Consider the following 72089-nt stretch of genomic DNA (forward strand, 5'->3'; position numbering starts at 1 on the left):
CATATTAAATATGAAATCAAAATCAAATTAGTTTCAGTTTGGAGGGAGGACAATCCGACCGTGAACTCACCCTGCAACCTTGGACTACATGTCCTTGTCTGTACACACAGGGGGCTGAGTCAGGTGACTTCAAAGTCTCTTCTAGTTCTAATTTGATTATAAGTTGCATATGCATATCAGCAATGTGAATTACTGACCAATCATACTTGTATTTCAATATATGTCTTGGATCCAATGCTCTTGATGGAAAGTTCTTAGGAATTCTTAGTGACTAATTCTTGGGGTGATTAACTTCTCTCACTCACAGGGAATTCATCTAAAGGTACCCCACACTAAGTACATGGCAGAGCATGCAAGTTTGCTCCCAGTCCTTGGAAAAAATCTTCCTGCTGCTTATAGATCCATGTTTAATAGTTTCAACATGGCAAACTCAATAGCTCCCTTCTGAATTCCAGAAATCCTCCTTTCACAGTTACAGGAAGACAGACTCTTGAGAAACATCAAAACAATCTTGTGGACAATAACACTATTTTTTTTGGAGCAAAGGACTGTTGGACCTGTGATGGTCCCCGCCATGTCCACGGTCAGCTGTCCACCTCGACCGAACCTCGACCAAAGAGGCCTTGCCCTCACTCTCCCCTCCAGACTCACCCTCCTCATCCACTGCATGAAACAGAGGTTTGGGTCTTAAGGCCACCCTCCTTACTCCACCCAAGTACTCTTCTTGGCTTATGTTTCTTTGATAACCAAAGCTGAATGCCTTCCTTCCTCTGTGTAGGCTCTTCAGCGGGATTATTTCTTGTGCCTCTTGCTTCTGAAGTGACCCTGTCCGAGAGAGTGCGCTGAACATGATGGATGGGGATCCTGGATCACTGCTGTCATCATCTAGGAAAACATCATGGTAAGATGGGGAAAGAACAAGACTTAAGATCAGAGTTAAGACTTAATATCCACATGACAGGAACTCAGAGTGAAGCAAAGCTCTTCCTGATGTTTCAGCTCTACACTGAACTTTCTTATCAGCACAGTTTTTCCTTCTCGAGGACACTGCCCCAAGCAGATGGGAGGACAGAAGCTATAAGTGCAGTGTCATAAATAAATAGAAATGCATGCAAAATGGTGTATCAAGCCAGTCTCCCCAGGTAAATAAGGTAGTGTCTTTTTACAGAATCAGATCAGTTGGCCACAGACATAAACCGTGGGACACAAAGATGCTTGGTCTTGTCCAAAGCCAGTGCTACACACAAGATTATGTGGTGCAGCCATCTGAAAGTGGTTGCTTTTATCTTGGTTTGCTTTTTAATCAGTGGCTACCAGAAAGCATTACATCTGAGTTCCAATCCTTTGATACAGAAAAAGTCAATCCTGGAGAAAGGAGGACAGAAGGGAGACACAGCAGAGACCAGGGCGTGACTGGATGCCCTCCTCTCAGATGACTAAGCAGGTGACAGACTGTGACTGGCACTTGATGGGAACTTCCCTTTCCTGATAATTTACTATATGCCTGTCACTGTGCTAATCCTTTTACATATATCATGCCATTAAATCCTCATAGCGGCCCTTTCGGGTGAGCAAAGTTATGAATCTCACAGGTAAAGTGGCTGAGGTTTCACAAGGTTAAGCAATGCTCAATATCATAAGCTGGTGAATATGGGACCAGAGTTTGAGCAGAGCCTACCCAGCTTCAAATCCACTTCTTACCATCAGGTCTCCTTGCTGTGTCCTTGGTGTATCCACTTGTAAGAGGGAGGGCTACCTCCTGAGAGGGGAGCCAGCAGCTGTCTATGCAATGTCCCCTCTTGGATTCTCTTCCAGACCCCTAACCCATGCCTAGGACATTGCCTTGTCCCCACTTCAATGTGCACACATCTTCAAAGGAATATTTCTCACATATATCATTTACTCTCACTTCCTCAAAGTCTTAGCCTTATAAATTTATTTTCCCTTTAAAAATTCTCCTAAAAATTTAGGTATTTTCTAGAAAACATTAGCCAGGCGTGGTGGTGGGTGCCTGTAGTTCCAGCTACTCGGGAGGCTGAGGCAGGAGAATGGCGTGAACCTGGGAGGCGGAGCTTGCAGTGAGCCGAGATCGCGCCACTGCACTCCAGCCTGGGCGACAGAGCAAGACTCCATCTCAAAAAAAAAAAAAAAAAAAAAAAGAATTTAGGTATTTTCAGACATTTATATTTAAATCTGAAAGCCCTGTTCTTTCTCTCATTCTCCTTCCTAACAAAACAAAACAAAAATTCCATATCTAGAATGAATATACCCGAAGATTTACACTTGAAAAAATGCATTTAGAATGTAGGATACCTGAAAATCTTAAAATATCCTGTTCAATAGTGTTTTTCTAAAATGTGACCAGAGTATACTAAGAAGCTAACTTGGAAAATGGGCAAGGGAGATCAACTTCTTTAAATAAAGAAAACATTAATTAATATATCTGCATATCTGTCCATTTTTTTCCCCTGACTCTCCTTTAACATGTGCTCTACAACAAGGCTTGGGACCAGTCCCTCTGGATCCTTGGTGCTTGAAGCACTAGCTAAGGAAACCATGGCCTGGAGGTTTCTGCCCCCAAACCTTGTTCTTTCACTCCAACCTTTCCTGTTGAGCGCTCCATCAGTGGACAGACCCTGGTCACTGTCTCAGTTTCCTGGCCACCCTCTAGGTTATTGTACAGTGGACTCCAAGCTCTAGGAAGAGGCATGGGTATGTGACTTGCAAAGTTTCACTTGGCTTAGAGCTGCCCAAAATTGAAGGAAGAAGTTGGCTGGAAAGCAGAAGGCAGAAAAAGGAAGAGTGAGGACTGTGTTTTGTCCTTTTCGCATAACTCTCCTCCACATGGGCATCCAGGCAGTGCAGTTCCAGGCAGAGCAGTGGATACTTTGGCAACAAAATCTGAGTATGTGTCCTTTTACCTCCCACCTGACCAACAGCCTTAACTTCTGGACATGGGCACCCTGGCATGAAAGGAGAAATAAGGAAAGTGCTTCTGCTCAGCACAGGATGGGCCCCAACACACACAGAATGAACTACCTGATGCAGGATACACTGTTCAGACACTCAGACTCGGAGTGCAACCCTTCCCGCCTCCACATTTTTTAAACTTGTGGTAAAATATACATAACAAAAAATTGACCATTTTAACCATTTTTTTCATCTAACTATAAATAAGTGTACAGTTCATTGCATGAAGTGCATTCACATTGTCATGTTACCATCGCCACCATTCATCTGCAGAGCTTTTTCATCTGCTTTGATGCACATGGATTCTAAGCAGCCTCATGTCATATAAGAGGTTTCCAGTCAAGACCTCCCTACTTATAACACCAAGTGAGCCCTAAAGGCAAAAGAGCCCTGGAAGAGCATGTGAAGTTCCCCAAACCAGCATGGAGCTCCAAGACATCCAGAACAAGAAAAGTCCTGACCCTGGAGGGCAAGGGGAGAGCTAGGAAGGGAAGCATTCCCCAAGTTTCAGGTGGGTTAGCCAGGGGCTGCTTGCCTGCAGAACATGACTCTCCACTGTCTCCCCTAGATCCCCTCCAGCCATTCTCTTGGTGCAGAAAGACTTCCGGTTTGGAGAGAAGGATTCCAATGATCAATTGTGCTTGGCTACACGTTGAGGACTATGTCAGCCTTATCCTAATCATTATTATAATCCTTTTTCAATGTGTCATGGCTTATTATTTTTCATAAATCATAACCACAGAAATTACAAATTATTCACAGTAGAGTTAATTCCAAGCAAGCCAGAAACGAGTCTGCATAAATAGGCCTAAGTTTCCATGACAAATAAGAACAAGTATATAAAATCCTGCAGACATACGACCCATAACATATTGCAGAGCAATGATTTCCCATCCTTAAAACTTATTAAAGAAAACTGCTAACATAAGTGCTATTTCATTACTTTTCCCTCAGATTTCCAGTTTAACCACTGTCTTTGTTCACCTAGATGAAACTTAGAACCAGTCGAGTATATTTGAAAGAAAAGAAATCATTGGGACTAACAGTTCATTCCAAGTCTGAAGTAATTCATGTAGAACTGACATAGTGAAGCGTTGTCTTTCTTTCCAAGGACATCTGTATTTACCCATGTCAAGGCTTCTTTAAGTCCCTAAGTAGTAATAGTAATAGTGACTAATATTTCTTGCACATCTACTTGGTTCCAGACTCTGTTCTAGCATCTTTATGTACCTGTTCATATGTGTATCCTGCATGTATGAGACTGGCTTCACATCAGGACAATACAATTGCATATGGAGGGAATCAATATCATCCTCTTTATAGACCAGAAATGACAGTGTGAAGAAATAGAATTTTATTTTTCCTTCATATATATCCTGTCTATTTTTTCCTGGCATTTTATGGCTTTGACTGAAAGTGTGACTGAGATATCCTTTAGTGAAGACATCCATTAAAAGGCTAGGATCCTGTGACCTATTTATTAGTCTAGTGAATAATGTATGTATGTTTCCAAATGTTAAACAACTCTCAAATTCTGGAATAAACCCCACTTTGCAAGGTGTATTGTACTTTTAATGTTCTGCTGTATTTTGTTTATAATGCTTATTTAAGATTTGTTCATTAGTGCTCAAATGAATCTGCTCCGTGGTCATCTCCTGCTACCATAGGCATGCAGTATTGATGCTCATCTCTTAAGAAATAGCTGTCCTCCAGGCTTGGTGGCTCACACCTATAATCCTAGCATGTTAGGAGGCGAGGCAGGAGGATCCCTTGTGCCCGGGAGTTACAGATCAGCCTGGGCAACATAGGGAGACCCTGTCCCTTTTTAATTTTTTTTTCTAAAAAAAATTAAATTAAAAAAAGAAAGAAAGAACTGTGACACTTTCTTGTTTTCTCACTCAAATAACAAAAATAGTGCCAGGTTATTTGTACCAGGAAGATTGTTTAAAAAAATTAAACTATCGGCCAGACTCGGTGGCTCACGCCTGTAATCCCAGCACTTTGGGAGGCTGAGGCAGGGGGATCACCTGAGGTCAGGAGTTCAAGACTAGCCTGGCCAACATGGTGAAACCCTGTCTGTACTGAAAATACAAAAATTGGCCGGGTGTGGTGGCACATGCCTGTAATTCCAGCTACTCGGGAGGCTGAGCCAGGAGAATCGCTTGAACTCAAGAGGCAGAGGTTGCAGAGAGCCGAGGTCGCTCCACTGCATTCCAGCCAGGGTGACAGAGACACTCATCTCAAAAAAATAAAAAAAAATCATTGGCAACATATAGGAGAGAAAATGGATGATATCCTTGTTATATAGGGTTCTTCAAATTCATCTCAAGAAAATCAACAACCAAATAGAAAAAAACAAAACAAAACAAAACAAAAAACGAGCAAAGCCAGGAAGAGAAAACTTCACCCCAAGAAATATCATTGTTTCCAAAATGTGAAAGATGTTCAACTTCACTAAAAATCAAAGAGATTCATATGAAAATTAAATCTGGCATATAAATTTTATGCTACCATATCACAGATTACTCAGAAGTTTGACAACAGCCCAGTGGTATTAGGAAAAGATCATTCTTACAGACTGTTGTTGTGAGGGCAAATTAGTGATATAATCTTTTTTGATGGTGTTTTGACAATATATATAAAAATTTAAATCTATATGAATTTGACCTCAAAATTTTACTTCCAGGAAAATATACTAAGGGAATAATTGCTTATTTGTGAAAATACCAATCACAAGTGGTCCAGAGTCCTTAATATGTATCATTGTTTATATTTATTAAAAGTTGATAATACCTTAAGTATTTATTAATTAGGAATTAGCTTAATAAGCTTTGGTACATGCATATAATTATTATTAACTCATTAAAAATGAGTATTAGATCCACATCTATTGACATGGAAACCTACGTACAACATTTGTTCAGTGAACTAGGCAATTTATAAAGATTGCAAAACGATGACTATGCTTTGCTTTTATGTATAATATGATGCAATGTTTTTGTGATTTTTTTGTGGAGGGAGGTGTCAGTATGGGTAGTGTGGGATCAGGCAGGTATAGGAAGAATTCTAGAAGGGTGCTCACCAAAACATTCTATGGTGATTATACCTTGGCATTAGGGTTGCGAATGCTTTTAACTTTCTTTTTTATGCTTTTCTCTACTGAATGATTTTGATTTTGTATCCAGTATGTTTTTAAATCAGAAAAAAAAGTTTCATTTTGAGGTAATTACATATACTCCTTAAAGATTAAATACTAAAATCCTTTATGTTTAGTTTACTTGCATTTCCAATATGATTTTAACACAAAAATTAGGAAAATAAAAATAGATAACATGGCATATTACATATATTATGTCACCTTTTGCTAATAGCAAATCATTTTATACACATATAAAAATAATAACTTTGCTTTTATTAGAATAATAAAGTTTCAATAATTCTAAGAATTCCACTTAATAATTAAATATTAAATGGAAAACATCTAATCAGTAAATCTGGTGAAATCATTTTAGTGAAATTAAACCAGCTTTGGAGAACTCTGCTCATATTTAAATAGTGGGTGAATATTAGAACTTCAGTGAAACACCCCTTTCACATTTCTTCAAGATGAGATCAAATTATGACCCTTGGGCTCTATCTGGCCTACTTCCTCTTCGTGTATGGCCTGTCAGCTACAAATGGTTAGTACATTTTTAAGGGGCTGAAAAAAATTAAAAGAAGATAATATTTCATGACAAGTAAAAATTATATGAAATTCAAATTTCAGTGTTCATAAACAAAGTTCCGAGTTTCATCTATAAAAGAAGTCGTTTTCTTCTTTTTCTTATCATATAAGTAACCTACATAATGTTCTTAATGTTGCCTCTTGGCCCACACCCCCAGATATTTACCGCCTGACTCTACAGAAAAGCAGTAGAGCAGCCAGGTGTGCAGCTTACCTGAGAACCCAGCAGCCCTTGTGTCTCTTCCCGCAGACTGAGGATTCCCGTAGGGGAAGGAGAGGTAGCGGATATTCTTGATGCCAGCCTGTGGGTAGCAAGTAGAAAGAAAAAGGAGAATAAGCTGTCTCAATTAGGAGCTGCACATGGCAAATAAAGGGAAGGGCCAGACACTGTGGCTTACGCCTGTAATCCCAGCACTTTGGGAGGCAGAAGAGGGCGGATCACCTGAGGTCAGGAGTTCAAGACCAGCCTGGCTAACATAGTGAAACCTTGTCTCTACTAAAAATACGAAAATTAGCAGGGCGTGGTGACAGGTGCCTGTAATCCCAGCTACTCAGAAGGCTGAGGCAGGAGAATTGAATGAACCCGGGAGGCAGAGGTTGCGGTGAGCTGAGATCGCACCACTCACTGCACTCCAGTCTGGGTGACAGAGCGAGACTCCGTCGCAAAACTAATAAAATAAAATAAGGGGAAGAACACAGACCTGCTCTGTGTCATCTTGTTTGGATTACTGGCTTTTAGTTTTTTTGTTTTGAGAAGGCAGAACACGCCAGTCTCCAATATGTATTTCCTTTCCCTCTCATGATAAAATAGACCATTAGCAACCTTTGAAAGTTACTCTCATATCCCCACTGAGGTTAGGTTTGAGATTAGGGTCTGCTTCTCACCCAGCCTCCATCCAAATTGCCAGTAAGACTGGTTTGTTGTGGCCTCCAATGGGAAGATTGCAGAAACACAGTGGCTGATGTGAACGTGAGCCCAGGAGTCTTGGTAACAACCAATCCTTCCCTATACCTTCTTGGGAGAGAAGTAAGCATCCTGGGGTCAGAGGGTCTGGTCCAGACCCAGACCCCATGGTGACCAGGTACTGACCATGAGGACTGAAGGGCATGGTCGGTACCTGGTCACCATAAGGTCTGGATCTGGACTCACAGCACATTAAGTGCATTGCAGTCCCTGACCCACCGTGGAGGGAAGCACCTTATGGGCAGATGCCTTGGGGCCCTGAACCCAGAGAAAAAGTTTGCTCTGGTGTCCTGCACTCTTGCTTTAGTATCTGTCAGGTAACAAGGTGGGGTTTTGTTTGTTTAAACGTCGATGGTCATGCATGTGAGATCCTGTATAGGAACAGGCTCAGCAGGTCACAAACATTTGCAGCCTGAAGTAATGTCCCCAGTCCCCAGCCCCAATGTACCGGCTTTCCCCAGGGCAGGCTGTGGCCTTTCCTCATGCTCTCCTTTAAGGTGTTCTGGCGGCGGATCAGAATCTCTTTAGCCTGCTTCTCACTTGTTTGGGGTTTGAGGTTGTATTTGTTGTAGGACAGGGTCTGCAGAGAAAATGGAATGTCAAATACGTAAGGACTCCTCCATACAACTTTCAGCCAAGGAAGCTACGGAAACATCAGGAACCTAAGACCAGGAGAACAGGTGAGCACCTTGGAGGTCAGCTAAGCATTTGCCTTGATTGTGAACGAACAAGCCTCAGTCCCAAGAATAAAAGTCTATGACCCCAGGTCACTGCTCTCAGGGCGGACCTGTAGCTGGAGCCTCTGCCTCCTGCTCTAATCCTTACAGAGGTCCTTCTCTTAGTTACCAACAGACTTGGCCTGCCCCATACATAGACTTTCCTTTCCAGGTCATGTTTTTGATGCCAGACCAGTGAATTTAATAAGAAAGGAAAATATCAAAACTAAACTACTTTGGGAATTTCCATAGAGTTGTTGTTTTTTAATTTTGCCAATTAAGAATACACACACACACACACACACACAATTTCTATCACCATTATCATCAATTCAGAAAGTCTCTTAACCAAAGTCACAGGAAGAACATAATTTGAGATTTGAAAAAATAGTCCTTCAAATTGAATCAATTTAGCTTTATGAGAATTTCTTCCTTGTCCCTTACCCCAGACCAGTGGAACTTGTCATGGACCCTAGGCCAACATTAGTCAGTCCTCAGACAGATGTTTGCAAAATGCTGAACTGAAATTTCTTCTCCCTCTTGGTGCTCACTAAAGGTCCACCCGCAAATGCTCAGTTTGCCAGGGTTCAGTAGGTGACACACTGCGTGCACTGATAAACCACAAAGTCCTGGTGGATGACAGGATTGGGGCAGCAGGGGCTCTCCCTCCCAAGTGATGGTTGCTGTGATAGGGGTAGTCAGTTTCACTTCAATAGAGAAAATGCTCTATGTGCCAGGTGTTGTGGAAGGCACAGGATTAAATAAGTGAGTAAATTAGAATTACAGTCTTCAAAAGGCTTACAGTTTCCTGGAGAAGTCAAACCAATAGGGGTAAGATGCTATGCGTGCAGCTAAGTGATAAGATTCTGGGATCATCAGGGGGTCGTACAGTACAGGCAAAAGGCACTTCATCCAGTCTTGGATGGGAAAGGTTCAGTGTACTGAGATAAGTCTTGAAAGATGAGTGAGTGTTATCCTGGAAACAAATTCCAGGAAGAGAAAACACATGAGCTAAGACATCAGCTGGTAACCACCTTGGAGGTGAGAGGTCAGAGGATGTGCTGGAAAGGAGCCAGAAATGAGTCTGTTACCACAAAAGAATGGGGTGCTTCATTCAAAGTGCGTGAGAGGTGAGACTGGAGGGGCATGGAGGGGCTGGGGCCAGGCCACAGGCAGCCTGCCAAGGAGTAGAGGCTCCGTTTTTCAGGTCATGTGCTTTTTAGGAGGGTGCACACACTCCAAAAAGTGCCACAAGATGCCCCACAGGGTGAGAAAGAAAATACTGATACTTCTATTTCTATTGATTTTTATCCAAACAAATACAAAACAGATTAAGCTCTATTAGTACTTAATATAATAATTTATAACGGGCCCTCACTCAGTCCATACATGAGACAGTCAAGTCAACAAGGGATTGATAATGGCATCCTCATCGGTTTCACCGGCTTGCAGTTCATTGTTTGTGTTTCAGTATATGTGCATCCAGTTAAGCAGATTTGTGGTTTCCATTAGCTATTAACTAAAGTAACCCTCACAAAATAGATAATTGTATAAAAATAGTGCAGTAAAGAAGGTGTAAACTGGACTGCCAAGGTGGCTCACACCTGTAATCCTAGCACTTCAGGGGGCCAAGACAAGTGGATCACTGAGCCCAGGAGTTTGAGACCAACCTGAGCAATGTGACTAAACCCTATCTCTATAAAAAATACAAAAAAAAAAAAATAGCTGGGTGTGGCGGTGTGAACCTGCGGTCCTAGCTACTCAGGAAGCTGAAGTGGGAGAGTCGCTTGAGTCTAGAAGGTCAAAGCCACAGTCAGCCATGATCATGCCACCGCACTCTAGCCTGGGTGACAGAGTGAGAGTGACAACTGTCTCCAAGGGAAAAGAAAAGATTGCATAAACTGAAGGCCAAGGGAACAGTGTGGGAATGGTAAATCCAACTTTCTCTTTCTCCCAATGGGAGCTCTTTAATGTCCACTTTTGGCAAATTAACAGATCTGACAAGAATTTGCCCCAAAAAGTTGAATTTTGAAGACATTCTGAAATATGAATTCTTGTCTATCATTAGTAATGACACCTCAACCTATGTGCATTTTACACATTGAAATATTAAAAAATGGTAACATGACACTGTCTTGAAAAATAACACAAGAATTAGGAATATAGAGACAAACTTTTACAATTGTTTATCAATTTTAAAATCATGCAAAACTGAATTCAGTGTGTGTGTGTGTGTGTGTGTGTTTGTCTACATACAATGTATTGCTAGTAGGATTTCCTACACCTAGACTTGGGAGGAGGCTGCACTTTGTAAGGAACACTTGGACATTTGGCTTCCTATTTCACCTCCCATAACCTCCCGTGACCAACATGCTTCTCTATTTTGCCTATCTGCAGGGAGCATAGAAGGCTCTATGCATATAATGTCCATTCTTCCCTCCTCTCCCTCCATTTCTGTGTTATAGAGGAGCTTGCATTTCCCACTGGACCTTGAGCCCTAAAGGAGAATGAACTTTGTCTTATTCAGTGCAGTGTTCCTGATGCCCGGCACATTCTAGATGTGTATTAACTACTTGCTGAAGGAAACTGAAATTGATCTCTTCCTTTGAAAGTATGTAGAAATTCTGAGAGTGATCTGATTATCCAGGCTACTCGGGAATCACCCATCAATCTGTGACCTATCCTGGAGGTCTGGGCTGAAGTCAGTTTCTTCTCTTGTAAGTTTAGTGACAGTGTTTCTCAATCTCCATCCCCACTGTGTTTCAGAGAGCTTCCTCTGTGGTTGTCCTACCGGAAACCTCCAGAGGTGAGTCCCTTAAGTTTTCCAGCCATGAAGATTCTGTCCTGGGTGTACTGAGTCAAAGGACTTCAAATAGAATTGGCTGGAGTCCTCCTAGGAGCAACAGACCCAGCAGGGCCAGCTCAGTTTCGGATCAACTGTGCATTAGGGTCGCCCAGAGTCAAACTCTGCCTTCATCCTGGTCCTGCCCTGAGGTAAATCCCAATGCCCAAGATGGCCTCTTTCAAGATGTGAACAGTGAGAAATGCCCTGGCTACCAGGCCTGCATCTATCACCCAGGCTAGAGAGTGCAGGATAGCTAATGTACACCCTTTGTGACATTCCTCAAAAATGTAGATTGCCTGCTAGAAACAGAGTAAATGTATAATTGTCCTGAGTTGCATTTTCAGGTAGACCTTTCCTTCAAGAGATCAAGAGGACCGTGGTGGAGGAGAGAATTCTTATGACCTTTGTAAAGCTGAGTAAGGAAAGGAAGACGGGAAGGGGTAGGACTGGTGAGTTTGACTTACGGAGTAAGCAAAGTAGAGTCAAAAAGCCACCTCATAGGCTTGTAACTGTCCTCTGTTTATCAATTGTGTTCTCCCTATTTGGCTCCCAAGGTCGTCAGCAATAAACTTTTTAAAGCGAAAGAGGCCTTTGTGCTTTAATTTGAGGACAATGAGGAAGGGAGGTGCTGTATAGCTTAGAAAGTAGAACTCTGGAAAGCAGAATGAGTAGGATACTTATTAAAAGAGATGAAAGGATGCTATCTTGGAAACTGCATCCAAGGAAGAAAAGAAAGGATGAGCAGTTGACCTTATTTTAGACGGGATTAGAGTCCTAGGATCTCCATCTCCGTTTCTAGACCTTTCCCTAAACTTGGCCTTCATCCACATAGGGAACAGGCTGAGTACCGGGTACCCTATGGGCTCTGGCTCTCACTAAGCTAGTCACATTCTTCAAACCAGGAAGTTGTTATCTATTATTTATCTAAGGCAGGATGTGATAGTCTTACTGAAACAGTTTCACTTGGAATGATTTGAAAGCTGTGGAATTTACTCTAGCACACTACCATTAGTGCTGACCTTTATTCCTCCAGCTGGTGCAGAGCCTTTCACTGACACATTCCTCTTAATCATCGACCTTTGAGTTGAAACAGGAGACCAGAAAACATTCACTTTCATTGGATTATGTAAGTCCAGAGTCATGAAAAGAGCACTGGGTGGGTGGGTAGAAGACCTGTGTTCTTAACCTGGATTTGTTTTGTAACCTTGAACAAGTCAGATAACCAACTCCACTGACCTCAGCATCTTCTCTTTGAAAATGGGGAGCTTTGCCTAGGTGATTTTGTTTTAGTTTCATTAAGACTATGATCAATGACACAGTCACAAAACCAAAGGCCCTCAAAATGAATTCATTTCTAATCACACCCAAGTATTAGGATTAAAATGGACGATCAAATCCTCAAACTTGAAAAAACTTCTCATTATATGACTTCGTTAGATGACTAATTAGATGGAATATTATTTAACTAAGTCAAAGTTTCAGAAAGATTCATCCACTGTCCTCAGAAATCTTCTTAGTATGCACTTTGGACCAGGTCCCAAGGACTGGTAGAGATTTCATACCTAGTTCCAAAATTGAGAAATAAGATGTCTCCTTTTATTCTAGCATTTATTCGTTATAAATTATAGTTTCAATATTGTAACCTAAACTATCTCAACTTTCTCATCTTTACTGTAGGCAATGCAATTGGGACAACTGCACTGTGATCAGCATCCTGGTGCCATCTTTGTTCTGTGGTGTGGTGGATGAGCTTCTCTGCAGAGAGACCTGCTAGTTCTGGAAAGCACCAGGCTGCAGGGCTAGGGCAGCCTGCCCCCTAGAGACGGTAACTAGATTTGCAGTTCCTTTTATGCCACAGGTGCCAATTTTGCAGCAGAAACATGACAATTAACTTTCTATTCTCCAAACTAAGCAGAGAGAAAATATTCAGCAAGAGACCACCTTACAGTGTGTGGCGTGAACATCAGGAGACCCCTGAAGGACTGTTTTCAAGGACAGACAATGGGGACACCACAGGTGGCTCATACACACCCTTTGCCGAACTTGGTACATGTTGGATGTCAGAATGTCCCTTATGGACTCCACATCTTCAGGGGAAAGTCTTTTGATTCCTTGTATCCTCTGGGCCCTGGAATCATTATTGGAGAAGAGACAAGCATTATTCTTTCATTTGGCAAGAGGTGCCACAAAAAATATTAGTGGGCCTTGCTCTGTACTGAGGGGAATCCTAAGTTCCAGAATCCTACATGTAATTTTTCCTATTGTTTTAGTAAGATGATTTGATGTCAGAACATATGTCTTGACTTCAGGTTTTGAAAATACTGTTCCTTTGCCTATAGCTTATATATGGTAATTATTCCAACCCATTTTTTTAAAAAAGGTCTAAAGTGGTAACAAGTTATTTTTTTCCTCGAAATCTGTTATGAACTGAAGTGCTTGTACAATACAATAAAAATCAGTTGTTAGAAAATGACACCATACCATGCAATCCAAATATTTTACCATTAAATGCAACAGAAAAAAAATGATTCAGTCAAAGACAAACTCTTTGCTAGTTTTGTACTTACCTATCTCATTGAGGACAGGTGGCAAACAATTCACAGATTAATACCATCTATACACCACATTTTGATTAGCATTTATCTAATAGAATATTAGTTTCATGAGTACATTTATATTGGAATTGTACCTGTAGGGATTTTATCTTTGGTTAAGAAATAATTGAAGGAACCAAAATCACATTTTACAAGGGCAATTAGACCATTTATACCCCGAGAGCCAGCCCAGCTCTAAGATATTGTACACCGTGACCCCTTCCCACCTCTGGAAGGGATTGAAAACCAGGTTATGCCTGTGTCCAGGTTAGCAGTCAATGCACAATTGTCCTCTGGGGATTATAAAGTCCTGACATTGCTAGGGGAAGAATTATCATGTGACAAATGTATTTGATTACACTCTAGTGGCAGTAATTTTTAAAAACTTTGTATTACATGAATAATATATATATTCCATGTGGAACATAAGAACAAAAAGGAGAAAACTAAAAATAATTAACTCCCTTTTTAATACTATCACCTTCCTTAACATCTTGATATAAACCTTAGTGGGTTTGTTTGTTCGTCTGTTTGTTTCTAGCCTCAGCTCTTTTGAATTTTGAATGCATAAGGGCACTGAAGCCTTTGATATCTGCTTGCATATGCTCTTAAGATAATTGGCTACAAACGTGAGTATTTATTAGTCTTAATGCAGGCCACCTTTTAAGTATTTTTCAAAACATTAGTAGCAATACAGCCATAAATAGTGAAGACATTTTAAAAGTAATGTAGATTTGATAAAAGATATTAAAGGACTTGGATACCAAATATCACAGCAAGCCTGGATTTTGTTTAGCAATGCTATCTGTAGACTGACTAATGTCCTCTCTATAAACTGATTGAAATCTGTTTCCATATCGTAAAGCTGCAAATGCCACCTCTATTGATATACAGTTACCACCCTTGGTGATCTAAACATTAGTATCAGGGCATTTAAACCTAACTGTTTAAATGTCCTTCAAATAACATTTATTCTGATTTAGATATGCCCAAACACTTTCACAATCTGAACACATTCCTTTAATGTGGTGAATGTGCTGTACTGCTAAGCAGAAACAACAGCTAGTCAAATAGTTCCATTTTTGTGTTCATTATGAAACAACCTAATAGGAAAAACCATTGATAAAGGAAATGGTAAAGTTACACTTGATATAGCAGTAGCTCTAACTTGGCACTCTTCCCAGTTTATAATTGACCACTTTGGGGAGGACGAACTTAGTTAAAGTCCATTCAAGCTCTGGCTGGAATGGGTGCTCCAGGTATCCCAAAGGCATTTCCCTTCATGGAGCCACACTGAGAAGCCGCAGCTATAGAATTATGCAGCTATCATTCTACAGCTATAGAATTGACTCACTTGGGCAAGGTGATACCTGGAGTTTTCTTCATGCCACTTCATTAGCAAAATCGTCCCTGAAATACTCACAGCACAAGCACAGGAGATACAGCTTTAGAAAAACTGAATGAGTGATCATTTCTATATCAAGTCAACTTATAAACCAAAAGACTCTTGTCACTGGACCATTCATTCATTATCCTTAAAGGAGATCTTCATCACCTTAAATAAAAGTTCTGCAATAATTTCAATCAAACTGGAAAAATCGGAACCTAAGTATATTGAATACAACATTCATCTTTCCCATAACTCTTCTTACTTATCTTTTATATTGATACATAATAGTTGTACATAGTTTTGGGGTATATGTGATAATTTGATACATTCGTATAATCAAATTAAGGTAATTGGGATATCCATCACCTTACATTTTTATCTTTTCTTTATGTTAGAAACATTCAAATCATTCTCTTCTAGCTATTTTGAAATGTACAGTTAGTGTTAACTATAGTTACCCTACAGTCCTATTAACCACCAGAGCTTATTTCTTCTCTCTAAGTGTGTATTTGTTCTCATCAATCAACCCTCAATCTTTTTCTCTTTTGGTCGGTTGCTATAATAATGTAAAAAGAAGCTTCAATTCTACTATAACATTTAGTAGAATACACATATCATAGTATGAACTTCCAAAATATCATATATGGTTTGTGAATTTATTTAGAAGAACACATCTTTTTTTATGCAGCTAAGATGTGAAGTCTGTAGGAAAAGTGGGCTCAGAGGACAGGAAAACTTGCCTGCGGTGCACACAGTGGAACCCACCAGCAGTCCTGTGTGCAGCTGCTTAGCGTGTTTTTACAGAGGTCACCAAGATGAACAACATTTGGAATGAGTGATGAGTGGCTGAGATGATGCTGCTCCTCAAAATACAGTGTTCCATTGTGGAAATGAAAAATGGCATCAGAACCTGCATCTTCACTACAGTGAAGTTACTTTAGGCCTCTTTAAAAGAAATGACACATTAAAATTATCTGGGAGTTTTAAAATACATTTTGAAGTTGCATGGTTGTTATGTTTGTTATGCCTATAAATATATAAATATTTTATATTTTAATATCACTTTAATCAAAAAGTGTTTAAAGCTTCAACACTTTTAATCAGCTTGAGTCTCTATCTCTGATAATTTCTAACAGCTTACTACTCACTGGTGAGATGAGCTGCTTCATATTTGAGATAGTAATCAAAGTGCATATTCTACTTATTCATAGGATTGTTTTGAGTTTCAAATAAGATAATGTATGTAAAAGCAACGGGATTCCAAAAAATCAACATCATCCAAACTGTGCAAATAGACAACCATAGTGGCACTGTTCTCCTGAAGGTCATAGAATTTGAAAATCTAAACCTTTTGTAGAACAATTGCTTGAACTTCTAAAGAAAAAAATACCTGTGCATTTTGTTGTTATCATCTCATACAGAATAATAAAAAGCGAGCTGAGTACACACTTCTTTTTCCTATTATTGTATGAAGGTTTGTTTGGTAAGAAATTAGCTGCTTTGATCTCAGGAGAGGAATTCCTTTTTGCTTGACGTCCTACAGATTTCTGATGAGATCAAATAAAGGCAATTTAAATACTAAATATGTATTAAATATCAACTTTAAAAAATCTCTCCCACCCTAGTTAACTAACTGCTTGGGGTGTACGAGGAGAAAAAAAATCATCTCGTACCTATAAGGCTCTCTCACTAATCTTAAATTCATTTCTAAAGAAATAATTGACTTAACCGGCAGGCCCCCACTCCAAATAAAACTGGTTTAAAGATTGCCTTGAGATCAGAAATTAAGGCAAATGCTTATGACTGATGCAATGTAATACAAAAATTCAAAATATGCTTTGCCACCTGGCAGACTGATTCTCATTTGAGATAAGCACCCATACCTTCCTAAACCAAGTGCTCACATAAGTAAGCAAAGCAATTAAGGAAGTTTCTAATGGTCTAAACTGCATTAATCAGCATTCATCCTTCAGTGAGCAGGTCAAAGGCAAGGAGCCCAGGTGAGGTGCACCTCTCATAGACTTGCACAGCTCTCTGTTCTTTATGCTTATGTTTGTGTGGCCTTTATTGTTAACGTCATGACCCTACCAGATTATGGTGTCCATGAGGGCAAGGCCTGTGTCCACTTCACGGTGCCTGGTAGATAGGAGGTGTCTTAACAGACAGGATTGGATCAAAGGTGTCAAATGCAAGGGGGTTGCAAAGAACTCAGTTAACTAAGGTAAGTCAGATTTAAATGCAATATTTTTAGAAATAAAGGTCAATGCAAAAAATTCTTGATGAGTATAATATCAGCATTTTAAATAATAGAGGATTAATATGCCTGATGTTTCCTTTGCCTGGGGCTCCATTATGATGCAGCAGAGCACTGCCAGTATATATTTGTCAACACTTTTCCATTTTAATATCAGAAGTTTCCTTAAAGCCATGTGATGAGCAGGCATCAAAACAAACCAACAACCCCAACCCACCACCCTCAAAGAAAAGTCACTAAGAAATAAGGCAGAAAGCTTTGTATTATACTGAGATATCCTCAGGGATTATCTCAGTATAATACAAAGCTTTCTGCCTTATTTCTTAGTGACTTTTAGTTAGGATTCTTCTCAGGCCATGTAAGAAATGCAAGGGTGTTTCTGATTTATTAGCAGGCAAGGGATGAAGGTGTTATCTCAGAAATAACACTCAGGCAACAGTGACAATTTTATTGCTACCTGTTCTTAGCTCTTCTTCCAACTTCCTTTTTAAATGTGAAGACATAATTGAAGCATATGATCAAGTGTTTTTACCTGCTGAAGACAACAGGATGGAGGGACTCATGTTCCTTATCCTAAATATATGTTGTGATTAATTTTCCCAATAAATCATTTGTTGGAGAAAAACTGGGCATCTTTGGGAAATTAATGAATTCTTTTGACGTTGAAGGGGCTGTCATTAAATGTCAGAGTTAAAACAGCTTTAAGAAGTATTTAGCCAGCTCTTGGGAAAAGTGGCTACCAGAGGCTCTACCACGTTGCATAGAAAATCATCTTGTAATGATGGGTTTGTATTCCAGTATCACCCCTCCCTATGTCCTGCTTCCACAACTCCCTGTTCCCCAGGAATCCAGGCAACTCCCTGCTTCTACTCCAAGCTGGTCTCACATAGACTCAAGGCAAATTTCACAATCTCATGTAGACCCTCGCCTTAGATGCAATTACAAACACAACTTTCTCTTTACATAGACCACCAATGACCACACCTATTGCTATCATCACTCCTTCCCAAATCCAAGTTATCATCTCAGAAAGTTAACTCATCTTTCATGTAAAAGAGGAAGAGAAATGGCTTATGGGAAGAAACACAATGGGAGGAAGGACAGAATCACATGCACAGGGGTCATGTCAGGAGGAAAATGAGACAGTCTTGTAAAATATGCTGCAATTCTACACATTCACTTGCCCTTCCCTCCCAAAGAAAGATGTCATACAACTCTAAGGAAGCAACGTTTGCTAGAAAGTAATTTTCAGAAACTAGGTAAAATATGTGAGCTTGGGCCAAGCCATAAAAATGCCAAGACTTAGATTACATATTTTAAAAATAATTTCTTACTTATATTTCTGCCTTTTTACTCCTCGTATACCTTTAAATGAGGCAATCGGTCAGTGCCCCTTGGAATTCTGACAGTGAAAGTTTAGAACAAAGAACAGATATGACTCACTGATGGGGTATGGAGAAAGCTGTAGAGCTCAGTATCCCAGTCTCCACCATCTCGATGGCTTGTTTCAGTTCCAGCTTCTTGTACAAAGAAACAATGCTTGATTTGGGTAAGTTCTTTCTGATGAGGATTTTCCGTAAGTATCTATGATCAAACTTCTTAAACCTAAAAATGAAAACCAACATTTTGGAAACCTTGAACGTCTGTATGTGTTACGTAAGTATGCGTTTCTCTTAAGACAAACTACTTATTACTTAACTTTATTCTTAAGAAACATCAGGACAGTGCCTGGAAGTCGCAGCATTTGAACACATTTTTTAAAAAATTCATAGTATTTATGCATTTTTTAAAATAAAAAAAAGAATGGCCTACTGGCCTGAATACATTGAAAATCAGCTAAACAAAAGGAAGGGACAAGCTGCAATCAGGGCAAAAATTGTGCATAAGTGAGGCGCGGGGGAGGCCCAGCCCAGCTCAGCTCCAATTGTAAGAGAAGAAATGAGGGGGCTGAAGCTTTTGAACAAGTGTTCCATTCTAATAGCGCATAACAGCGGCAGCTGCACTTACAGTAATACTGGCCTATTCAACCAGAACCCAATAACTTTAAATGGCCCGGTAGTTACAGTAGTTTTGCCCCATTATGCTGCAGATCATTTTGAATCCTACCAATTAAGGGGAAGAAAAAAACCCTACATATGTCCCAGTAGCCTGAATGATGGAGATTCTGAATAGGCGAGACCTCTGGCCAGCCCATTCGACTGAGCTGCGCTATGCATATGGTGCCTTCAGAGTCAGCCTTTTGTTTGGAGTTGGAATTTTCAACACTTTCAATCATTTTACATTCAAAGAGTACTTTGCCCGCCTGCTTTATTTTCCAGAGGGGCACATAGCTTTCCGGGCTGCTGGTTTATTCTCTGGCAATTGGTTTCCTGGTTCGTGAGGTGCGCAGGCTCTGTCAGCTAAGCCCCTCCAGGGTTAGGGGCTGGCTTCCTGAACTTTGTTGTCCGAGCTCGGCTCAGACCAGGCCTCCTCTTATTCCAACTGGGTCGATCTTCTGTCTTCTAGGTTTCTGCCCTCATGGGAAGCCACGGTTCCTGTGTATTCTCAGCCCACGGTAATCCATAACAACCTCCCTGACTTTCTTCTCACTGAGCTCGCCTTGACCTTGTCCTGTTCAACTCCAGAGGCTGCCCTCATTCTTCCCATACTGGATGCTTTGTGTCTCCTGAGGTGCTGGGTCCTCCCTCTGTGCCCTCCACACTCTGACCCGCTCCTGCTTCCCTGCCAGCCTGCCTGACCACTTCTTCTCAATCTCCTTCCGCACTTTCTTTTCCTTGCCTGCGCCACGAGAGGGAGAGCTTCTCAGAGTCCCATCCTCAGTGAGCTTCCAGCTACTCACTGATAACTCCAGCCGCAACCTCCCTCCTGAACTGGAAACTAAGTCCAGTAAAACAATACATTCTGAAAGATGAGAGATGGTGGAGAAGAGGGATTTGGGCATTTTAAAAAAGAATTACTATATTTGAGAATCTTAAAGATCTTCCACCATGGCCTCCCCAACAATGGAGTAATCCCTTGCCAGGATTCCTAAGGAGGCACCAAACTCCCTTTCTAAACTCCATTTCCAAGCTGGCCATTCCGTGGTAGAGCTGATCTTATCATTGGGAACCTTGTCCTTGTTTTTAACTTAAATACTACTTTTCTAATTTCTACCCATTAGCTGTACTAGTTCTCTCTGAAACAACCTACATCAAGTCTACTGCATCTTCCAGTTGAAAATTCTTCGTTTTCCAGGCTCAGCATGCCCTGGAATTTCAACTGCTTCCTGTAGGGGGTAGCTCTGGAGCACTTTATCTTCTTGGTCTCCATTCCCTGAATTCTCTCTGGTTTTATGCCCAGCTTCCAATGGAACCTTTAGAAGTTACCCATGCCACACGCATCGTTTGTCAGGGAGTGAAACCCTCAGCCTCCTTACTTGTCTCTCACTTGGTAGTGACTCCAGTGCCCACACACATCTTCGATTCCAGCCTTTAAGTGATCCATCAGCTGCCAAACAAACACAAGAAAATGATTGCTGGAGAAACGCAAACTCTGAAAGACACACAGGACGACTAAGACACTTTAAAAAACAAAGGAGGCTTTAATTTTCTGGAGCCTATCTGACTTTCTATCATTGTGTTCATGTAATAAAATATTTGAAGCCTTTCATAGTAATTTCAACTTTGTTTTGCGGTTTAAAGACTTTGTAGATAAGTTTCTTGATAATTCACATAATACGTAACGAAAACAGGGCACCAGGCATTCGCTTTGGATAATACTTTTCTAGAATGATCTAGGAAATTTCTCATTACTGAAATCATTTGGAGGATAATTAATAATAATAAAATATATCATATTTAAGATACTAAATAATTGTAATAACTTACTTTCAATTTCATTGCAAAAGAAAAGAACACACTGTTATCCAGTCATATAATTTCTGAAAATATAATTCTATATTCTGCTATAACATAGAATAACAAAATACCTATATTCCTCATTTTAACATGCTTGTTTGATCTAAGTACTTACCTTTCACCACTCAAGCAAATTATATTGCATTTGTTTTATCCAAAATTGTTTATGGAAATTTAGGAAAAAGTGCAAATCTTCAAAATAATTATGAAATTATTCTCCAAATATTTTAAATTTGAAATTATTGAAGTCTATACTGGCTTCTGAATTTTGTTTTGAAAAACAGATTCAAATATTAAATTAATTATTAAATAATTGATTCACTACCTTCTACCAAAAATTATAACTTTTTTGAGGAAAAGAAAAATAAATGAGAGAAGAGTGAAATATCCAAGTTCCATGTACTTAGGTGGATTATGTAATTTGTCGAAATAATAAATCATGGGAGATAAAGATAGATGTTAAGGAGTTACATGTTTTAAAACAGTTACTACTTATCCTTATCTGTTAATTATTTTCAAATGGCCTTGAAAATTTTTCATTAGGATTTCCTGGAATTTAAATAATCAAATTTACTAGGTCACTTTGACCATGAACTTTAGGGTAGATTTTGGAAGACTTCATTATTCATCAGTTTCTCTAGTATTAAATGGTGAACTCTCAGGGATAGAGGAAACCTAAAATTTTTCAGGTTCAACTATCTCCTCAAAGCTTGAATCTCATGTACAGCAACTATGCCACATGTTCCCAATTACTGGTTAGACACATCTACTTCAGCTTCAGGTATGCCGATCAGGAAATGATTGTCAGAATGCTCTTTCATTAACTGAGTTGAAGTCTCCACCTATAACCCTTCGGACATTAGTTCTCATTTCTATTCCTTGGAGCTGTACACAGTGGTATCCCTTCAATGTTGTGCTGAACTTAAACGAACAAGTAGAAACCATGCCCAATGTCATATTCATCTTTGCCTGACTGGGATGTTTTCACTAAAATCTGCCACTCGGCCATGTTTGCAAAAGAAGTAACACCCTTTGCCCCTCCTATATTCAAAAAGGGCAGAGGACCCCATATTTCATTGGAACAGTGATTTTAGAAACAAACAGGAGAGTTTTGAACTGTGATAGTATTTTGAGATATCAATTTAGACAGGCAAGTCCCCGGTTATTCAATCAAACAGTACCCTAGATGTTGCTGTAAATGTATTTTATAGATCTGATTAAAGTCCATAATCAGTTGTCTTAAATAAGGGAGATGACCCCAGATAATCTGGGTGGGCCTGATTCAGTTGAAAGGTCTTAAGAACAGGCCCGAGGCTTCCCTGATGAAGAAAAAATCCTACTTGTAGACAGCAGCTTTGGCTCATGTCTGAGGGTTCCAGCCTGCTCTTCTGGATGGCCTGTCCCCTGGATTTTGGGCTTTCCTAGCCAGCCCCAACACTAGTGAAAAACAATTCCTTACAATAAATCTCTTCATATATCTATCTATATCTATATCTATATCTATATCTATATCTGTATCTGTATCTGTATCTGTATCTGTATCTGTATCTATATCTATCTATATCCATCCATCCTACTGGCTTTGCTTCTCTGTTGAACCCTGATGGAAACACCACCAGCTTGGACAAAAAAGGAGGACAAAATGAAAGAAAGATATCAGACCCTCACAATTCTATAAGCAAGAAATAGACTGATAAAATTACTCAGCTGCAAATTTATGCTACCTTTATAAAAAGAAAAAGGAAGTATGATTCAGAGGGTGAAATTGAGAATCCAGAGGGTGGAACAAAGAGTTGCAAGAGATTAGGGGATTCCCAGCCCTTGAAACCAAATAGAGCTTGCCCAGGAAACATTGAAGTTTGCTTAGTATCAATGACTCCTTTTTTTCTTCCATTATCTCCATAGTTTTTTGAAAGGCAACGGTTATAACTGTTATTCAATGAGTGTCCTACCATATATTTTAAGAGCAGATAACTTGTTTCTTGAGTTTCACAAATTCGTAGATGAAGAGAAACTGAGCCTCAGAATAGATTATACCCAGAGCCTCACTGAGCCCTGCTCTAGATAATGGAGATATTGAGATTTGCGATTTTGAACTGATAAGATTCAGATGATATTTTGGACTTTGAATTGATGATGCAGTATATTGAGACTTTTGGGGTGTTGGGATAGAAGGAAGGTATTTTGCATGTGGAACAGATATGAATCTTTGGGAGACAGAGGACAGACTGTGGTAGGGAGAACAATGACCTTGTAAAGATATCCATGTCTTAATCCCCAGAGCTTGTGAATATGGTAGTTTAGTTTAAAGGAGGATTAAGTGGCAGATGGACTTAGGGTTGCTAATCAGCTGATCTTAAGCTGGAGACAGTCTCCTGAACTATCCATGTGAATGCAGTGGGATCATAAAGCTCCTTCAATGTGGAAGAGGGAGGCAGAAGGATCATTGTTGGAGGGATGCAGCCATTGCGGGCTCTGAAGATGGAAGGGGCCATGGGCCAAGGAAAGCAGGCAGCCTCTGGAAGCTGCGGGAGGTGAGGAAACAGATTCTCCCCAGGGCCTCCAGAAAGGAGCACAGCCCTGCAACACCTGGATTTTGAACTTCTGACCTCCAGAACTATAAGACAATAGATCTGCATTGTTTTAAGCACTAAGTTTGTGACAACTTCCTACAGCAGCCATAGGAAACTTATACAGTCACTCTTCGTACAGTGGGGGAGGAAAGAGGAAGTCTAGTGACGTGTGCACACGTCTCATGGTGACAAAGGGGAAACGTCTTATTAATTTATTAATTGTGACTATGAGGTAACTTACACGAATATGAAGCTCTTCATTGATGGATTCTTTTTTATTGGTTTTTTTAACATCCAGGTACCTGACCAGAGGGCCAACTGTGATTCCCTAGATCAGAAATAACAAAATAAAGGGTTTTGTTGTAATGAAGACTGTCACTAGAGAGAGCAAATTTATTAACAAAACTATTAGAATGTCCAATCTATATGTTTTTGTACTAGCTATTACAGAATAAATCCTCCAATGTTCATTTCAGTTTTTCATTCCTTTAAGTACTGCAATAAAAATAGGTATATTGCCTGTATTTTAATATAGGAATTTGGTTTCACCCATTAAAATAATCTTTCATTAGTTCATCAAGAGCTAACTCCAACTAAAACAAAAACTTGTGCTACCTAGTACTAATTAGAATCTCATTTTCAGAAATGTAGAGTAGAGTGACTATTAGTCACCTGTTACTCAGGAATCTTTTGATTAATATGCTGTATTGATTAAAAGGCAATATATTTTAGAAGTTAAAGGATGGTCACAAACATGATCTAGAAATCTCCAGAAATTTAGTTTGGGTATTGAGCACAGATCTGAAAATCAGATAAAATGCCTTTATTTGTATTTTACTAATTTACTACATTGTCCTGAAATAATCTATTTATTTTAAATATAAGGGAAACCTACTCACCTGAATAAATACAGTAAAGTATATAACTACTAGAGTAGCAGTGACAAACATTTTCTTCCTAGGAAAAAGAGACAGAGGAAGCAAAAATGCAAGTGAAAAACTTCCAGCTCCTCGAACACCACTGTAGAAAATGATGCACTGGTCCTTGATGGAGAAGGGGAAAGTCCGAAACTGGTTACTGATATAGAAGAGAGCAAATACGCCTAGAAAGGGGAAAATATGTATTAGAGCAGAGGATCATGAACGAGCAGAGATACAGAGCTAGCGAACTGAGGTTGTGTGTGCATGCCCTGCAAACAATGCAGCCTAATTCCATCATACATCCATGATTACCTATCCCAGGTAGAGTATCTTTTATGGCTTCTCACTTTGTTAGTTGTGAGACAGTAGCACTTCAAGTGGGAATCTTTGCTATAGTTTATTGGCATGTGTTGTGTGTATGTGTCTGTATTTATGTGTTTAAATTAATAAAATCTTGATTTGTTTAATGTAAGGTATATATTTTCTAATCTATATTCATAATTTTTGTCCCGCCTTCCAAAACTAGTCAAAGCAAAGATATTGTTGAGTGGGTGGGGGGGATAAATGCATTCTTATCATCTCATATTCTCATTGGGTATCCAAAGGAGGTCTGTAATTTAAAAATGAGAGGGGTCCTCTTAGAGACTGTGGTCTCTACAATCAAATCCCTTATTGTTGGCTTGTCCCTCTTGAGGTTCAATGCAAACAAGGAAGGAAGTTAGCAAGGGTTAGGGGGTGAGTGGGCACTTCTTACTGCCAGTGAGCTTCTTAAACAGCAGGTTTAGGGTGGAAGAGCTTGCTTGAAACATAGAGGAGTTTTCTACCACATTGGTTTTCATCCACATGCGGTTCACACAACCTAGGTAGCACCAGTGCAGTGGTGCCTGCTAGGAAAGGCCCTTTCATTAAAGCTCTGATGCATCAAAGAAGAGTTTCACTTAGTAGAATAAAACTCTTCACATCCTCATGTGCGTCTCATCACACAGACTTGCCAGCAAGCATTCTTTGATAATAGGCACGTGGATAGTGCAAAAGATAAGCAAATTTACTTTTTAAAATATTGTTGTGTTTGTCCTGGTTCCTCTCCATGCCAGACATGTGACCTTGAGCGAGGTTCTTAACCATTTCATATCCTCAGACTCCTCATCTGCTTGATGGGGTAGCCATAGTTTTTCTCTCAGAACGTGAACGTAAGGATTAAATAAATTTAACATCCATAAATAACATAAGATGCAGCCTTTTACGTAACAAGCCTTCACAAGTGTGAACTACTATTAGTTATGATGAGTCAGGGTGGGAAGAGAACAGGCTATGAGGGCGAGAACCGGATTCTAACACCTGGCTCTGTCAATTGCTGTGATGTGGCCAATTTTGTCACGTTTTGGTGGTTTTTCCATCAATTTCCTCAACTGTAAGAATATGGGGTTGAGCTGGATCGTGAAGGATTAACAATGACGAGGTTCCTGTAATATAAATCCTCTCCTAGGTAGTTTCTTTTCTTGTTGGCTGGGCTAAAGCTCTATAATTTTACTTCTCTTGGCATTAGCTCTACTCCCCTGTAGACTCCCGAAGTATTAGAACTGAAAGGGAACTAAGAAATTTGTTCAAATCCATCCTTCTGTGGTTGAGGAAGACGATTTTGAGCAGTTAAATGTCTGTCCAAGATCAAACAGCTAGTTCGTAATAAGTCCAGTGATAATGATTTGAGATAACAAACTTGTATCACAGCTTCCTCTATTCTCCCCCAAGGAGCCAGCAAACATATATATTCAGAGTTACTTATATATATTTTAATATTTCTGTATTCTTGTTCATCTCCTATAGAGCCTGCAACCCATCCTAAATGAACTCGGAATTAATATGTTCAAGATAAGTTCTCAACCATTTCACCTAATTTCTCTTTGAGTAATTGGCTTGAAAATATTGGTCAAAGTCATTTAACATAATGCTTCAAATATTAGTCAAGTCACTTAAAAATAGACTTGCTTTTAATCAAAAGGCAACACATATATTGTAGTTCAGTGATTAATGTTCTTTTCTAGCTCTTGAAACATAAATGTACAAGATAAATCATCAGCCACTAGTTCTCATTTTAAAAGATTAGTTACATGTTATAGGTGTGATGCCAGTTACACTCTAAAGTTGTTCTTACTAATTAATACAAAGCTCTTTTAAAAATATTCACTTCCTGATTTTTTTGTTTGCTATACATCACACATTCATGCACTCAACACTCAAATAAAACCACCTATACTATTTAGGGGGATGTTTTCTATCAGTATTTGTCTTCCATAGAATACAATTTGTAAGATCTCACTTATCCTATAGTGAAAGTGTAAATAAATGCCCACAGTTTATAATCCATATCTGATTTAAGGTGCAAGAGGATACAAATCTGCAAAGAAGTGAAGCGCAAGGGATATGTTGGTCTTAGGAACCAAAAACATTGGTGCAACTCCAAATAAAAAGTAACAAACATGTATTTTTCCATTGACTGAATTATATTTAAATAGGTAGATGTGAAAGTTCTTCCTTCAATTAAAAAAATACTCCTTGCCCCAGCCTTGCTTCAGTGCAGAACCTTATCAACCACTAATTACTCTGAGCTGACTGAGGGAACAAACAGAAAACATTCCTGCTCATGACCAGGTGCCTAGTCTACCCTAACCAGTAAAACCAGTTAACATCTACTCAGTCCTCCAGTTTTAACACTGCGGAAGGGAATAAGAGAACTGAAAATGCAGCAGGACCGGAGACTCTGGAGCCCTGCCGTCTCTTACTGATGGCTCTCCAGATTTGGCAGAAGGCCAGGGTGAAGCAGATGAAGGCCCAGTTCCACTCGTGATTCTTGCCCACAGTGGACACACCCATGAAGATGAAGATCAAGGTCTCGCTGACGCTGCTCAGCATCTTCATGAAGTACTTGATGGTCGTGTATGATGTCTGGGACACGTTTTCTTCCACGTACTTTTTCATTGTTACTGCACAGGCTGTGATTCTACAAAAGGAGCAGAGTCTCAGAGAAAATCCATGAGGTTTTCCCCCTCCACAAAACGCCCTCCCCACAGGCAATGCCACAGATGCGTGAAGCCCGTGTTGATGCAGGAATATCTCCCTTATTCCCTTCTGTGGCTGCAGATTTTCCACAGATTTTCTTTCTCCCTCTTTTCCCTCCCTAAGAGATCGTTACAAGGTAAGGTTGAATGTGATAGGAAGGTGGGTGTGGCACAGTGAAATAAAAGGACACATAATTCCCATGGGCACACCCAATGCAGAATGCTTCTCTCTTGCCCTCTTCATGAAGAGTTTGTCAGTCCCAACTCACACTCTCTACTTTACTCTGCCTTAAACCAAAATAACAGAATAATTCAGCAAGGTTCTAATTTCCTCCAATCCAACCATAAATGATCAAAACTTCTAAGACAATGCAAGGGTCTTTTTTATTGGCTTTATTTCAAATATTTCTGTTCTAGAGTCATTAAGCAAGTATGGGAAAGAGAAAGAAACTTGCCTTGTCTTAGAAATTTTGATCATTTTCCAGGTGGGAAAGTGACAGATGCCTAGAGTTTACACTATTACATTTAATTGAAAGAGGTATTTCTCTACAATAAAATTAAATGTATCTGCCTGAATAGCTGGAAAGAAAGATAATGCCGTACAGAAAACAACATCATCAGATCTAATACGCCAAGTTGAGAAGCCTCATTCAAAGGTAACATCTCAAGGATACAAGGACATACGGATAAGCATTTCAAAAATATTTTCATTAGAGCAAAGAAATGTAGATTTCTAGTCTTATCCCATCTGCCTAGTTTCATCCCACACTGAAGAGTCATGGCTGCGTGATGTGGTTTGAGGGGCACGGCAGAAGGCAGAGCCCAGGAATGTCTGTCCCTCGTGCATGGCTTTCTTCAACTTTAAAATTAACTTTTCCACTTTGGGAGGCCAAGGCGGGCAGATCACGAGGTCAAGAGATGGAGACCATCCTGGCTAACACGGTGAAAACCCGTCTCCACTAAAAATACGAAAAAATTAGCCAGGCGTGGTGGTGGGCACCTGTAATCCCAGCTACTCAGGAGGCTGAGGCAGGAGAATGCCATGAACCCAGGAGGCGGAGTTTGCAGTGAGCCGAGATTGCACCATTGCACTCCAGCCTGGGCGACAGAATGAGACTCTGTCTCAAAAGAAAAAAAAAACATTTCAAGGAAAAAAACACACTACTGAGATGAGAACTCAACGTTGAAGTTTCCCCAGATCTTCTCTGTACCAGCTTTCCTGAGCTTTCTAAATTGACATGATAATTGCTATGCTTTCCTCCTCAGGCAAATCACAAGAAGAAGATGAAGGCAGACATTGGAGAGAACGTTGGTTTGACAAAGAACCTGAATCAGGTTTTATAAAAGTTTAGAAGCTCCTAAATCCTGCAACATGTTGGAGGGTTAGCGTCATTAGTCATGTCTTTCCCAGATGCCTGGTTCACATGATGTGGTCCTAAACTTTCTATTACTATGTGACTTGATCCTTGCTTTGTACTCACGCCAGGATGCCAGAGAGATAGAGGGTTTCAGCAGCTAAGTAAGACAAATAGCTGAACATGAAGACGATGAGTGGCTCAATTGCAGAGATATTCTGAGTGAAACGTGTGATAAACGCAGAAATAAATCCAAAAACGATGCCAAACAATACCCCTCCAAGCCCCACAATGATGAATCGGGCACATCCAGCCAAAATGTCGACAGGTTCTATGTCTTCAAATTTATGCATCTTTGTAAAGGCAATTAACATATTGTATAAGACCTAGGCAAAAAAGAGAGTAAACAAATATGAATTATGAATAGAAACTAGGAATACTTTGCATGCAGATTCTCAGCTTTGTGTCTAGTTAAGTAACACATAAAAATAAACTACACAACAAAATTACTAAGATGACTGCCTTTTAACTGTATTCCCAAAAATTTAGATGTATTCAGTTTCACTGAATAAAAAGTGTAATACTCACAACTTCCAATCACTGAGCACCTACTACTTGCCTGTCTCTTTGCTAAGCTTTCAGTGGCAGTTAATTTATTGCCTCTGAACTCCGTATGTACCCTTCCATTTGTGTTCTATAATAGACAATGGAATTCCTTTAAGCATTTTTTCTTTAAAGTGAGCACCTAGTTAAGTTCTGTCCGTAAAGGGCCTAGAAGGGACATTCAGGTGCAGGCAGAAGGGCCTTCCTGCAGTTCTTCTGGGGCCTGTGGGGAGAGTCAGCCACGTGGGTGTGAGGAACTCCAGCGGATCCTGCCTGAACCACAGGCCCTGAAAGTGATCCCTCTGCAACCCTGCCGCTTCCGCCTGCTGATAACCTGTCTGCAAAAAGCCCCAGCATGACCCATGTGCCACATGTCTGTGGCCCAGGGCTCCACCCGAGCGGCCTGCCCTCTGAGAGCCTTCTCCCCGTCCTGCCATGCAGCCTGCTCCTCTGAAGATTCTCTCCCATCTCCCAAGTGCAGGCTCCCACTGCAGCCCCGGATTGCTGACTGATGTCTGGCCCTGCCTGCCTTCCGGAGGGTGGTCGATTGTTTGCCCAGCAACTCCAGACCAGCTCCAGTCTGGCTAAAGCAGCCAACTTCTCTGCTACCCAGTGGCCAGTCCACACCTCCTCCAGTAAGAGGTGAACCCCTCCGAAGCGTGTCCTTCCTTGGGGGCCCTCCCTCAGCCCTAGGGTACATAGAGAGTTTCCTTATATCTTATAGTTATGCCTTTATTATATTTCATACATTTTATAATGCATTCACATTTTTTATTTAACCTATCGTGTGGAGTATCTTACCTGATTGCACCTAGACCGTTATACCCTCCATACACATGATTTCACCAAATCCCCCAAACGACTCTAGCCTACGTGACACACACTCTGAATTTTCCTATTATTTCTCTATTTATTTCAACATTTATTTTGAAGCTGCGGGGATCTACTTATCACTATTTCATGCCCCTCCACAGCCCAGAACTATGATCTAGCTCCTGAAAAGTGGCAGCAAGTGTACAGGTAATGAGACATAGAGAAGAGTTGAACAAAGATCTCTGCAGAAAATGAAGACCTTTGGGAATATCAGTCCCTGAAGAGTCCTGCGAAATCACAGTATATGCCTCTTTGCATCTATCTACACCAGGAAAAATGCAAAAAATCAGAGCAGAGGACGGAAGCTAAAACTCAAGGGAATCGTGGCCATGATGGTATTCTGCGTGCTGCAGAAGCACAGATGGACTGCATGGACCTTCTAGAACTCATGATGCCCCCTCACCTTCACAGTTGGCTCTCATTGCCCCTCTGGTTGTGGCCCCTCATGCTGCACCCTGCCAGGCTCGCCCAGGCCTTCTGCTTGACTCTGATCTCTCCAAGATGGGAATCAAATTCCTTATGGAGACACTTAGTGTCTCCACTGAGTGACAATCAGTGTCACCACTGATCTTGGGTGTGGCCTGACAGCCCTTGGGTTCTGGCTTTGGCTTCATCCTCAGGACTCACCAGAACCGCACACTGCATTGTGTGCACACTGACCCCTTGCTGTGGTCTGCAGCCTGCAGGAAGCCATTCCTCCCCCAGCCCCTTTCCTAGCTAGTTCTGGCCCCTCCAGGTCCTCTGTAAGCCCGACCTCTGCTGATTCCCCATAACATCACCTTCTTGATAAAAGACTGTTGTTTTTGGCTGGGCATGGTGGCTCATGCCTGTAATCCCAGCACTTTGGGAGGCCGAGATGGGTGGGTCACCCAAAGTCAGAAGTTCGAGACCAGCCTTGCCAACGTGGTGAAACCCCGTCTCTATTAAAAATTCAAAAAATTAGGCTCATGCCTGTAATCCTAGCACTTTTGGAGGCTGAGGTGGGCAGATTGCCTGAGCTCAGGAGTTCGAGACCAGGCTGGGCAACATGGTAAAACCCTATCTCTACTAAAATACAAAAAATTAGCCAGCAATGGTGGCATGTACCTGTAGTCGCAGCTACTTAGGAGACTGAGGCAGGAGAATTGTTTGAACCCAGGAAGTGGAGGTTGCAGTAAGCTGAGACTGCACCACTGTACTCCAGCCTGGGTGACAGAGCGAGACTCCATCTCTTAAAAAAAAAAAAAATTAGCCAGGCATGGTGGCAGGCGCCTGTAATCCCAGCTACTCAGGAGACAGGCAGGAGAATCACTTGAACCCAGGAGGCAGAGGTTGCAGTGAGCTGAGATTGCACCATTGCACTCCAACCTGGGTGACAAAAGCGAAACTCTATCTTATTAAAAAAAATAATAATAAGATTGTTGCTTTTCCACAGAGAGGTTGGCAGTAAATGATTGATCATGTGCAAAGTTGTCCCTAGGCTGCTGTCTTGGTTTGTTCATAATCATGAACAGTCAGAGTGCATTGATGACAAAGGCCTTCTCCTTGCTCTCCCTTCTAAAGAATGCCTCATGTTTGTTTGAGGGAGGCTGTCCTCTAGGGACAGATAGAAGCAAAAGCAGCAGGAGGTTATGGGATGGACATATTTATGCTGCAGTCACCATGTAACTGTACACTTTTTGCTACTCCCTTATGTGCAGATATCAAACATCATACAGAGTGGCTCTGGGCTTGGGAATGTGAGCTGGCAGTGAGAGGCATGCCTCGAAGTAGCTCAGGTGCCATCAATCCTCATCTAGGATGTTTCTTTGTCAATGCACTTTGTTGACCAGGGAGGGCACACCAGGAGGTTGCACAGTGGCCCTCTGCTAATGAGTTTTTTGTCCACGAGCACCTCTACAATAAGGCTCTGTCACCTTGACTCTTACATGACTCTCCTAGGGATGTTGTGACAAAGTACCACAAGCTAGGTGGCTCAAATTAACAAAACTGTATCCTCTCACTGTTGTGGAGACTAAAAGTCTGGGCTTGAGATGTCGGCAGTGCTATGCGCCCTCTGAAGGCGTTAGGGGAGGGCCCTTCCTTGCCTCTTATGAGCTTCTTCTGGTGACTGCCGGCAGTCCTCACCATTCCTAGGTTTGTGAGGGCATCACTACAGTCCCTGCCTGCATCTGCACCTGGTCTTCTCTGTGTGTCTCCTCTGTGTCATATCACCTTCTTATAAGGACACCAGGCATTGGATTAGGGCCCACCATAGTCCAGTGTGAGCTCACCTTCAATAAGGATAACTGTAAAGACACTGTTTCCAATTAGGATCCTATCCTGAGGTTCCAGGTGAGCATGGATTTTTGAGGGGACACTATTCCACCCAGTACAGCTTTTATAAACAAAATGACCCTACCGTGAAATTAAATTGTATTACAGACTAGAAGTTTTCATTATAAATCTCTCAGAGCACAGATAATTTTATTTTGAATTTTACAAGGTCTTAAACTCTGGCTTATTCCCCAAATGGCTCAATCATGTTTCTTAAGAGAGCCTAGGATGCAGGTTTTGAGTGTATGAATTAGTGCTCACTGTTCAATGTAATAAGTAACCAGTAGCCAATAAGCATGGTTAGATAAGGGAATGTGGGCAGAAGGTTAAAATAGGCTTGGCTTCTTCCCTCAAAGATAAGTTTCTAGTGTATTTTCTGGGAGGAGAGGAAGCTGGGGAAGATGAAGAAGAATCAGAAAGCTTGGTGCCAATGGGTCCAATCAAGTACACACACAACATACAGACACACGCAATAGACACACACAACAGACACACAACAGACACACAAGCAACAGACACACGCAACAGACACACAGACACACACACATACCATGAACATTGTGAATTTCTCGTATTAGGAAAAGAATTACTTAAAAAGAGAAAGACTTGCAGAAATCTTAAACTGAATTTGGTTAAGAATAAACATGAAAAAGTGTTGAAATTGTCCAGAAGCAAAAGAGCAAAGGGAAACCCCCACAAATGTCCCACAATCCCTCCTAGAGAAAACTACTACAGATATGTATTTTCTAATTCTATCTATCTGGCTATCTATCTATCTATCCATCTATATATCATCTATCCATCTGCTGTCTGTCATCCATCTCTCTATCTGGGGCAGTCAGAGCCCCTCAGATCTCTAACTGCAGGGATTCCCATCTGCCACTCTCAGCTAAGGCCTGATCTTGACAGGGACACTGAGATAGGCCCCTTCCTGGAAGGCGAAGGACTCCTTGGATACGTGTTTTAGCCTGCGGGTTCCTGATGAGCTTAATAAACTCTCTAAGAAATGCAGCAAAGACAGTCCCATCCAGCTTCTGTCCTTCCCTCTCTCCTTCCCCTGGAATCACTCTGCACTGTGACCTGAGGGCTCTCCCATCCCCCTGGGCTTCTTCCTCATTTTCCCTCACAGGAGTTTCTCTAGTAAAACTCTTGTACATTTAATGCACTCTGAGTGTCTGATCCATGAAGGACCTGGACAACATCTATCGGTGTGTTTGTGTATCAGTCACACTTTACAAAACTGTTAAAATCCTGGTCTATTTTATTTAAACAAACTGAAGCCATGCTATAAGAAAACCTGGGCTGAGTATTTGAAAAAAAAAAACGTGATGTATGATTTTGAATGAATCCAAAAGAATCTTAGTGGTTGTGTCTTGACTCGGTGAGTTTGTTTAATCCAATTTCACTTTCTGCCACATATGGGTCTGAGAAGGCCTGAGCATTGCACTGTTGGAGTTGAGCTCACACTGAAAGGAGTGAAGCCACAGTGAGGAGTCACACACTCCCCACAGTCCCAGAAAAGGAAAGTCTGAATGAGGTTAAGTGGAACCTGACTGTTTATTTGACTCTCAAATCCAAAGGAAACTCAGAGAATATGACCGAGACTCAAAGATTTGAATATTGTTGCCACAAACTAAAACTCTTTTACATAGCTTGTTAGTTTATTAGTAGCTACCCAGACTGTCCCAATGGCCTGGAAAGTCAACTGGGCCAGCCTTGTCTCTGGACACCAGTGTGCCCTGCCAGGAAGATGCCATGGCAGTTTCAGAAGCTAAAGTAGTACATATAATTAAGAAGACTGCATTTACAATCACAATCCTTACTACTGCACGAAAAACAGTTCTTACCTTTCAAATTACCAGGCTCTGGGTAACATTATAGTTGCAAAAGATTTTCTTTGGGTTCATTTCAAGTCACAATAATGTGTGTGTACCTTTTATACACCGAAGGGAAAAGCTCAGCCAATGCTAAATCTCAAACATGTCCACAGCCCCATGGAGAAAAAGGTTAGATTTTTCCTCTTCACTCATTGTCTCGGCAAACGGTCCTTCTGCGTTACCTTTAACAATTAGTCCTTCGACCAGGGCTCAGCAGAGGTGAAGAGTCAATTCCAAATGTGCTGACATTTTTTTTCTTGTTAATTTTATTGAGGAAAGACTTACATATGATAAACTCTATCTAAAGTGAATGAATTCTGGGCGTTGTAGATACTCATAAAGCCATCGCCATAGTCAAGATATAGAACAATCCCAAGAACCCTGAAAGGTTCCTCATTCATTTGAAGTCCATCCTTCTCTCCGACCCCGGCCCCAGGAAATCTCTAATTTATTATTGTCACAATAGATTAATTTGCATTTTATATAGTTTGAATAATAAATTATGAACTCTTTTTTTCTGGCTTATTTAACTCAGCATGATGTTTTTGAGTTACCCAAGTTGTTGCAGATATTAGTGGTCCTTTCCTTTTTATACCTGAGTAGTATTCCACTATCTGGTTATGGCATATTTTCTTCATTTATTTACCTATTTACCTGTTAATGAGTATTTGTCCACTCCCAACTCCCCAGTTTTTGGCTGTTTGAATGTTGCTGCTGTGAACATTCATGTACAAGCCTTTTTTGCAGACCTATGTTGTCATTTCTCTTGCATATATACCTAGGAGTACAATGGCTAGGTAGTATGGTAGACACGTGAAAGTTTTAAGAAACTGCCAAATTGTTTTTCAAAGTCATCATATTAGGCCAGGCATGGTGGCTCATGCCTGTAATCCCAGCAATTTGGGAGGCCGAGGCAGGTGGATCACTTGAGGCCAGGAGTTGAAGACCAGCCTGGCTGACATGGTGAAACCCTGTCTCTACTAAAAATACAAAAATTAGCTGGGTGTGACGGCATGTGCCTGTAATTCCAGCTACTCAGGAGGCTGAGACGTGACAATCCCTTGAATCTGGGAGATGGAGATTGCGGTGAGCAGGTGAGCAGAGATATGCCACTGCACTCCAGCCTGGGCAACACAGTGAGACTCTCTCTCAAAAATAGAATAAAAACAAAACAAAGTCATCATATCATTTTACATACCCACCTGTGGAGCCTAAAGCAACCTCATCTTGGATGCTAATCCACCATGTTGATTTCTGATTAATCCCAGTTCTGGGAATGCCTCTAAGATTTCTGTGTTATCTACTGTTCTTTTTGTAGAAGCACATACTATAAATTGTGCCCCTGATTTACAGTAAGTAAAGTAAGTACAGTAAGCTCAAACAACTTTGCCCATAAATTCTGCCCATAGACAGATTTATACAACATTCTTGCCTTTCCCTACAATTGTCCTACACATTCCTTCTCTATGGTATATAAGCTCTGGGTCTGGGAACTAAAGGCACGGTGCTCCATCATATTGTGTCACCACTGCTGAAGACAAAAGCATAGCTTCTGTTCCTGTCTCTGCTAAATGTTTATTTCTAAAAAACTAGGTATATCCATCCCTTTTTTCTGCCTCTCAGCTTCCTTGGACTTTCAGGTAGATTTGGACAAACCCTATCTACTGCAGAACACCACCAAAAATGTATGAGATTCCCAGTTGCTCCATATCATTGGCAACACTTGATATTGTCAGTTTTTTAAATTCTAGTCATTTGAATGGATGGGTGGCATTTCACTGTGATTTAATTTGCATTTCCCTGATTACTATGTTGTGCATATTTTCATGTGCTTACTGGCCATGAATATGTCATCTTTTATTGTGTATCTGTTCAAATCTTTTTTTTTATTTTTAATTGAGCTGTTTATAGCCTTATTGAGAACTAAAATTATTTAAAATTATTTCCATATTCTCTATGTCTTTTGTGAAATGCATGTATAGTGAATGTTTTCTTTCATATGTAGCTTGCTTTTTTGATTGTGCATTTTGAAGAGCATTTTTTTCTTTGATAAAATCCAATTCATTGCTTTTTCTTTTTTGTGTGTGTTTTAATTTGTGCTTTTCCTGTCTTTTGACTACTCCAAGGTGAAAAAGTCTTTGTTTCTATAGTCATAAAGATTATACTTCCATGTTTTCTTCCAGGAAATTTATAATTATACCTTTTCCATTTTATCTATGATACATCTTGTGTTAATTTTTAAATATGGCTTGAGGTTAGGGGTGATTTTCATGTTTTCCACATGGATACCAGATTTTTTCAGTACCATTTGTTGAACAGACTTTGCCTTCCATTGAATTGCCTTAGTTCTTTTGCCAAAAATTAATTGACAATGTATATGTAAGTCTATTTCTAAACTCTCCAGTCTCTTTCATAGTCTATATCTCTATTCTTTAATTAATATTGTCATTTGTGTATAATTATTATAATTATCATGGCATTATAGTAAGTCATCAAATAAGTCTTTTAGCTTTGTTCTTTAGTTTTAAACATTGTTTCATGTAGTCTAGGTCATTCACATTTCCAAACAGATTTTTAGAATCAGCTTTGTCAATTTCTACTAAAATGTTTTCTGGGATTTTGATTGGCTTTTATTGAATCTATAGACCGAATAGGAGAAAACTGATACCTTAAAAATGTTTACTCTTCCATTAATGAATGTGACATTATTTAGGTCTTCTAATTCCGGTCAGCAATGTTCTATAATATTCAACGAAAGGATCTAGCATATCTTTGTTAAATTCACTTCAAAGTATTTCTGTTTTGGGAGTACTTTTAAATGTTATTTAAAAGATATCTAAAATGTTATTTTCTTTCCTGAACCATGAAACATCTAGAAGTTTGTTTTTTAATTTCCAAATATTAAGAATTTCCTAGATATTTTAAATATATTTTTAATTCTTTTGTGTACAAAAAATATACTCTGTATGGTATCAAGGCTTCTAAAGTTATTGAGGCTTGTTTAGTTGTCAAATGTATGGCCATTTTTATTAAGCATACCATAAGCACTTGAAAATGATGTTGAGTATCCAGTAGTTGGGCATAATATTCTATGAATAGGAATTAGGGCAAGGTGTTTGATAATATTCAGATTCTCCATGCCTTGCCGATATTTTACTTAATTTTAGTATCATTTCCTAAGAGAAAGGTATCAGAATCTCCTACTAAAATTATGGAATTGTCATTTTCTGCCTTTCAATTTTTCAATTTTTAATTCATGTATTTTGTTGCACTAATATTAGGTGGATATACATGTACAATTTTTAGGCATTCTTGACTAGTCAGCTTTTTTATCATTATGATAGATCCTTCTCTATCTTTGTAATATTTTCTATCTTTATATCTTTTAACTGATATTAACGTAGCCAAATCAACATTCTTATGCTTATTGTTTGCTTGGTTTATCTTTTTGCATCCATTTACTTTCACCTTATTTATGTCTTTATAATTAAATTGCATTTCTTATAAATAGAATATATTTTAGCCCTGCTTTATAATCAGTTCTGTTAATCTCTGGCTTTTGATTGGAGCGTTTAGTCCATTAACAGTTAATGTAATATTGTTATGGTTAGATTTAGATCTACCATATTACTATATTTTTTTTCTTTTCCCTTTTGCTCCTGGTCTATTGTCTTTTCCTGCATTCATTTTTATTTACTGAATACTTTTTAGAATTCTATTTTAATTTTATCTATTGACCAAATTTTTTGCATCATGTTTAGTGACACTCTACAGTAACATCCTTAACTTTGTACAGCATACTTTTGACTAACATTATACCTCTTCATATAAAATAAAGAAACCTTATAGCCATGTCAGTTCATTAAATGTACTGACTTTTAACTGTCCTTAAGAACCAAAGTAAGAAGGCTCTTTGTAGTCATAATATTAAATCGTATGGATTCATTTGACACTGATAGCTGAGGCCCTAATCATAATTAATTGCATTTTTTTGTGACCACCAACCCTCATAGTCATGATAATTATGGTCCCCACCATGCACATGGATCCCTGTAAGGGTAACTTCTATGACATAGCATCTGAGGAAGGGGTAGTCTTGTTTGACTACATTACTTTTAACAGGGGACTTTCTACTCAAGGGTGAGAGTAGACAGACCCTCAGGAAGTCTATCTATAGACTGGGGTCTGGGAAGTAGTCTGAGGTGAAACCCTCTGCCCAGATTGCAGCTATCGTAACTGTTTTTTCTGTCACAAACATAACTGATTTGGAATGAATGACTAGAGAAATACAATGAGATAGATTAGGGGACAATGAGGGACCATGAACAACTATGAGTTGTGGGACAGAAAAACTGAAAAATAGAAACTAAGAGAAGGGAAAGGATAATTGAGTGGATGATATGGAAGCTAACTGGAGTGGTGATATGGTTTGACTGTGTCCCCACCCAAATCTCATCTTGAATTGTAGTTCCCATAATCCCTATGTGTTAGGGGAGTGACATGGTGGGAGGTAATTGAATCATGGGGATGGTTACCCCCATGCCATCTTCATGATAGTGAGTGAGTTCTCACAAGGTCTGGTGGTTTTATAAAGGGCAGTTTCTCGTACGTGCTGTCTTGCCTGCCACCATGTAAGACGTGCCTTTGCTCCTCCTTTGCCTTCTGCCATAATTGTGAGGCCTCCCCAGTCATGTGGAACTGTGAGTCAATTAAACCTCTTTCTCTTTATAAATTACCCAGTCTTGGGTATTTCTTCATAGCAGCATGAAAATGGACTAATACAGTAAATTGGTACAGGTAGAGTGGGGTACTGCTATAAGGATACCCAAAAATGTGAAAGTGACTTTGGAACTGGGTAACAGGCAGAGTTTGGAACAATTTGGAGGGCTCAGAAGAAGACAAGAAAGATTGGAACTTCCAAGAGACTTGGAAGGCTCAGAAGACAGGAAGCAGTGAGAAAGTTTGAAACTTCCTAGAGACTTGTTGAATGGCTTTGGCCAAAATGCTGATAGTGATAAGGACAACAAAGTCCAGGCTGAGGTGGTCTCAGATGGAGATGAAGAACTTATTGGGAACTGTAATAAAGGTAACTCTTTTTATGTTTTAGCAGAAACTGGCAGCATTTTGCCCCTGCTTTAGAAATCTGTGGAACTTTGAACTTCAAAGAGATGATTTACAGTAGCTGGCAGAAGAAATTTCCAATAGGCAAAGCATCCAAGAGGAAGCAGAGCATACAAGTTTGGAAAATTTGCAGCCTGACTATGAGGTAAAAAAGAAAAAAACATTTTCTGGGGAGAAATTCAAGCCTGCAGCAGAAATTTGCACAAGTAATGAGGAACCGAATGTTAATCACCAAGACAATAGGGAAAATGTCTCCAGGGTCTCCAGGACATATCAGAGACCTTCACAGCAGTCCCTCCCATCACATGGCTGGAGGCCTAGGAGGGAAAAAATGGTTTCCTGGACTGAGGCCAGGGCCCCCCTGCTCTATGCAGCCTTAGGACATGGTGCGGTCTGTCTCAGCTGCTTCAGCTCCAGCTGTGGCTAAAAGGGGCCAAAATACTGCTCAGGTCATTGCTTCAGAGGGTGTAAGCTCCAAGCTTTGGCAGCTTACACAGGGTGTTGGGCCTGTGGGCGCACAGAAGTCAAGAATTTGAGGTTTGGGAACCTCTGCTTAGATTTCATAGAATGTATGGTAATGCCTGGATGTCCAGGCTGAAGTTTTCTACAGGGGCAGGGCCCTTATGGAGAACTTCAGCTAGGACAGTGCAGAAGGAAAATGTGGAGTTGGAGCCCCCAGACAGACTCCCCATTTGGGTGCTGCCTAGTGGGGCTGTGAGAAGAAGGCCAGATGCCTCCAGACCCCAGAACGGCAGTCCACTGACAGCTTGTACCTGGAAAAGCCACAGACCCTCAAAACCAGCCCATGAAAGCAGCCAGGGTGGTGGGGGAGGTGGGGGCTGTAACCTGCAAAGCCACAGGGGCAGAGCTGCCCAAGACCATGGGAACCTACTTGCATTAGCATGACCTGGATGTGAGACATGGAATCAAAGGAAATCATTTTGGAGATTTAAGATTTGACTGTCCTTCTGGATTTTGGACTTGCATGGGGCCTGCAGCCCCTTCATTTTGGCCAATTTCTCCCATTTGGAACAGGTGTATTTACCCAATGCCTTTACCCCCACTGTATCTAGGAAGGAAATAACTTGCTTTTGATTTTAAAAGGTCATAGGTGGAAGGGACTTGCCTTGTCTCAGATGAGACTTTGGACTGTGGACTTCTGAGTTAATGCTGAAATGAGTTAAGACGTTGGGGAACTATTGGGAAGGCATGATTGTTTTTGAAATGTGAGGACATGAGATTTGGGAGGGGACAGCAGTAAAACAATATGATTTGGCTGTGTTCCCACCCAAATCTCATCTTGAATTGTAGCTCCCATAATCCCTACTTGTCATGGGAGGGACCCAGTGGGAGGTAATTGAATCATAGGGTGGGTTTTTCTCATGCTGTTCTCGTGATAATGAATAAGTCTCATAAGATCTGATGGTTTTATAAAGGGCAGTTCCCCTGCACATGCTCTCTTGCCTGCTACCATGTAAAATGTGCCTTTGCTCCTCCTTCGCCTTCCGCCATGATTGTGAAGCCTCCTCAACCATGTGGTACTTAAGTCCATGAAACCTCTTTTCCTTCATAAATTACCCAGTCTCGGGTATTCATTAATAGCAAAAAAAAAAAAAAAAAAAAAAAAAAAAAAAAATGCATTAATACAAATGGGAAGAGAAATAAAAAAATTCAATTGAAAAGCAGCAGAGTGTGAGTGAGTGACCAAATGCATCCCTGATGAGGCTCTGAAATGACAATGTAATAGCTATTAGTACTGCTTATCCAATATTTCTTTCCCTTCTAGGAACATTGTAGGATGTCACTTCTAGTCTCTTTGAGGTTGGTTGTCACCATGTGTTTACGCCTGGCCAACTTTTGAGTTCGAGAGTTTTTGTTTGTTTTTTTCTCAAGAAAGAATGACAAGAGAGAGTTTCAAATAGAAGAGATATATGTCATTTCCAGAATGGAGCATTTGCTTGCTGAGGTGAGACCCTCCAGAAATCTCTCTTTCCTCCAGCACAGTGACCAGCAATGTTCAATATGGTAAACTGCCCTATCAGCTAAAGACCTGAGTAACCATTAAGAAGGGGGAGACCTGTTGGCTAGCAAAATGCAAATAGTACAAGCAAGAAATAAATCTTTGTTGTTTTTGGCTATTTAGGTTTGGAGAGATACTTATTACACAGCATAATCAAGTTCATCCTGATGGTAAAAGATCTGTGAACTCTTGCTTCTGAAATTCCTAAAAGCAGCTTGGTTCTAGATGAATCTTTGTGACACTTCATCATAAAGCACTTATTATTCCTGGGTTCCTGAGGGGTCAGCTACAGGTTGAATCATGCCCGCCTCTCCAAATTTGTATGTTGAAGTTTAACTGCCAGTACCTGATAATGTGACTGCATATAGAGACAGCATCTTTCAAGAGGTCATTAAGTTAAAATGAGATCATAAGGGTGGGGCCTTAATCCAATATGATTGGTGTCCTTATAAGAAAATGAAGAGATACTAGGGAGGGTCACACAGAGGAAAGGCCACATAAGGACAAAGCTAAGAAGGTAGCTGCCTGCAAGTCAAGGAATGAGGCCTCAACAGAAACCAACCCTGCCCACATCTTGTTCTTGGACTTCCAACCTCCATAATATGAAAGAATAAAAGTCTGTTGTTTCAGCCCCCCAATCTCCACTATTTTATTACAGCAGCCCTAGAGGGGTCTTCCTCATTGCCTTGCATACCTTTATAATTAATCTTCACTGCTTGAGCTTGCCATAACTCAGTTTCTTAAAACAAAAAGCCTAATTACTGACCCTTTATTTGTTTTACTGTCAAGTTAAAAAAAAGAAAAACATTGGAAGTTAAGAGTCACAACATAATACAATAAAAATGATCTTTCCTGCATGCCAGATAATGGAAAAATGCAAAGAATATCATAAAGACCTGTAGTCAGCAACCTGACTCAAAAAATTAAATGATGAACCCAGTTCATTTTCTAGCTTGTATTAAGGAGCTCTGGCATAGTCAACTCTGTCATGGGCAGTTTTTTGGCAACCACCTACTCTGACTCTCCGACCACAGAAGGAAACCCACCAAGAAGACCAGCAATTAACTAGCAAGCTCGCATAACAATGTAAAAGGCAGAAGAGAGGAAGCTCTTTCACCTTACTCCTAAATGAGGGGAAAAAAAAGACCTGAAGCCCAGGATAGGGAAGTAAAACAAGGTGTTCATCCATGTTCATGGGGTTGAGATCTCTGGACATTCGTTCTTTCCAAGTTCAGCGAACGGAGGCCAAGCTGGTGAACTGAATAGACGTCAGAACATGTAATGAGGATGAGAGAAAAGTATGTGTATCAATAAATCCTGTTTATTGACCTAGTGCACAGCAATGACATTTCTTTAAGGAATTCTTTTTCAATTTAAAAAGTTTGAAACTCTTCCGAACTTGAAGAAAGATGGAGGATTGCCATAGTTCATAGCTGCAATTATCACCTACTTGCCAATGACTTCCAAACATGCATCTTGTTTAAGCTCTGGCCCAGGATCTAGATTTTCATTTCTATAACTGCTGAACAATTTCTTTCAATTGCCTGTAGGTTTCTAAGACTCAACAATTAAAAACCAACCTAATACTATCATCCACCTCCACCAACACCTGTTCCTCACCCATGGTGCCATCCAAGAACCTGCCTGAGTCTACCACCCCTTAGTCTATGCAAATCCCTCTCCTCCTTCACTCCCCACATCAATTTGAAGCAAATGACTTTAGGACTATCTTTCACCATCTAGTGTCAGTTCACCTGCATGATACAAAAGGTAGTTTAAAAGCCACTTAACTTCAAAACTCTTTTAGCCATAAAAGCAAGCATCAGTTGTAACTGATAGATTTAAACTCACTAAAGACTAGCTCTGTAATTTGCTTTTTCTGAGAGGGAGATTGCTCTGGCTTAGTGGAACAAGCAGTGTCTGACCCTAAGTAATAGCTCAGTAATATTTTTTGATAAATGAATGGATGTATGGACGGAGGATTAGAACTCAGGGGACCTCTGGCTCCACCAGACATGACTGAACTTAATTGTTAACATAAAGGAATTAGATTTCAGGCTGGGCGCGGTGGCTCATGCCTGTAATCCCAGCACTTTGGGAGGCCGAGGTGGGCGGATCACGAGGTCAGGAGATCGAGACCATCCTGATTAACACGGTGAAACCCCGTCTTTACTAAAAATACAAAAAATTAGCTGGGCATGGTGGCGGGCACCTGTAGTCCCAGCTACTCGGGAGGCTGAGGCAGGAGAATGGCATGAACCTGGGAGGCGGAGCTTGCTGTGAGCCGAGATTGCGCCACTGCACTCCAGCCTGGGCGACAGAGTGAGACTCCCTCTCAAAAAAAAAAAAAAGGAATTAGATTTCATGGTCTCTCAGCTCTCTCAGTGGTATTAACCTATTACTCACCAACAACCAAAGCTGATCCTGGGGGGTAAGGAGGAAAGTATGGATTACCCCAGCCTGGAGGCAGGGTCGATGGCTTCCTCCCTCACCCATCGCCTGGATCTAGTGCTCCCATCCAGGCCTGTGTAACAGGTTCTGCTGGATGTCATCCATTTATGCAACCATGGAGGAAGCTATAAGGAAACTATTTGTCAGCCAGCACCTCCCAAACAGCCAACTCATGGGGTTTTACACGTGACACCAGGCATGTTTTTTTTTCCCACTGCAGCCCAACACACCCACAGACCCTTAAGGATGCATGAACGGGTGTTGTTGGGGGTGGGACAGCTGTTGAAAACCACAGGACTAGGAAAGTCCCCAGGCTGTGCTTGAAGCTCTACGCTTTTCTCTCAAGTCAGGAATTTCTATTAATGTGTTATGCAACCTCCTAGGAATTCTCTGTGGCTAGGAAGGGTTCTAATAAAACACAGAACAAGCAGGTCCATGGTTAAAAGGAATAATTTACAAACAAAAAGAAATAAGTCATGTGTTCATAGCTGCGGCTCCTCAAAGGCAGGAGAGGAAGCTTGTTTGCTTTTGCATCCCAGGCACTCAGCAAGGCTGGCAGGAGAGAACTTCTCCCATGCTCTTCTCTGCACTCTTTCTGATTACTCCCTAAAAAGCTAAAGAGACATTGCTTTTCTCCCTGTTTCTCTTCCAAATCCGTGTCCATAGCTGCTCAACCCCACCTCCTGACAAAGAAAAGACAACTTGATAACCAGAGAGGCTTTTTCTTTTTTCTTGTGCCTGTGACCTGAAGTGAGTTCTAATTACTCCTAGGTAGCTCACAGTGTAGTCTAGTTGAAAGCCAATTTGTACAATTCAAACTTCAACCATTCTGTTTATTTAGCCAGAAGAAAATGAGCCAAACAAGTGTTTGATGAATCAAATGGGAGGCATTGCGGTGAAATAATACAGTGCCCGTCCAGCCCTGTCCTGCTTTAGCATGCCTCCCAAGGATTAGCCTACACCCTTCAGGCTGCTCCTTAAAGGGCGAGTCTGCGGCTTAGACTCCACAACTGCAGGAAGTAAAGGGGTTGCCTGTTGTGGAAGGTTAGGAGTCAGATTTGGTGAACCTCTGCCCCCTGCAACACTCTCCTTCATTTACTGAGACCTGCACTGATCTGCTCCTCACTTCTCCCAGGTCCTCCCACCTCCCCAGCCAAGTCCAAGCTCTTCATCACAAGCCATAGTGGTTGCTGTATCTCTCTCTCTCTGTTTCTCTCTCGCTCGGTTTACTTCTCCCTGTGCCTGTGACACAAACACACACACACAGACACACACACCAGCTGTGAGCTGAGAAGTTCACCATGAAAACCTCCAAATATTTTGGCTGAAAGTGCATGTCTGAAGGCAAATGCCTGAATCCTTTGGGACCCATGTCTGGGCTAGGTGGGCACCAGACTCCTGCCCTCCCCAACAGAAGGTCAGAAGCAGCCCCAGGGGAGAGCCTCACAGATAAGGTACTTGCTGAGACTTTGCAGGGTTGTGGAATTCACTCCCCAGGCACCCAAAGCCAACCAATCAAGGCTGCATGGCCCTTTCTGCCTGAAGTTTAGGCATAATCTCCATTTTTATGCCTGACAGACACCTGGCAGATGGTTGTTCTTGTGTGGACCCAACTCTGGCACACAGGAAGGGCAAGGGGACATTTGTGTATCACCTGCCCTGAGCCAGGCATCCAGAGTCTCATTTCACAACATCCTCACAATCACCCTTTGGAGTCAGATTAATCATTCTCATCTTACATATGTGGAAGCTGAGGCACAAAAGGATTGGGTCCCAAGATCATGCAACTTGTAGGCCCATGCCCCCCATACACAGTGAGCTCCCTATATTCTTGGCCAGAGGAAACTGTCTCCTGGTAAAGCTATCTCCTCTTGGCTCCCATCCTTGGAATCAGAATAAAATGGCAGGAAATATAAAGACGACAAGGAAAAGATGCCTACTCTCCCTTCAAGATTCTGTTCAAGTGCACATATAACTCTTCTCTAGGAAAAGCTGAGACTGCAATGTTCAGATAGACAGACACGACGATGTGGCATCATTAGGGTGTCAGGAGAGCTCTGTGGCTCAAACGTACTCATGCAGGTGGACTTGGATGAATAACGCCAAACACAGGGGCTCACTCTGTGCCACGTGCTATTTTAAATGCTTTACGTGTATCAATTCATTTTAACCCTCCATCAACCCCATCTCCATATTACAGAAAGGAAACTGAGGCCCAGAGAAGGTAAGTGATTCACCTGAAGTCACTCAGCTTGCAAGGAGTGGAGTCAGGACCTGCAATGAAGCATATAGCTTCCCATCCATGCTTTTGGCTATGCTTTACTACGTCTTGAATAAGAAGTAATAGAGTAAGGGTCCCTTTTGAGGCAGGAAAATATAAAGCAGGAAGAATCATGAAAGAAAATTTGCCCTCAAATGAATAGGCTGGATACGTGGTTCACCCTCATGTGCCCTGTGGCCAGGACAGTGGGGGTGCAGGACACATGCATGACAAGGTGTGGGGAAGGAGAGATAGGACCCTGGGACTCTTCCCTCTGCCCATGCCTGCCCCTGATTTTATCCCACCCTTAGCGTTTAGGTTCAGGAAGCAACTCTGAAGTTTGGTGGTGACAGTTAATTTGAGGAAAATCACCCCAGTTTGCTCCCTCTTGAGGGCTTGAGGAAAGAGGGCTTCGGTCACTGGAAACAGAGACCTGGGCAGCAGGCCAGCCCCAGGGCCAACACGGCCCCTGCCCACCTCTCCTAGTCCCCACTGCTTACCGCCTCATCATTATTCACTCTTCCCGCTGCATTCGTTCTTCCACTAGAGCCCTTGACTCAGCCCCTCTGCAATGCTCCATTCTAGATGCTGAGTCCTGTGACTGCAGGAGGGAATAGCATGGAGAGAAATTAAGAGAGCCAACAGGCAACTAGCCAGCAAAGTTATGTTGCTACAGGGACAGACAGATGAGAAGAGAAGAGGGCAAAGGAATTCTAGCATGAGGGATCAGGAGATACAGGATCTAATGCTAGCAGCAAGAATCCACAATAAATACAGGGCAAATGGCAAACTGCATGAAAGGTCAATGGTCTTTGATAGAAACTGTTGCCACTGATTGCCTCACCCAAAGGGAATTGCTGGCTGGGCAAAGCAGTGAGTATGACTTTTTACTCTGTCTCTGGGATACTGAGCTGCATAGAATAAACTCTAGTGAATGAATAGATAAATGACTTCTATGATAATCTGTGTCTTTATAACAAAAATGACAGTGAAGAAACTTAGGCACATGGTGATCTGCGAAGTCACCCAAGAGGCCTGAAGGACCGAGAAGTGTCAGGACAGAGATGTGGACCTAGACAGTCTGGGTCCAGGGGGTCTCTGTCCTTAACCACTGTGTACTATCACCACCTCATTAAAGTGCCATGAGGCTTAAATAAGGAAAACAGCATGAAGCACCCATCAAGGTGACTGGCCCAGTGCTCAGAACATTTCGCTCCACTTCCCCTCCCACTATCCTCCTAGAAAGTGTCATCCAGAGCCAGCAAGATGTCACCAGATGAGGGGGCAAGAGTAGGAGGGGAGAGAGGGATGAGGAAAAGGGGAAGTACCAGGTGGCAGTCAAGAGCAGAGACACCCTGGAGTCAGGCTGCTTGGGCTTGGGTTCTAGCCTCAGCCCTGGCCTGTCTGGGCCTTTGACCTCTCTGATGAGGTAGAGGAGATAAGGAGCTGGGGGTGATAGTAAGCTTGGTGGCCTCACTTTGTTGCTTATCTAGCAAGCTGATCCAAGAAAACGAGGGCAGATTATAAATCTAAGAACAATCCGCCCTCCCATCTGTGAGGTGGTGCCATATTTAAAATCAGCTGCTTGTTCAGAATGAGCCAACCACTAAACAGTGTCCTGGAGCTGCTTCAGTACAAAGTCATGGCCCGCATTCATTGAGTGTGTACTCCAGGCTGGGCATTCACTCTGCTAAGAGCTGAATATAAATTTTCCAGTGATCCTATGAGCTGAAGAATGTCATTATCCCAATTTTACAGCAAGAGGAGGCACAACAGGATCAGAATGTTGCCTCGAGCCACACTGTTTTGCAGAACGAACACTGGCTTCACTCACTGGACTTCAGCCCAGTCTGCTCATCGGTAGCAAGTGGGTTCTCTCTTGTCCCTCCCAGTTCCATGAGTGGAAAATTCAAAAGATAAGGAAAAAAGGAAAAAGTTTGGGAGGAGGGAGAGCTGTGCACACCCGTGTCTGCTCTGTCATTGTTCAGGCAGTGTGTCCTTGTGCAGTTTATTTTAACCCCCTTTGCCTTATTGTCTTCATTCATGAAGTAAGGGCCCTCGGTCATGCCTCTTAGTAAAAGCAAAGGATTTAATAAAACACTAATAAATGCAAAAGTGACATAGTAGATGCACCTGTCTTCCTGCTGTGATTTTGGCCATGAGATTTAATTAGGGATATTGTTTATGCAATTTTAGAAACGTTCTTTTTTTAAAATAAAAAATTGTATATATTTAAGCTGTACAACATGATGTTAATATATATGCTAATATGTTAATATATAAATATATATTAGATATTTTTCTGTATATTATATATGCATATATATGTGTATGTGTGTGTATATCGTGTGTATTATATATATGTATATAGGTATGCTGTACATGGTGAGATAGTTACTAAGGTCAAGCTAATTCTTGTATCCATCTTCTCACGTTATAACCATTTGTGTATGGTGGTGGGTGAGGATGCTAAAGCTATCTGGGTTTTGTCTCCCTCCTTTTGCCTACCATTAAGCGTATGTGTGTTCTGGTGATTAGTGTCATAACCTAAAATATTCAGCAAGATGGAGAAAAAAGTGGGACAAGAGATCTGGAGAATGAGATTCATCAATATTTCGACTGTTGGGAGCAACCTCTTCTCTTTGGTGGGAAGGCAACTCTTTCGTGGATGAAGATCTGCAGCGTTGTCACATGTAACCCACAATCACAGGCCACCTTCTGAATGACTCAGCCTCCTTGCCAAAAAGGCATGCTTGTGACTGCTTCCCCCAAGAAGGCTTCTTCCTCAATGAAAGGGTGAGGTCAAGGCCCTTAGCTCAAAATACAACTGAACAGCAGCAAGTACCCGTTCCTTTTCAGCTGTGTTCTAAATATGGCCCTGGGGCTTCTCTGGTTTCACTTAGGGACCCAGCAGTGCCAGTGCACACTTAATACTCACTGTGCTGTGGGTGACCACAGAGTGGCCCAAGATTGACGTGTGGACAACTCCACGGAGCCAACGCAACAGCAGCTCTGCCCAGCAGAGGTCACAACAGTGTCCTCAGCAGATACTCCGGTCGCTTGAAAATTATAATTTTATCCTGAAATGATCATTCTTATAAATGTCTCCCCCAAGCAATTAAACTTTGGGGAAGTCAAACACATGTTGCTAACAAAGAAACCCCAACCAGAAGCCAAGCCGGAGTTGGCTCTCCATGTGAAATCTAGAGACAACTCAGGAGGAAGTCAGATTCTCAAGCTCGAGGAAGGAGTCAAATGCTTTCCTTGGTAATTGATAAAGACTCTTCCTTGGCAATAACTTTTGCAGATTATATCTGAGTTTTTGATGAATAAAGAATATGCTGTGAAAATTAAAGAGATGGTATTTATCTAGTAGTATCTTGACCTCTGTAATAATTTATGAAGGAGAGGTTGAATAATTACTTCAGAATGGACTTCCAAGGGGTGTCCCTGGTCTTGTCACAGATGAACACCCTCCGGGACATTGTCAGTAGTGTGGGTAAGAGTAACCAAATAACCTCCAAAAAACTTGGATCTGAGTGAAAGAAGGTTATCTCTGGGAGATGAACTAGGAAATGGACATATCATGGGTCAGGGGAGCTACCTTAAGAGATGGAATAGATTCCCAGACAAGGACACTTACTCATTTGTAACAAAACTGAAAGTATGACAGTATTTATAGAAGGAATGGGCTGGGGAAAGGGGATCTCAGAGACGAATCCAGTGTGGTCTGGGGAGATGGATATGGTCCTTGTTCTAGGTGTATCATCACTTTATATCAACATATATCAGCTTCTCTCAACCTAAAGGCAGTAAATCCATAGTTCTCAAACTTCAGCAGTAATCTGAGGTTTTAATAACACAGGTTTCTAGGCTCAACTCCCAGACAGTCTGGGTCAGAGGGTGTGAAATGGGACTGGACATCTGAAGACTCATCAGTCCTACCAGTGTGATGCTGAAACACATGGCCTGAGGACCAGACACTGAGAAATGAAATCTCTGAATCCTATGACAGTCTGGAGTCCAGGCTCCCCGGGCAGCTTCCTGACAATGTGGCTTTTTGTGAAGCTTGTCCGCAAGGGTAGAATGCACCAGCCTGATGATTCTAGTGCCTTGCCTCAAAAGTTAGGGATTCTCGTTATGAGCAAGTGATTTGCCATCTGGCTTCATGTATGGGCCTCCTGCACTTAGGAAATCCATAGGTATAGCTCAGATTATTTATCAAAGGGGACTTTACCTCTCTGTACTATTTTTGCATAAAGTTTTTTTTAAAAAAAAGATCTTGCTTGCCAAATGAATTAGTAAATTGTAAATGGGAAAAAAATTAAAAACAGAATGTTTGCATGTCTTTTGGTTAGACACAATCTCTGGAAGCAAAATATTAAACCCAGGAGCAAAAAAGAGTCATTAGTAGGTTTCACTATATAAAAGCTTAGAACTTCTATAGGGTAAAAGATACCATAATCTAAAAAAATTTAAATAATAGAATGGAAGAAAATATTTGGTCTTTATGGGACATTGAAAAGTTTAAAGGTAAGGTAATTTAATGAATTTCTATAAATCTTTTTTTAAGCAAGTGGTCCCAAAGAAAAATGAGCAAGATGCAACATTTGCATATAAAAATTGGGATATGACATACTTATACTAAAAAAAAGTATTCACTGTTCACCTGAAATTTAAATTTAACTTGGTGTCCTGTATTTTTTTAAGTTTGTCAACCCTGAAAGGACATGAGCTTTCAATGTACAGCATGTGACGGAGTCATGATTTGCAGGTGCTGAAAAGTTGCTTAATATTATCATGCAAATTAAAACAAACATGAGAAATCCTTTTTGCTCATGACGTTAGAAAACATTAAGGAAACAATGTCCCTTGTCAAAGATATAAGAAAATATGGGTGCAATACACTGTCTAAGGAAGTATAAGCTGATAAAGGCTTTCTGGAAAATCTTGACAGCTGTGGTCCAGGGCCTGGAATTAAGGTTTGATATCATGTACTGCCTCGATATTTGGCAAAATTATCAGGGCCTCAGCTGGTCTACATGCAAGTTTCCCTCCCTACTCCGATCCCTGGATAAGGTGCCCCCAGCCAAACCACCCTCCTTATCAAGGGTAGCAGGCACAGTTCCTGCTTCTTCCTGAGTAGAAGGTCTTAGGTCCCTGCCAACCTGCAAAATTATTCCAACAACTCGATCACCTCCTCCTGTGAGAACCAGGGAGCACCTCACCCTCTTGTTACTACAAAGCCTGCCTCCCACAGCTCCTGGTTGTTCATTCTGTTCCCAAGTGCAGCCTCTGTGTGGCCCTGCAAGGCATGTGGCATCCTCCTCCCCTTGGCGGTAAGTACAGGTGACTGATAAACTGTTGTCAGTCTCATCTGCCCAGTGTTGGGTGTCATGTGTTTGGCCATCTATAACCTTAGAGTAAGAATCTCTTATTTACCAAGGAGGCAGATAGGACTGACTAAAACAGCAGCACATTTTAAATTGTTAAATGTACATACTGTTTAAACTGGAAATTTCACTTCTAAGAAAATACCGTATAAAACACGAATGCAAAGAGAGAGGCATGCAGAAAAAAGAATATTCAATATGCATTTCAACACTGCTTGTAAGAATGAAATATTGGAAACAACCCAAATGACCCATTCATCAGGAAACTGTTAGATAAGTTACTGTAACTGAATCTATGAAATACTACACAATAGCTGAAAAGACATAGAAAGAGGGCCAGACACGGTTGCAGTGAGCCGAGGTTGCATCACTGCACTCCAGCCTGGGCAACGAGAGTGAAACTCCACCTCAAAAAAAAAAGAAAAAAAAAAACAAGACACGGAAAGACTTGTTATATCTAAGCAATACATAAAATCCACCCACTTTATATTAAAAAGTACAGATCACACACACATAGATGATAAAAGATTTGCAAAAATGTTTTATATGCATATAACAAAGACAGGAGGGAAAAGAGCAAGCTGATAAAAGTGGTTCCCTCTTGCATAGAGGAGGAGGTGAGGGCAAGCAGAAGCTTTTGTGTTTCATGCTGTATAGTTTTGTACTGTCTGATTCTTACAGTGAAAATGTATTCTAGTATTACTTATGTGCTGTGATCGAAATTTAAAAGTAAGAGGCCAGGCATGATGGCTCACGCCTGTAATCCCAGCACTTTGGGAGGCCAAGGCGGGCGGATCACGAGGTCAGGAGATCGAGACCACGGTGAAACCCCGGCTCTACTAAAAACACAAAAAATTAGCCGGGCATGGTGGCGGGCGCCTGTAGTCCCAGCTACTCGGAGAGGCTGAGGCAGGAGAATGGCGTGAACCTGGGAGGCGGAGCTTGCAGTGAGCCGAGATCGCGCCACTGCACTCCAGCCTGGGCGACAGAGCGAGACTCCGTCTCAAAAAAAATAAATAAATAAAATAAGAAAAGTATATAAAAGTATGTATAAAAGTCTTCTTGTCTAACAACTGCTGAAGGTTTGTAGTAATTAATGAAACTGAGCAACGGGACTGGCTAGTTCTCAATATTCCAGCACCCCCAGCCCACAGACATCCCCTGAGCCTTAATGCTGGGTGTTGCTCAAGCCTGTACGTCCTTCTCAGTTCCCCACCAGAAAGACTCATAAGCAAAAACGCCTCATTCACCTTTTTCCATATAAGTCCTGCAACTGAGTGATACAAAAACAAACACATTTTCACAAATCTGTTGTCATCTCTTCCCTGACCCTTATCTTTTATTTAACCTAATCTAATGTGATATGTTAAAAACAAAACAAAAATGCATATAAAGGGAATGAGAGTGAGGTCCGATGATGGAGAGAAAATAAAAACATCAGTTTCTGCTTTAGCTGTCGTGAAACCCCAGAAGGGCCATTAGCAACGTTTCTGTTTGCTAAGTGAAAAAGTACATTTAACTCAAGAATGATACGTGCTCTCTCCTTTTCCACTCTTTAAAGAAACTAGTTGGTTTGTGAATGACAAGCAGTGTGAGTGAACCGTTATGTAGGCAATGCAGATCCCAAGGAAATTCACCAGAACTCGGACCACACCGCATGGGCTGAAGCTCATCCCTGTCTTGCTGCCCTGAGCCACACTGGAGCCCTCTCCAAAGCCTCCGGTCCCCAGCCCCACCCCGAACCCTCATCTCCCCCGGCAGCCGGGCGGGCACATGGCATCTCACCACAGTAATGCCATCATTGAGCAGGGCCTCCCCAAAGATCATCATGTAGAGCTGCTCGTTCACACGTGCTTCCTCAAACACGGCCAGCACGGCCACGGGGTCCACGGCGGAGATCAGGCTGCCGAACAGCAGGTTCTGCAGCAGGTTGACGTCTTCCAGGCCAAAGGCCTTCACCTGGCAGATGAAGTAGAGGGAGAGGCCAATGCCCAAGGCGTTGATCAGGGCCCCCAGTACTGCCCACCACAGGATGGAGCCGATGTTCTCAAAGAAGGGCCGGGTGGGCATGAAGTAGCCGCCCTCCAGAACGATGGGCGGCAGGAGATACAGGAAGTAGATGCTGGAGTCCATAACCGGAGGCGATTTGTGGTCGGTGCCGAAGATGATGCCGCCCACCAGCGCCCCCACCAGGATGAGGAGGCAGCTTTCTGGCATGAGGCCCGGCAGCCTGTGGTAGAGGTGGAAGCCTGCGGAACAGCGGAGAGCACAGTTAGGTGTTTGCAAACGAAACGGTCTGGGTGTATCTGAGGTCTTTTAAAGTCAAGCAGACAGGACCATATACAAGCTGGCTGGCATCTCAGCCTCAGCGTCCCATCTGTAGCAGGAACTGGTAGTGTCATGAGGGTCGCCAATAAGATCAGTAGGTAACATGCCCAGTTCAGTGCAGGTCACAGAATCATTCTCAGCCAGCTGCCCCCTCTCCCATCCTCATTCCTGCTTTCCCATCTTACAGGGACCTGCGAGGGTGCATGAGGGAAAAAGAGAAACGAGGGTGAAACTTTTGCACTCATGCAAGCCCAGCTTTCAAGCTCATGCAGAATCTATCATAGTCACCAAAACCTCAGCTTGTTCCAAACTTATCTGACCTCATTTCCCTCTTCGCCAAACACATACACAAAAATTAAAAGTCCTTTATTTTGTCTCCTGTGTTTAACCAATGACATTGCTATCTGGTCAGCCACTGAAGAGGGAAATCAGGTCGCATTCTCATGAGTGACCCTTCATGCAATCCGCTCTGTATTTATTTCTTATGTCATGACTTTCATTTGCTACACCTAAAATCTATCCCCTCCTCTCCATTTCTTTGGCCACTGCCTTTATTTAGGATCTCCCCATTTCTCATCCTAATGATTGCATTGTCTTCTTTACCTCCAATCTCACCACACTCTACTGCCAGATGATTTTTCTACACCATGGGTCTCTGATTGTCTCAATTCCCACCTAAGATTCTGAAGGCACGCAAAGCAACTTCTGGATTGTAAACCAAGGGTGTTAGTTGTGCAAAGACTATGTTAAGTACCGCCAGGTGGAAGACCAAAGAGGTAGACAACTGCAATTCTCACTATTGATAAAGTTTTAGAAACAAGACATGAACAAATAAGATGACATGTAAGTATATAATGAAGGGTATATTGAATGTATCAACAAACATGGTGAGAGATCAGAGCTCAGCAGATCACCACGGGGCTCTCTCCAAGTCTGTCTCCCATACACTCTGCACTATCTTTACATAGCCTGCATTCAGCCAAAAGGCCTTGTCACTCTGCAGGCCTCTTTCTTGTCTTCTCATTCTGTTGTCACTGCTTGGATTGTCCTTTTCCTTGGTCCCTTTAAGTCCTGCTCATCCTTTGAGGCTTAGCTTTCCCTAGCTTCTTCCTGAGTTCATATCTCCCTCTGAATTATATTAATAAAACATTTTATCTGACTCTGTCTAGTAACAATAATCCCTGTCTACTATTTTTTGTGCATGATTCATGTCTCCTACTAATGTGGAAACTCCCCAGACTAGGGCAGAATGATTTACATCTTCATATCTCCCCAAATGCTTAGCACAGTATCTTGTCCACAACAGCTGGCCTATTTGCTGAAAGCATCTGTAAGTGTATAAATGAATGAATAAACAGTTAAATGTTTATCAGAGAAGTTTTTTCATGAGAAGAAATTCAACAAGTTGTTGGAGAATGATGAGGATTTTCATATTTGGGTAACAGAATGGGAGAGATTTTAGGTGGGGAGGACATCAAGACTGAAAGAAGAGAGGAGGAAATGGCCTAGCCAGCTATCTTTGACATTCATTGAGGGGATTTACCTGGCTGGAGCAACCTTTGAATTGGGAAAAGTGTCAGGAGAAGACTTGGAAAATGATTTTGAAACAAATAATGGAAGACCTTGAATTCAAACCTAAGGAAGGCGGTGGACTTCCAGCCACAGGTCATGGGGAGCCAGCAAATGTCTCCTTGGGAACTATTAGATTCACCCATTCAAAGATGATATGAACTTCCCTGACCATGGCTTTGCACTTCTCCATTCACTATAAGCAAGCAAGTAAACACAACAGGGTATAATTATCACCAAGGAATATCATGCCCACTTTCATTTGGCTTCAGGGTCAGTGTAAGCACCTCTTCTGGAGGAATGAACTCATCGTTTTCTAATCACTGCTTATTTCTGCATTTCCTCTTCCTCCTTTTTATTTTACTTCTTTCTTCTTCTCCTCCTACTTCTCCTCCTCCTTCATCTTCTCTTTGTCCAGCTCCTGCTGCTCCTTCTTACTCTCTTCCTTCTTCTCCTTCTTTTTTCCTTCTTCTCCTTCTCCTTATCCACCTCCTCCTTCTTCTCTTTCTCCTTACCCTTTTCCTTCTCCTTCTTCTTCAGTTAGTGCTTATTTTAACCAAACTTAGCTTTCTTTAATATATAAAGGAGGTGGAAGAATCCATAGCATGATTTTCTGAGGCCCTGTGGCTCCCCAGTTTGGCCCTGCTTCCAGGAATCCAGTTTCCTGAAATGGATCCAACATTCACCTGCCTTAAGCCAAGCTGCTCTCTACACAGTTGCAGCAGGAAAAGGCCACACATCCATAAGTAGGGACCTGTAAAGGGAAATGCTACATGCCTTTCACATTTTAAAACTTCTCCCTTTCATGATGGACAAGAGAGTCAATCACTTAAAATTTACAGTTTCAGTCCTTAGAGCTTCAATGGACACAAATATTAAAAGTCCTGTCTGAAAGTCAAAGAACACCCTACAATTATGTTCTTCCCAAAGATTCAAGGAACATTCATCTGTGACGTTCTAAGATGCGGAACTGAAGTAGAAGATAAACCACAAAGTCTGAGGTGGCTTTGTATTATCTTTGTTCTACATTATCTTTGTTTTATAAGTGTGTAGTTGGGTGTTTTAAAAAGGATTGGGGTAGAGTTTTGATGTTTTTCTGTCAGAGTATCTATGGGCAGTAAGTACTAAGTTAACCTATCTTCCCCATTAGGCCAAGTCCCTTGAGGTCAGGGACCATGTCCATTTCCACATATTTCATGAGTGCTCAGAAAATGTACCTTGATAGAATGAAGAATAAAAGGATGAATCATAATAATGATTATTAATTTTATTCTGATTCATGTTTTATAATATAATTTTTAAAAACCCATATGAATTTCTTAAGTGTTAAAATTATAAATCATCATCATCATTATTATTTTGGCCCTAGTAAACAAGCCCTTATACATAAAACTACCAGCCCAGTACTTGGCATGTAGTATATATTCAATAAATATGGCCTTTTTATCTCCTCACTCCTCATGTCCATATGGAATATAAAAATAATCTAAATTCTTGAAGACTAGTAAATATGAAATTGTACTTGAATAAGCATGTCCTGATATCCTACTCTTTTTTTCTAAAGTATGTTAAATTACATCATGAAAATCAAGAACATTTAAACCAACAGTTCTATGAATAATCATATTTTCACAGTGCTCTTCGTTCCCAGACAGAATGAATCTGGGTGCATACAATGCCTCTATAAAACAAGCTAGGTTTTACACAAATATAAAACCAAAACAAAATGCACCCTTTCTGCATTTAGATGTTTATTGATAGACAGAGCAACAACCAGTCAGTGACAGGACGAGTTTCCTGGTACTCAGATCGACTTCAGCCATTTCAGTGAAGAGGAAGCCAGGTTGTGGAGTGGGCAGCAGGGAACACAGAATCTCTAGCATATTGTTTTAAAAGGAAAACTCAAGTACCAAGTAAGATCACCTTGAACACAATCCGTGTCCATATGATTTCACAAAAGATGTTAGACTGCTCTGAACTGAGAATGTTATCCATTTGGAAAGCCATTTTTAATTGAATACCTCTTAAAAATATAGTAAGACCCTTTGTGTAACTTAATCACTAAGCAAATTGCACAAGACTTCTTCAAACTAACAATTCCTATTTAATATTCACACTTTACTAGCTCAAAATGAATAGCAACTATAAAGGAGAGTCTAAAGGGGACTCCTATATCAGTGTCGCCAACACCCATGGGGAGGGAGCTAAGTGAATAGCCAAAGCACACAGAAGGTAACTGCCAGACCTCAAGGCTCAACCCGCATTACACACCCATCCTAGAGAAAATATACACACATATACATAAATAAGAATTCAAATGTTTCATTGATTCTATCTCAATAAGGCAATCTACATACTCAAATAACAAGAAGTTTACAGCTAAGGCAAAGGAGACGTTGTGCTTAGCATTTGAGATAATTTATTAATTTTCCACTTTAGAATAAGCTGGTTTTAAAGAGACAAGGGGGTGTAGTTAGGGATTAAATAGTCACAGAGTATAGTCACCTCTTTGGTTTTTGACACAAAGATCCCTTGACTGGAATTTAATCTATTAACTTCAATTCACTTTATTTCACAAAGGAAACTAGAGGTGCCTCACTGGTCCCACTTGGCTTAGGTGGAAACTAATATTTTACTGACAGATATAATCTTATATACCCTGACATCCCATCACTGAGTGATACGAGTTGCCTATGGTTTTCTTGTTTTATGCTTTCTGTCAATTTGCAAGAAGCACATGCTACTTTTAAAGAATAAACAGTGAGGTGATTGATGAAGCCCACAATTACATAGCCAAGAATATTTTACAGAAGAAACATTATGTGGTTCCTGAAAATTCCACCTTGCATCATGCCCAGGTCTATGTGCTTTATTCTCTATATTTTTAAAGCATAGAATTTGAGCGTTTTGCATGTCAACAATGTCACATGGTTGTCACCCTGAAATGAGAAGAAACCAACACAGCCCAGTTCCCAGAAGTATGCTCTCAATTTTCAAAGCACAATCTCAAAGTATTAAATAGCCTGGTAAAATGAAGTTATAACTTTCCCTTGACTGAAGGGAAGAGAATTTTTAATGTAATAGCAGTAACAGTTAAAAACCTCTTGGCCCATTATCTATAAGGCATTTTCACATTCACTATCTTATGTAAAAAAATCACTCACCAAACCAGGTGTTTAAGGACTTACCTATTTTTGCAAGGGATGCTAGAAGTATCCAGAGAGTGACCTCATAAGGAATTTGCACATAGTCATAATCCAGTTCAAAAACAGATATCCCTTCATCTGGCTCTGAGCTAGCGGCAGCAAACCAAGCGTTAGGTGCATATTGAGCAGTGGAATTTGCAGATTCATTCAAATCAGAAGACGCTTCAGAACACTCAAGAGCCACTAGCAGTAGCAAAGAATTCCAAGGATTGAAAGTCATGAACATCTGCAGAGCCATTCTTGTGGGCTTCTCCTACCTACACCCCTGTGTGGATGTGTGCCACACATCTGAAGTCAGGGAGGCTTCTAGAGAGTGACTGCACCCACCTGGGTCAAAAGTAATATAGGTACAGTCCGTGGGTCCTCCCAAGAAGATTCCGAGTGTGTTATTGAGCTCTGCATGTAGACACTTTCTAATCTTCTTTAAATCATCTTTGTTCAGGCAACTCAGCTTCCAACTCAAACACAGTTATTCAATAGACTTGTTAAAGTCCATGGAGTTACCTGGAGGACCTCCATCCAATCATGGCTTGAGCAATTTATGAAAGGAAGAAAAATCTCTTCACTTAAAGGCATTTCCTCATTTCACTGCATACTGGCTTTGACTTGTGGGTGAAAATTTAAAAGGATACTGTAGTGCTCATTCCACAGATCACTGGAGTCCTTCTAATGAGGAAAGGAAACCTGCCCTCTCTATCAGATCCCAAGAAGGAGCTACCTGATCTGCACCTGTTCCTTCTCTCCTCCCCCTGTCCTCTCATTTGTTTTGAATGACCAAGGCTTCAGGTAGCTCTTGAACTACACTTATTATTTGCTCTGATTTGACTTTTGTAATGAAATCCTTTCTCTGAGTGTGCTCTGGAGGTCACACTGCTGACACCTAGTGGGCACCTGCAATACAACACCCTTGACATGTTCAGCTGTGAACATTAAGGTGACCACAAAATTATCTACACCAGGACAATTTGGGGAATGAATAATAATAATGATTATTATGCAAAGCTATAGGCACAAACCAGAATTGTCCAGCAAACTGTCTTATATGGTCTCTATACATGAGGAAGAAGGAGGATAAGAAGGAGGTGGTAACAACAAGGATGGTAGCAAACACTGAAACTTTTGCATGTTACCAGACTCCATGAGCAGTCATTCATAGAAGGAATGAAGTTCCAGATCTCTATGAACTTTACACTATAATTTTTAAAAAACAGGAAGCCAAAGAACAAGTTCCATAAATACACCTAAATACCTGGATTTGTAAAACTCCATGGCACATCTAGATTTTCCATTTAAAAAACATTTGTTGTTGTTGAAAAGAAGCAGCATCATAGAGTGTTGATGAAAGAATTTTGAGATAATTTTTATGAGCCTACTTCTCGTTCTTCTACTTGTGGCCAGGAGACCTTGGTGAAGTTAATTACCTTTCAGAAATTCCTTATCTGAAACGGGGAGGAAAATCTCTGCCCCACTGGGTAGCTAGGAACATTAAATGAGATAAAGCAAGTAAAGAATTTGGCATATAGTTGACACTTAAATATTAGTTTTCATTTTAAATTACATTTCTTATTCTTTTAGGATAAGATACAACACTTTGGCAATGATTACTGATACTCAGTAAAAAATGAGAATAATACATCATCCATATACTACCCCAACATCTCTTTTACATCAAACTGCAAGATGCTTTGTGTTTTGATTTTTCTTAGTTCATATTAGTGAGTGCAGGGGATTTCCCCCCAGCCAGCACACACACACACACACACATACACTCAGCTAACATCACTGGGAAATTGAGAAAGGAATGGTTGAGAAGGGCTAACAACTAGATGCAAATTCATAGTGAGGCAATAGAATTAAAAGTTCACATATGAATATTTTTTCTTTTTCCTTCAGTTTGACTCCAGGATAGACTAGATTCAGTCACTGAAATGAGACCATCAGGTGGACTACAAGAAGGGTACCCATATTGAGTCAATTATTTTTTCTCAAAGAATATATGAATATCCTTTAATAGAAAGCTGCTTTATAATAGGTGTTTTATTTTTATTTGCATTTTATTGTACTTTTTTTTTGAAAAAGAAATGAGGGAGCAAGTCTCACATAGTGCCTTGTGGAAAGACCAAAACTAAGAATCAAGACTTATGTACTCAGACATTAGTTATCTGATTGGCTTTGGAAAATTACCTGTTTAAGCCTTAGTTTTCTCATCTATAAAATAAAGATGCTGTCTATACCTAGTAACCCTTTCCTGCTCTAAAATTCCAAATTTTGTGAGTATATGGCAACCCGTTTAGCCTTATGATCACCTGATGGCTGATAGTCCAGTCCCTCTCAGAGTAAGAATGTCAATCTTTGGAGGATGGTAGGAGAACAACTTGAGCTCTGCAACAGTCTACTAACTCGTGGTCCAGGTTAAGATGTAGCAGCCCACTTCATCAACCATTGGCATCTCCTCCACTCATGCAGTACTTTCATACTGATGTCCAAACATTCTTTCTAAAATGATTTCTTAGTATAAGTTCCCCAGAAAGTGTATGAGAGACAAAGCTTCCATGAGAGGTGCAAACTAAGGGCAGCAAAAGCGAGGGGAAAGGGGGAAGAAGGGAGAAGCTCTTCCAGAATGACAGCATGAGAAGCACCATAGACTTCCTAGTGAAACAACTATAACTGGTGAGATCATTAAAAATCAAAAAGAACCATCCAGTCTCTGGAAATTGTCCTAAGAGCAGACAGAAATCGAAAAAAATCTTCTAAATATTGGTAAGACCTGACGACATGGCCTGTTTTCTCTACCCAACCCTCAGCTCAATGTGAGAAAAACTCTATTCTGGATGAATATAGCCAAGAGGATGGGGCTGCCTCTAATCCCAGATCCCAGTTTAGGACTACAGTTTCTACCCAGAAAAGTCAGGTTGTCAGCACACGTAACCAAACTCTGCCCTACCCCAATCCTAGCAATATGTTGAACAGACTCTATTGCAGGCAAGTGTAACTGAATCAACCCCATAAACAGCAAATTAGGAATACTGGACCCCGATAACTCTCAACTTATTCATAAGACTGAGTTTTTACAACAGTGGAAATAAACCAAGATGACCAGTGGCTACTGCCCCAGTCCAGCATCCCACTCACACATCAGGGGTATCACTCCAAGACAAGTAGGTTACTATCTCTGTCCCCATCTCCAGAGTAGTGGAACAGAGGTTCTGCCAAGGAGAGGAGACAGGCTATAGAACAGAGAACTCTATAGCTAACTCTAAGTAGACTAACTTTATTCGGAACAAAATATACAGATGTTCAAGCCTAAGGGCACTGTCAAAAACAATGAAGATTTAGGTTGTGAGCAAGGAAGAAAAGCTAGTAGCTCCATGTTTGCAATAAGTTAAAGAGTAGACCAACTAGAAGTTTAACAGAAGAACCAGAAAAAGAGATGGCTGAAAAGAGCTCTCCTGAGACTATAACATGTCTCAAAGACTGGTCTCAAAGATTACCCTGCAAAGGAGCCTGACTTTAATTGGATCAGACTGTGGAGTAATTTATAAACCAAGACATTGTTGAAAACAATAGGCCATTTCAGCCAGCAGTTACTGGAGGCTAACAGTTGAGTGTGATGTCAATAGATACAACAGACCAGCTAGAAGCTTAATAGATCAGTGAAAGAAAGTCAGAGAAGCCTGCTAAAACCGTTGTTATTCTGGGGGAAGGGAGAAAGGGCTTAGGGGTATTATAACCATGCCCCAGGCTTCACTGGCTGAGGATGAGTACAAAAAGCTGCACAGGGAAATAGACTTTGCTGATATAGTCCAGCCAAGCCACTAAACAAACAGCGAACAATTAAGCAACAACAAGCCCTAGAGTTGGGGGAGGGGGAGAAAGCAGCATCAAGAATTGCTACAAGATATCATCTAAAATATCCAGTTTTTAGGCAGAAAAAAATTATGGACTACATACTGTCTATAGAAGTCACATTTTAGTTTCAAAGATACCAGTAGGTTGAAAGTAAAAAAAAAATGAGAAAAGAGATATTACACAAACACTATGCTAAGAGAGCTTGAGTGGCTTTACACTGACAAAATAGGCTTTAAAATAACAAATGTTATTAGAGATAAAGAGGGACATTTAAGAAAAAGAAAACTGTCACTCTATCAAGAAGATGTAACAATTCAAACTTACGTATACAAAGTGGGATTTATCTAAGGAAGGCAAGGTTGGTTTAATATTTAAAAATTATTTCATGTAACAGGCATATCAATAGAATTAAGGCAAAACCACATGACCATTTCAACAGACTGAGAAAAGCATTTGACAAAATCAACAACCTTTTATTTTAAAAACACTCCACAGGTCAGGAATGGAAGGAAACTTCTTCAACATGATAATGCACAGCCAACATTATACTTAAAAGGAAAAGACTAAATACATTTCCCTGAAAGAACAGGAACAAGGCAAGGAGATACACTCTTGCCACTTCCATTCAATATTCTACTAGAGCTGCTTTTAGTCAGGGCATTTAGACATTGAAAAGAAATAAAAGACATTCAGATCAGAAGGAAAAAAAGTCAAACTATTTCCACTTGCATCATCTTTTAAATAGATTACACTAAAATATTTAAATAGAATATCCTGAATAATTGACTAAAAACTATTAGATACAATAAATGAGTTCAACAAGCCTGTAGGATATGAGATCAATATGCAAAAACAAATTGTGTTTTATAGTGACAATGAATAAAACAAAATGGAATTAAGAAAACAATGCCATTTATAATAGCATCAAAAAATACAATTCTTAGGAATAAGTTTATCAAAAAAGTGTCACACTTGTATTCTAAAATAATTGTTTGAACGTAGTTAAAGAAGATCTAAATAAATGGAAAGATATCTCTGTTCATGCATCAGAAGACTTAATATTGTTATGTAGGTGACAGTCTCAAAAATGAACTATCTACAAAAAACTTAAATTTACAGGACAAAAAACAAACAACCCCATCAAAAAGTGGGCAAAGGATATGAACAAACACTTCTCAAAAGAAGACATTTATGCAGCCAACAGACATAAGAAAAAATGCTCATCATCACTGGTAATTAAAGAAATGCAAACCAAAACCACAACAAGATACATCTCATGCCAGTAAGAATGGCGATCATGAAAAAGTCAGGAAACAACAGATGCTGGAGAAGATGTGGAGAAATAGGAATGCTTTTACACTGTTGGTGGGAGTGTAAATTAGTTCAACCATTGTGGAAGACAATGTGGCGATTCCTCAAGGCTCTAGAACTAGAAATACTATTTGACCCAGCAATGCCGTTACTGGGTATATACCCAAAGGTTTATAAATCATTCTACTATAAAGACACATGCACGTATATGTTTATTGTGGCACTATTGACAACAGCAAAGACTTGGAACCAACCCAAATGTCCACCAATAATAGACTGGATAAAGAAAACGTGGCACATATACACCATGGAATACTATGTAGCCATAAAAAAGGATGAGTTGATATCCTTTGCAGGGACATGGATGAAGCTGGAAACCATCATTCTCAGCAACCTATCACAAGAATAGAAAATCAAACACCACATGTTCTCACTCATACATGGGAGTTGAACAATGAGAACACATGGACATAGGGAGGGGAGCATCACACACCGGGGCCTGTCGGGGGTGGGGGGGCTAGGGGAGGTATAACATTGGAAGAAATACCTAATGTAGTTGATGGTTTGACGGGTGCAGCAAACCACCATGGCACGTGTATACCTATGTAACAAACCTGCATGTTCTGCACATGTACTCCAGAACTTAAAGTACAATCATAATTGAAAAAGAACTACAGATTCAACACTATCTCTACCAAAATCGTGTCTTTTTTCCTTTTTCAGAAATTGACAAGCTCGTCCTGATATTCATAAGGAATATGTACAAATTTATTAAAAGAAGATCAAATTTAGAAAATTGATACTTCCCAAATTCAAAACTTACTACAAAACTAGAATAATCAAAATAATGATATTCTGGCATAAGAATGGACATAGAGAGCAATAGAACAGGATGGATAGTCCAGAAATCCTTTTCCCTTATGGTCAATTGATTTCTGACAAGTGTGTCAGAACAATTCTATATATAAAGAATACCCTTTTCAACAAATGGTGCTGGAAAACCTGATGTCTGCTTACAAAAGAATGAAGATCAAATTAATAAAAATTAATATAATTAATTAAATGAGTTATTATCCATAGGGTGCTACAATAGTGTCTGGCACATAGCAAACACTAAGTAATAAAAAGCAGGGAGAGGATGAAATGGAAATGAGCAGGACTTCCATTCATTCAGATGATGTGCAGAATGTGCTGTCATCTATCCTGGGAATAACAGGAATGAAAAAGATGTCTCAGGAAGAGGATGTGATAGTAAAATAACACACTTGTGTTGTGCAGGTTTCTCTGACTAGAAAGAGGATGCAGACATTTATGAAGGGTCAGGGCAATTGATAAGAGGGAGCCTTATAGTTGGAGCCTCATAGTTAATTGAAACCAAATTCATCTTGATATGTCTACATGGTAATATGATCCAAATAATAATTATCAGTTCATTTAATTTCTCAGAAAAGATCCATTCACAGGTACACCAGAGTATCGCAGGGTGCTGTGCACTTTGCTGTTTATACTTGTGATGGTGAAGGGAAAATATAAACAGTTTTCATTTGCAAAGCAGACAGTTAAAAGTATCATCCTGGAATTTTAGGTCAGCAGCAAGCTATTGGATACCTGACAGTTTTGATCTAATTATTCAGATAACTATATTGGTTGTAGAAACTTGACCTTCTCTGACCTGCCTTCCTGACCCCTTTTTGGTGTCAGTCCCAAGAATCCCTGTGGTTCTTGTCATCTGTTCATAGAAACCCGCTCACACATAGAGCCCAGTGGCAGGGAAGGAACGGCCAGACATCCTCTCCCCAGTGGATGCCTTATAATCTAGGTTGCTATATCCTGTCTTCCTTCATGGGACTAATTGAGGGTGGTATACATGGCAAGAGAATCTCCCATCCCCCAGGGTTTCAGCTGTGCACAGCCAGAAGGGGAGCTTAGGGAACGTTCTTCTCTTTTTACCCTCAGTTTTCTAGAGGCAACTTTTGTTTCAGAGAAGCTCCAAAGGAAAAAAAAAAAAAAAAAAGCAGAACTGACACCGTATTTTACACATGATGAATTAGAAAGTCATCTCTCTCCAGGAATAGTTTTCAACAAAATAATCAGCACACCGTTTCTTCCTTCCCATAATGTGTGGTCATAGTTGACTTTACCAGAAAGTATTTGTGTAGCACTCTGAGACTAAAGTATCTGTTGCTTGCCCCTGAATTCTTGATACTTTGTCAGGGCTCAAATTTATATTCTTTTTTAGGAAGAAGAATGAAAAAGAGTAGTGATAGAGAATTGGTCAATGCTGTCCAGAAAGATGATTTGCTTTCCAAGACCATAGCTAGCAATTAAGCTGGATGGCCTGGATCAAGTTCTGGTATATCATACCCCTAAATTGAAAGCCTACATCTTAAGCTGGAGAGAAGTCAAAAGCTATGACCCTGCTTTCAGGACAGAAAGCTGAGCTCTGTCTCTGCTCCCCAAAGTCAAACTTCCACTGCTCAGAGTGAAACAGAGGGGGCTGGTAAAGGTAAAATCAAGTCCAGGAGACCCCCCCAATATGGAAGGAGAGGGTAAATACTACAGTGTAGTGTGGGTGGATGGGGTGGGCATGAATGTAAGCTTTGTAATAAGACAGATCTTCACACCAAAGTTAATGTCAGATTCTTACAGTTCTACTATGACAGCTTCCCTAAGGGAATACAAACTTTGCAAGGGGGAAAAATTTGAAGCTATGTGAACTTGGGCACGTCTTAAACCTCTTTCAGTCTCAGCTATTTTATCCACGATGATGATGATGATGATGATGATGATGATGCCTATTCTAAAGATGTTTGAGGATTAGGTCACATGACACATAACAGAAAGAAAAATTCTTAATACAAAATTGATACTAGATTAGTATTAGATTCATTTTATTTCAGAGTGATTATAAACTCCACATAGGTAGAAGTCTAATATCCTTTAGTATCCTGTAATACTTCCTAATAAGTTACTTGTCCACAAAACATCCTAAATTTATTGGATGGTGGAAATAAGACAGACAGGTGGTTAAAAATGAAATGTGTCATTCTTCTCTATTTACCCACATTGTCACCAGTCACTACTGTTTAGAGAATGAGCCACAGGGATAGTTGAACCCAGTCTAAAATGGCTGAGCTAGCAATTGTATCTTCCCTAATCTTTGCTCTTCATTCCAAGGGCTGATCCCCTCCCACTTCCACCCCACTCAACCCATCACCCATCACCACCAACACCTATGTTAGGAATACCTAGTAGGTCTGTTTTCCCTCTTTTCTTTCTTTCCTCAACTAAATTCCTATTCCCTTAGGGGGGACCACGACACTGGATTTCGAGGAACACTGATTCTCATTAAGGTAGGTGGATAACATGTACTGACATTGGGAAGACGCTGCTTTTGTTAGCAGAAGGATTGCTGATAGGTATTCAGGCAGTTTAGATAAATGGACATGGCAAACATAAGCCAGTGAGATGTGGGCGATACTGTGGACCAGAGGAGATTGCAGTTTTCTCCTTTACTCAGTCTTCGAGCACATGCATGAGTGTGGAGGAAGCCAGCTGAACTTTATTCACAATTAGTCTTTAAAGAACCAACTCGCATGCCAGTGACCACTGCCAACTCCCATTTTCTATGATTAGTCCAGGTAAATCTATTCCTCCTTCAAGGCTTCTGCCTGCTTCATATCATCTCCAGCATCACACACCCAGGTAAGTTTGGGAACTGTATTAATTTGCTCAGGCTGTTATAACAAATTACCACAGACTGGGTGGCTTAAACAACAAAAATTTATTTTCTCATGATTCTGGAAGCTGGGAAGTCCAAGATCAAGGTGGTAGCTGATTAGGTTTCTGGTGAAGCCTCTGTTTCTGACTTGTAGATGGCTGCCTTCTTGCTATGTCCTCATGTGGCCTTTTTTCTGTGCAAGCTAGTGTGAGAAAGAGAGAATCTCTGGTGTTTCTTCCTGCAAGGACAATAATCCTTTGGGTCCAGGGTACTACCCTTGTTACCTCATTAACTTTACCTCCTAAAGACCCTATCACCAAAATCAGTCACACTGGAGGTTAGGGGGTAGGGCTTCAACATGTGCATTTTAGGGGGACACAATTCAGTCCATAGAAGAAATCCTTAGGAGAGCTTTCCACTGCCTGGCTCTGGCTCCCTGTGATGAAACTTGTTGTGACCTGTAAAAGAATTTGTTCTCTTTGTTGTCTCAATTGGCAGAACCTGAGTTTTCTTCAGTACTCTATTAAAACAGAAAAGTGTATCTGCCAATATCCCTGGTACAGGACGCTTCCACAGCTAGCTTTTAACTTCTGAAATCTGTTCTCTGTTACAAGACAGAGTTTATGTCCCCTAAAGATATAAAACTCATGATTATCAGCCTTTAGCAAAGGGAGGGTTTTTGATAAAGCACTAGAGAGACTCTCCAAAGATCCATCTGTATTAAATCATCGAAATGAACTGCTTATCCCAGAAAGCTCTGCTGCAGAACTGATCGTGCAGCTACCAGCTGGGTGGCCACTGAAGCAGAGGCCAGGAAGCATTTTTATACCTAACCAATCTGCCAAGGGTGCCTCAGAAGGAGAGAGCAAGATTCTAAACCTTCGCATTTAGTTTCCCCCAGTGCCTTAAGTTGAGGCCAAGATAAATATCTCCACCTCTTTAACATGGGCTAGCAATACCACGCTGTCCCCAGATACTTCCCTGCCAGTCTGAACTTCCATAACTGGTAAGACATCCTTCCCTTTGCTTGAATACTTCACTTCTCCATCACCTTCATGACACATAGATGAAAGCATGCTCCTGAACAAAAAAATAAAAACAAAAACAAACCCTAAGATTGATAAGAGACAATTAGTGAACAGTGGGCAAAGAAGGCCTGGGAAACACATGTGTGGTTCCAGAAATTTATGAGGCTAGAAGTAAGGGGGCGGGTAATAGGCTCTTGTCAACTAGTAGGCAGGAGCTATCCATGGGGTATTTGCCGGGTGCTCAAATGTAGAGGAAGCTGAAAGCCTCTTGGGTCAGGTGGGAGTGGTGGCTCATGCCTGTAATCTAAGCACTTTGGGAGGCCAAAGTGAGAGGATCCCTTGAGCCCAGGAGTTTGATACCACTGCTAGTAACAGAAACTAACAATAACAATTTTAATAAGTAGGGCATGGTGGTGTACACCTGTAGTCCCAGCTAGTCCCAGCTCCTCGGAGGGGTGATTGGGGGGATTGCTTGAGCCCAGGAGGTTGGGGCTACAGTGAGCCATGGTTGACCTGCTGCACTCCAAACTGGACAACAGAGTGAGACCCTGTCTTAAAAAAAAAAAAAAGTTTTTTACAGAGAGGTCATGTTTTGATAATTGAACCAACTTGTGTGGGATTATGCCATTTTGTAGGCAAATGAATTTGTGCACATGGTTCTTGGCCCAAAGTCATTACTGGAACTACTCAGGTAAGAAGGTTTCTAATCAGAGTCAGGCTGTTTTCTGTGTGAGCAACAAAGATGGGCTTCTGAGGCATAGGACAGCAGGGGCAGGGGCAAAACTTAGGAGCCCAGACGTTGGCTCTGCCTCCTCCAGACTCAAGGGTGTGGCCTAACCAGTGCTGAGTTTTGTTCAAGAACCAAGAACATTGCCGGGCGCTGTGGCTCACGCTTGTAATCCCAGCACTTTGGGAGGCTGAGGCGGGCAGATCACGAGGTCAGGAGATCGAGACCATCCTGGCTAACACAGTGAAACCCCGTCTCTACTAAAAATACAAAAAAAATTAGCCGGGCGAGGTGGTGGGCGCCTGTAGTCCCAGCTACTCGGGAGGCTGAGGCAGGAGAATGGCGTGAACCCTGGGGGCGGAGCCTGCAATGAGCCGAGATCGCACCACTGCACTCCAGCCTGGGTGACAGGTGAGACTCCATCTCAAAAAAAAAAAAGAACCAAGAACACCCAGGGTTCGTAAGCCCCTCATACAAAAGTCACAGACTGTTCACAATTTTATGTGAAATAGTGATATAAGCCCTGAGGATCAAGACTGGTAGGGTACCCAGAATGAGGCTATTTTGGCACCTTTGATAGGAATCTCACGGCATGGATAAAGTGATGGATCTGTAGGAGATCAAATGACCAAGAACATCTTTGCAAGCTACACTGCATGTGCTCCTCCCACAGCAGCCAGCCCTATTCTACTGAGTTTAGTGTCTGTGTATGTTGTTGGATGAGGACCAGTGATGTTGGTTGGGTACATGTGATTGTAATTGATCATACCAATTAAACCCACTTGCCATAAGGTACCCACACTTGCACACTCACAGTGAACCCCATTTTACTGAGAAATATGCTAAATGATGGGATTGCAGTGTATTCTGTTCCCTTTGAGAAATGTCTATATTGTACCTCCCTGGCAAAAAGGAAGAGACATTTAGTTAATTTTAAGAGAGAAAATCAGAAAGACTTGGAAAAGCATTGAAGGTGGCCTGCCGCAGTGGCTCACGCCTGTAATCCCAGCCCTTTGGGAGCTGAGACAGGTGGATCATGAGGTCAGGAGTTCAAGACCAGCCTGACCAACATGGTGAAACCCCGTCTCTACTAAAAATACAAAAATTAACTGGGCGTGGTGGCGTGCATCTATAATCCCAGCTACTCAGGAGGCTGAGGCAGGAGAATCGCTTGAACCCGAGAGGCAGAGGTTGCAGCGAGCCAAGATCGCACCATTGCACTTCAGCCTGGACGACGGAGTGAAACTCTGTCTCAAAAAAAAAAAAAGAAAAAGAAAAAGAAAAAAAAAAACTGTTGGTAAGAGCACCTACTGGAATAAGTTGTCAATACCTGTTGTGCAAGTCTAGGAGTGGGGTGGGAAGGATTCTTCATTAGGATCTTGACTTGTGTGGTGCTACACAAAGAGCTCAGTTCAGTTCAGCAATGATTGCCTGAACTGCCTTGTCACAGGCACATAGCGCAGAATCAAAAGGCAAGAAGGAGGAATTATGTGGGGAAATGAGACAGAACAACACAGAGGGAAATCAGGATGCTGTCCACCAAAAGAGAACTGTTTCAGTGTGAATTTCTTAACTCTGAAAATCATGACAGTTTCAGATGAGAAAACCCTCAGAACACTCTGAGACATTAAGGAAGAGAACAGAAAAGACTCAACTATTTTTGTCAGTTAGGACACTTTAAACTCCACAGCAATAATAAATCATCTAGAAACTTCAGTGGCTGAACACAGGTAGTTTACTATGTACCCACCTTACAGTTCAATGTGGATAAGGAACACCTTTATCATGTGGCCATGCCAGCTCAAGCATGTAGCCTTCAAGGTCACAATGGGCAAGACAGAGTGTGCAAAAGTTATATCTGCATTGCTGCAGTCTAGAAATCACCCTATCACATCCACTCTACTTCTAGAAAATATTAGCCACATAACCCAAACCAACTACAAAGAAGGCTGGGAAAAGTGGCTGTGTGTTCAGAAAAACAAAACGATTTTGGTGAACAGGTAACGTTTTCTCTGTCACATCGCTGCAATTAGCTCTAGTTAAAGTACAATTGCATACACGATCATCCATCCATAACTGATCAGTGGAAGCAAATGAGACCTTAAAAAATGTAGTGAGGCAATGGTGGGAGAAGAGCAACACCATTTTCTGTAGATATCTTAGTAAATTCAGCCTGTTCAATTATCCAGTTACAGATGTG

At 41.0% G+C, this 72089-nt stretch overlaps 1 protein-coding gene across 1 annotated transcript; it reads right to left on the minus strand.

Moving 5' to 3' along the window:
- Window positions 1-526: 526 nt before the first annotated feature.
- SLC9A4 (solute carrier family 9 member A4) lies at window positions 527-59491 on the minus strand. The gene is made up of 12 exons (XM_003274880.3): window positions 59236-59491; window positions 53936-54399; window positions 29384-29643; window positions 27627-27844; window positions 24826-25028; window positions 24168-24254; window positions 20873-20943; window positions 18901-19062; window positions 13251-13347; window positions 8107-8238; window positions 6909-6996; window positions 527-885 (listed from the first exon to the last, which is right to left on the minus strand). Exons 1-12 carry the CDS (start codon window positions 59489-59491, stop codon window positions 527-529), a joined length of 2397 nt encoding a protein of 798 aa, XP_003274928.1.
- Window positions 59492-72089: the final 12598 nt, after the last annotated feature.

The sequence above is a fragment of the Nomascus leucogenys genome, chromosome 14 (assembly GCF_006542625.1).
Source record: "Nomascus leucogenys isolate Asia chromosome 14, Asia_NLE_v1, whole genome shotgun sequence".
Taxonomy (NCBI): Eukaryota; Metazoa; Chordata; class Mammalia; order Primates; family Hylobatidae; genus Nomascus; species Nomascus leucogenys.

What these genes read in the sequence shown, in the direction of transcription:
- SLC9A4 (XM_003274880.3), bottom strand. Translation starts at nt 59,491, where the DNA reads ATGGCTCTGCAGATGTTCATGACTTTCAATCCTTGGAATTCTTTGCTA. An exon ending in AGCATCCCTTGCAAAAATAG is followed by an intron (nt 54,400 to 59,235) that starts GTAAGTCCTTAA and finishes GCTGTTCCGCAG; the next exon opens with GCTTCCACCTCTACCACAGG. An exon ending in TCAATGATGGCATTACTGTG is followed by an intron (nt 29,644 to 53,935) that starts GTGAGATGCCAT and finishes TTTTTTGCCTAG; the next exon opens with GTCTTATACAATATGTTAAT.